The sequence below is a fragment of the Loxodonta africana genome, chromosome 15 (assembly GCF_030014295.1).
Source record: "Loxodonta africana isolate mLoxAfr1 chromosome 15, mLoxAfr1.hap2, whole genome shotgun sequence".
NCBI lineage: Eukaryota > Metazoa > Chordata > Mammalia > Proboscidea > Elephantidae > Loxodonta > Loxodonta africana.
In genome coordinates this window covers 67,494,404-67,566,492 of record NC_087356.1, presented here as the reverse complement: position 1 = coordinate 67,566,492, position 72,089 = coordinate 67,494,404, and the positions used below count along the sequence as shown (strand labels likewise).

General features: G+C 40.5%; 1 long non-coding RNA gene across 1 annotated transcript; it reads left to right on the top strand.

Annotated features, from left to right (window-relative positions):
* Positions 1 to 25,963: 25,963 nt before the first annotated feature.
* LOC135227818 (uncharacterized) lies at positions 25,964 to 69,494 on the top strand. Its single transcript, XR_010318002.1, has 4 exons — positions 25,964 to 26,065; positions 65,664 to 65,706; positions 67,760 to 67,880; positions 69,325 to 69,494. It is a non-coding gene; the product is annotated as an uncharacterized LOC135227818 (long non-coding RNA).
* The last annotated feature ends 2,595 nt before the right edge of the window (positions 69,495 to 72,089 follow it).

Genomic DNA, 72,089 nt, shown 5'->3' with positions numbered 1-72,089 from the left:
GGGAGGGAAGGAAGGTGGGAGAGGGTTATTTACTGATTAGATAGTAGATAAGAACGACTTTAGGTGAAGTACAATACTCAATACAAGGGAGGTCAGCACAAATGGACTGGACCAAAGGAAAAGAAGTTTCCTGAATAAACCGAATCCTTCGAAGGTCAGCGGAGCAGGGGTGGGTGTTTGGGGACTATGGCTTCATGGGACATCTAAGTCAACTGGCAAAATAAATTCTACTAAGAAAACATTCTGCATCCCACTTTGAAGTGTGGCATCTGGGGTCTTAAATGTTAGCAAGCAGCCATCTAAGATGCATCAATGACTCTCAACCCACCTGGATCAAAGCAGAATGAAGAACACCAAGGTCTGAATGTAATTATGAGCCCAAGAGACAGAAAGGGCCACATGAACTAGAGACTACATCATCCTGAGACCAGAAGAACTAGATGGTGCCCGGCCACAACCGATGACTGCTGTGACAGGGAGCACAACAGAAGACCCCTAAGGGAGTAGGAGAACAGTGGGATGCAGACCCCAAATTCTCATAAGAAGACCAGATTTAATGATCTGGCTAAGACTAGAAGAATCCCGGCGGTCATGATCCCCAAACCTTCTGCTGGCCCACAACAGGAACCGTTCCAGAAGCCAACTCACCAGTCATGGATTGGACTAGACAATGGGTTGGAGAGAGATGCTGATGAGGTGTAAGCTACTTGCATCAGGTGGACACTTGAGACTATGTTGGCATCTCCTGTCAGGAGGGTAGAGGGGGTTGGAAACTGGCAAAATTGTCACAAAAGGAGAAACTGGAAGTAGGGAGCAGGCTGACTCATTGGGGGAGAGTAAGTGGGAGTATATAGTAAGGTGTATGTAAGTTTATATGTGAGAGACTGACTTGATTTGTGAACTTTCACTTAAAGCACAATAAAAGTTATTTAAAAAAAAAAAAGAAATTGACTTAAGATACACCCCACACTAATCTTGCAACAGAGACAACCCATTCCCAACTGGGGTTAGAAAAACAGACACATCAGTTAGGATTTACAACACACATTATGGGCGGACATAATTCAATCTATAACAACCTCACTCTGATATTTACACACATAATTTCTTTATCATCTCCCTGTCCCCTGCGTTATAAAATTAGAGCAAACGCTCTTTATTCATTTCAATTCAGGCATAGAGATATCTTTATTCACTTATGTGTAGTCTATGTTAACTCATCTCTAAAAATTTCATCTAACACATACTTGACAGCCACTATGCTAGATGCTTTTTTGAGTTTAAGTGTAGGTAAGTAGAAAAACCAGTAAATAAATCATGATAAGTAATAGAGAATTAAATGATTAAGTGCTAAATGTCAACATGAACATATTCACGGATATACATAAAATTGTCTCATGAACTTGAGTTTTCTTCTATACCTTAAATATTAGATTTCAGGGGACAGGAATTGGAAGAAGAAGAAAATTAAGGAAACATGATGGGTCAAAACCAAAGGCTACAAAAAGCCCTTTTGTGGAAGAGGCAAAGTATGTGATTCGTGCTATTATTTGCAGTCCACTTGATTCTTCTGACTCATGGTGACCCCATAGGACAGAGTAGTGTTTCCAAGGAGCAGCTGGTGGATTTGAACTGTTGACTTTTTGGTGAACAGCTGAACTCTTAACTACTACTTGTAAGGAAAAAAAAGAAGAAATTATAAGAAAACTAATTTGTTGTTAGATGATACAAATCTTTGAATGACTTGAAAATTGGTCTGAGCTTTATTTATAGACCATGGAGAATATTGATGTCATTTAAGAAATTGATGTTCAGCAAAATGATTGTGAATCTCTGTACTATGTGTATTAATGTAAAAAGGACGAACAGGAAAGATAGGCTAAGAAAATGAATTACAGTCATCATTATGGGAATGAACATGCTGGGTAAATGAAAGATATTTTAGAGAGAAACCCAATAGATTGTGATTAAAACAACACTATCACTTATGAAGTTCTTGCCAATACCCAGTAATTGTACTAAGCACCTTCCAGGTATCATTTTATTGAGTTTTCACACTACTACCAAGAGATAGATATTAACATCTCCATTTATTTCTTTTCCAGAGGCTTGGAGAGTAAAAGTAGTTTACCCAAGGTCACAGAGCAAGTATGTGACTGAGCTGAGATGTGAACGCAGGATCGTCTAACAATCGTGCCCATTAAATTGATAAAATCATGAAAAGCTGGATTTGAGAGGTATTAAAGATGATATATCCAATGTTCCATGCAGTGCTTTTGTCCTTGAACAATATAAATCCTAAGTGGTTATACAGGCTATGCTTGAACAGTTCTAATTGTGAGTAGGTGGTTGCACACTAAGGGAGCTGATTCCATTTCTGGATATGTCTGACTGCTAGAATGTTCTTTCTTCTTGGGAAACAGAATATGTCTGTCCATGGTTTCCAGCAGTTTGTTTTACTTCAGTCTCTTGAAGACACATAAAAAAAAGTCAAAAAAACCCATTGCTGTCTAGTCAATTGAAACTCTTAGCTACCCTATAGTACAGAGTAGAACTGCCCATCAGGATTTCCAATGCTGTAATCTGTGCAGAGAAGACTGCCACATCTTTCTACCAAGCAGAGGCTGGTGGGTTTAAACCACCATCCTTTTGGTTAGCAGCAAAGCTCTTCACCACTGCACCACCAAGGATCCCTTTAAAAAGAGTCTAGTACCTCTTAAACATAGCAAAATTGTAACCATTTGAAGATAATTATCAGATGCTACATGCATCTTTTTTTTTTTTTTTTGCTTTTTATGTTTCCCCAGTTCTTTCAACTATTCCTCAAAATGCAAGGTTTCTAAATATTTTCCTGAAATTTTCCAGTTTCTCTTTATTCCATGTATTGTATCCCAGCTGAACTGTTTTCACTTGAGTCTTAAGTAGGGCTAACAATTTCTGTTTTGTAGAATCTGTTTGTTTTCTTTGCAAATGTAGACTAAAGATATGTGTCTTTGTAGAATTCTACATCACACTGGTGACCAGTATTGTACTTAGACTGGAATCCATAATTGTATGTTGCATGTGCTCTGCTAAGCCACATCCCCGCAATCTTTAAATTCTGTAGTAAACATCTGTAGAATACATGATTATAAATTCTGACCACCACAGAAAATTTCCTGTGCCTGTCTTTCAAAACCCTTCATATGTTTTAGTAATATGTGTAGCCTTCTAACCTCTACCACTTCAGTCAGGAAGTCAAGTTAAGTGTAGACCAATCTTATCTACTGCTCCCCAGGCCACAGTGGTGGAATACGGGACGTAAATTTATGTCATTATATTTATTATGTCCCTGGGATTGTTCAACTAGAAACAGTAGAAAACAATACCTCACTCTTGGTGAAGCTGTTGACATTGAGTATGGGATCAGGCAGGCAGGTATATCTCTGCCTTGTAGTCTGTGTGAAGGAAGCTGGGACAAAGAGCCACAAAGTCTCAGGATGAAAAGTTCTTGGCAGCTGTCCAGTCCTTCAGCTATTGTGAGTTAGGACACTAGTAAGAAAAATAACTCAGAAAAGAATTAGTAGATTTCACAGGTTTATGAGACTTATGTTTATTAATTATAAAAAGTATTCACCACTATTCCTTATTCTGTCAAATGAAAATGTAATTATTATTCCTTTTGGTATGTATGACATATATATATATAGAATATGGGGGCAAAAGAAAAACATCTTGAAAAAAAAAAAACACTAGTACCATTCCTTCTGACTGACCAAAAAAATACACAACTTTGTGTTTTAAGAATTTATAAAATATCTTACTTATAAGATCCTTGAAGTCCATATATCATTCCTTGTGTGCTCAACCATCATCAATGGATTTTCCAGATGCACACGAGATGCTCAAGAGATCCCTGGAATGTTAATCTTTTCTGACGAGGGTGAAATTAAGGACCTCCACAGAATTACACACATGTGCATACACTCACACACACATACAAAGTGAACTTCTTTTCTCTGTTTTAGAACCTGCTGAGAATGAGAGGATAATGGACCTCAGAAGTGATTCCTCAGGAACTGAGTTCATACTCTCTAGGCTAACAGAACAAACTGAACTCCAGCTGCCCCTCGTCTTCGTCTTCCTAGGAATCTATGTGGTCTTGGTGCTGGGGAACCTGGGCATGATCACACTAACTGGACTCAGTTCTCACCTGCACACCCCCATGTACTGTTTTCTCAGCAGTTTGTCCTTCACTGATCTCTGCCAGTCCACTGTCATTACCCCCAAAATGCTGGTGAACTTTGTGACAGAAGAACCCCATTTCCTACCCTGAATGCAGGACTCAGAGCAGCTCTACTTCTTTATTATTTTTGCTGTTGCAGAATGTCATATGCTGTCTGCAATGGCATATGACTGCTATGCTGCCATCTGTAATCCTTTGTTTATAATGTTACTATTATGTCTTATCACATCTGCTTCTGGCTCACAGTGGGAGTTCATATTTTGTGCATTACTGGGTCTACAATTCATACAGGCTTTATGCTGGAACTCTTTTTCTGTAAAACCAATGTGGTTAAACATTATTTCTGTGACCTCTTTCCTCTCCTGGAGCTATCCTGCTCCAGTATCTATATCAATGAATTACTGGTTCTGGATCTGGGTGCATTTAACATATTGACTCCTTCCTTAACCATCCTTGCCTCCTACATCTTCATCATTAGTAGCATTCTCCACATTACCTCCACTGAGGGAAGGTCCAAAGCCTCTAGCACTTTACTTGCCTCATCTTGGCTGTTACAATGTTTTAAGGTTCTGTAGCATTTATATACCTATAGCCATCAAATGTCAGCTCCATGGACCAAGGCAAAGTGTCCTCTGTGCTCTGTACTATTGTACCAATGCTGAACCCCATGATCTACAGTCAGAAGAATACCAACCAAAAACCAAACCCACTGCTATTGAGTTGATTCTGACTCATAGTGACAAGAATGTCAAATTTGTCCTGAAGGAAATTCTAGAAAATAAAGCATGCTCATGAATGGAATCTGTGCTACAGTGTCCTATCAGAAACAGGTCTTTGGTTTGCTGATATATGTAATTTGTTCGGTTAATTCTTGAAGTTTGTGGGTTCATTGACACTTCTTTCCCCTATACATGCGAAAAATTCCCCTTCACGCCACCTCTTTCTTCAAGCCTATATTACAACGACTATATATACAGAAATATGGAGAATAAAAACAAAAACTGTCTAGAATTACAAGAACTGTAGTTTCATTTTTAAATAATATGCAAACAAAAAAGGACTATGATGATGATAATGATAATGAGGGTAACATACATTACTGAGATTTTATAAGATGTCAAACCCTGTACCAAACAACCAAGTGCATCACTTTATTTAATATTTACAATATTCCCCCAGGGCAAGTTCTAGTACTATTCTCCTTTCAAAGACAAAGAAACGAAATCTTAAAGAGTTTGCATAACCTGTCTTAAGTTTCAAACAAAAAGCAGTTAAGTCTGGAAACACACTTGAGAAATTTGACTCCAAGATTCATGATTTTACTCGAAGTGCTACTTAGGCCAAAGGTAACTTTAGGAGGTCAAAGGACTCCCTAAGGATTCTCTACACACCAAGCATCACTAGCTCTCTCTATGACTGTGCTTCTGCCCACTGAATATGTTGTTGTTAGGTGCCGTGGAGCCAGTTCCGACTCAGGGACCCTACGTGCAACAGAAACGAACACTGCCTGGGTCTGAACCATCCTCACGATCTTAATTATGCTTGAGCCCATTTTTGCAGCCACTGTGTCAGTCCATCCCACTGAGGGTCTTCCTCTTTTGTGCTGACCGTCTACTTCACCAAGCATGATGTCCTTTCCCAGGGACTAATTCCTCCTGATAACATATCCAAAGTATTTGAGATAAAGTTTTGCCATCAGGCTTCTACAGAGCTTTCTGGCAGTACCTCTTCAAGGCAGATTTGTTTGTTATTTTGACAGTCCATGGTACGTTCAATATTCTTTGCCAACATCATAATTCAAAGATGTCAATTCTTCGGTCTTCCTTGTTCATTGTGCAGCTTTTGAATGCATATGAGGCAATTGAAAACACCATGGCTTGAGTCAGGTGCACCTTAGTCCTCCACGTGACATCTTTGTTTTTGAACAGTTTAAAGAGATCTTTTGCAGCGGATTTGCCCAATGCCATAAGATATTTGATTTCTTGATTGTTGTTTCCATGGGTGTTGATTGTGGATTCAAGTAAAATAAAATCCTTGACAACTTCAATATTTTCTCAGTTTATCATTTTGTTGCTTATTGGTCCAGTCGTGAAGATTTTGGTTTTCTTTATGTTGAAGTGCTGTCCATACTGAAGGCTATATAGTCTTTGATCTTCATAACTTTGTGTTTCAAGTCCTCTTCACTTGCAGCAGAGCAAAATTGCATCATTTTTCATCTGTATAACACGGTTGTTAAAGAGTCTTCTCCTATCCTGATACTGCATTCTTCTTCATATAGATCAACTTCTTGGATTATTTGCTCAGCATACAGATTGAATAAGTATGGTGATAGGATACCACCCTGACGCACACATTTCCTGACTTTAAACAACACAGTATCCCCTTCCTCTGTTCAAACGACTGCCTCTTGACCTATGTACAGATTCCTAATGAGCACAATTAAGTGTTCTGCAATACCGATTCTTTGTGGTGTTATCCATAAACTGTTATGACCCACACAGTCGAATGTCTATGCATAGTCCCTCAAACAAAGGTTAACTTGCACTCTCTACTTTCAGCCAAGATCCATTTGACATTCAGCAATGATATCCCTCATTCCACGTCCTTTTCTGAGTTTGGCTTCAACTTCTGACAGTTCCCTTTTGATGCACTGCTGCAACTGTTTTTTAATGATCCTCAGCATAAATTTTACTTATGTGTGATAAAAATGATATTATTCCATTATATCAAGCACTCTGTTTCATCACCTTTCTTTGGAATGGGCACAAATATGCATCTCTTCCAGTCAGTTCACCAGAAAGTTGTCTTCCAAATTTCTTGACAGAGATGATTGGACACCTCCAGTGCTGCATCTGTTTCTTGAAACATCTCAGTTGGAAAGGAAAATAGAGGAATTAAATGGGCAATATAGATTAGAAGCAGAGCCAGAAAGCTCTGAATGTCAGACTCAACATAATTAGTCTTGAGGTCAATAGAAAATCAAAACATACTGTAGAAATTTTCAGTAAGGGGAAAAAAGGTTTATCTCAATCTTTTACAAAGTAAAATTCTGACAACAGTAAAAAAAAAAAAAAAGGAAGTGAACAAACAGAAATGAAAGCATGATTGAATAATGCGAACATTTATTAGTTCTTTTCAGAAATACTTATTAATTAGATAATAATAGTTTAGAAAATAAAATACTGCAACCCCTGAGGTGAAGAGCAAGATTGGCTAATTTAATTATTTAAGCCAGGGGTGGTGGAAATTAAAACGAACAAAACCTAACTGGACAGGCCTGCCCCCACTCTTGAGCTATACCCAAGAGAGAGCTTAATTTCAGTGAATCAGTTATGTGTAAAGTCTTCTTACTTTGAGAAACTTTTAATAGATATGTAGATATATGTTTGTGTGGAATATTCAATTATTCAACAAATATTGACTTCAGAAGTCATTAGATCAAAATGTTAACTACCTCATCTCTGAAAAGTAATGGTGAATAATATTATATTCAACATATCTTAAAGCCACATAGTTTAATAACCTGATATATGAAGTGGAGCCCTGGTGGTACAGTGGTTAAAGAGCTTGGCCACTAACCAAAAGGTCGTTGGTTGGAACCCACCACCCCGATCCACAGGAGAAAGACATGGCAGTCTGCTTCTGTGAAGATGTACAGTCTAAGAAACCATACGGGAGGGGACTACTTTCCTTTTGGGTTTCTATGAGTGGGAATCAACTCAACAGCAGTGGACTTGGTTTTCTGGGTTTGGATGATATAAAATATGTATCTTGGGTGGGGGGGGTTTACCAACAAAACTGCATCTTTAGGAAATAAATTAGAATTTTTACTTTTCAATATTCTGTAATTACAGTCATGCAATGAAAAATTGGATTTTTTTTTTCCCTAAGTCCTTTCAAGTAGGAATCAATTATTTGCTAATCTGTTCTCTTCAACAGAAGAATCATTCCAGGGTCATTGCTTTGGTAAATACTAATTATACAAAAAAAACAAAGGCAGGGGCAATTATACCTTAAAACTCATAACACCATTCATGACAAAATCAAAGAGGCATGTATAGAAAATGTGAATTAAAGAAAGAATTTCTTACCCTCAAGAAGGTAGCAGCCTGCCCCACGTGTGCAGAATAGATACTGTGATTCCCTGGAACACAATTCTGTGTTTTCTATTCTCTGCATGATATCAAAATTAATTTTTATTATTATAGATTATAGTTATTGTTAAGAAGCCCTGGTGGCACAGTGTTGAAAGAGTTCGGCTGATAACCAAAACAATGAACAAATCTGTCTTGGAAGAAGTACAGCCAGAATGCTTCTTAGAAGTAAAGATAGCGAGACTTCATCTCACATACTTTGGGCATGTTATCAGAAGGTATTAGTCCCTGGAGAAGGACATCATGGGTGATAAATTAGAGTGTCAGTGAAAAAGAGGAAGACCCTCAACTAGATGGATTGACACAGTGGCTACAACAACGGGCTCAATCATAACCATGACTGTGAGAATGGTGCAGGACCAGGCAGTTTTTCTTTCTGTTGTACATAGTGTCACTACGAGTAAGAACAGACTTGACAGCAGCTGACAACATATATATGTACATATATGGAGAGAAAGAAATGGCTCATGTGGTTGCAGAGGCTAGTAAGTTCCAAATCCCTGGGTCAGGCTGTAGGCTTCTCCTTACCCATGTAGCTTCAGGGCTTGGTGAACCCAAGATTGGCAGGTAAGTTGGCAGAACTCTGGCTCAGAACTATGAAGGCTGAAGAATACCAAGATGGCCAGGTAAGCAACTAGCTCAAGTCCCAAGAACCAGAGGTCAGATGAACAGGAGATAGCTGTAGTATCCACAGCAAAGAAAAGCCCTGGAGCTTTCCTGGAAAGTCCACCCATATTGAATGCAGGTGCACCACAAAAGAAACTGCCTTTCAACTGATTGGCGTCTCATAACAGATCTCATCATGGAGGTGATTACATTATCCCAGATCTCATTATGGAGGTAATTATGTCATTACATAGCTGCCAAACTACATCATAATTGCCAAACCATGAGCATCATGGCCCAGCAAAGTTAATACATAATCTTAACCATCATAATTTGCACCAAATCTTTACAGGGATTGATTGAAATGGGATGATGAATGTCAATGTGTTTTTAAAATCCCTAGACAATGCAGGGGAAGTAAATAACTGAACAGCATACCACCTATGCACAACCTTTTGGTAGAAGTACAAGACACTTAGAGCTTGAGTGTATAAACTATTTATGTCATGACAGGAATGTATTTTCTTCTTTCTTCTTACAAAGAGACCTTTCCTATATAATCAATGTGTACAGGGTGATAGAGGTCAACCTGCGGGCTAAAGTTGGCTGGGAAAGCAAACTCTTCCCTCCTCCAGCTGGGCATGTACCCAACTAAAACAGGGAATAACAGAGTATTAGAGACATTCCCTTTCCATCCATAACAAAGAAACAAGTGGGTCCAAGAGCAAGAAAGAGTGAATCTGGTGTCACTGGATGGGTATGCTGCTGTTTGTTCTAAACGTAGAGATTATAGTAGATGGCTACAAATGGAACTGACTTACGATGACCTCTCAAGATATAGAAAAGTAGTCAAAATAAAGGCACCATTGCTGTATAATGATAAACAATTTTGATAATTTAGACTTAGTGTAAATATTTGTTTTCTGAATTTTGACTTATACCTGAAAGAATTAAAGTCTGTGATGCTTATGGCTGATAGAGACTCAGATAGTTTTCCTCAATGATTGACAAATTTAGCATCCTTTGAATATTCCAGGGACCCCTGGTGGCACAGTGGTTAATCATTTGGCTGCTAACCAAAAAGGTTGGCAGTTTGAATCTACCAGCTGCTCCTTAGAAACCCTATGGGGCAGTTCTACTCTGGAACTGCCAATCAACTGGATGGCAATGGGCTTATTTATTTTTTAATTCCAGTAGTAACCCATATTGCCTCTAATAATTTTTAAACATCTTCAAAGGCCTTCGTGTGGTGAGATTATAATTTATATACATGGAATTTGGCACTTTGTTAGATGAGATTTACCTATCATAATACATAGAATGATCTGTGTGGTCTGTGTCCTTTGATCTTAATACTTCATGTATTATCCCTTGTTTACCAAGAAGTGTACAAACAAACTCATCTGGGAAAAAAAGATTTGTAAAATAAATAATTTTTAATCACTTGAAATCCATGTGTGAGTAATTTTTATTGTATTATTCCTGGCATTGAACGAAGACATCCAGTGAAAAGCTTTTTTTTTTTCACATGATGGGTGATAAATTGAAATAACTTTATAAAAATTGTATGTTTCAGAGGATTTATTTATATTTATAAAGTAAAATTTTTAAAGAAATTATAATAAAAAATAATTTTTTGTTAGATGATACAAATCTTTGAATGACATGAAAATCAGTCTGAACTTCATTTATAGACCATGGGGAATATTGATGACTTTTAAGAGTTTAATATCAGTAAAATCATTGTGAATCTCTGTATTACTATGTGTGTTAACGAAAAAAGACCAAAAAGAAAGTGAAGCTAAGGAAGGAAATTATGGCCATCATTTTCGGAATGAACATGTTGAGCAAATGAAAGACATTTTAGGGAGAAATTCAATAAAAAAACCACACCAAACCCACTGCCCTCGAGTCGATTCCGACTCATAGCGACCCTATAGGACAGAGTGGAACTGCCCCATAGAGTTTCCAAGGAGTGCCTGGCAGATTTGAACTGCTGACCTCTTGGTTAGCAGCCGTAGCACTTAAACACTACATCACCAGGGTTTTCAGAAACTCAATAACCTGTGACAAAAACAACACAACATTTATTAAGTTTTACTAAGTTCTGGTCAACAGCCAATAATGGTACTAAACACTTTCCAGGTGTTATTTTAAGTGTGTTTCACACCACTACCAAGAGATAAATATAAACATCTGTTTTTTTTTGAGGCTTGGAGATTAAAAATTGTTTGCCCAAGGTCACACAGCAAGTATGTGGTTGAGCAGAGATTTGAATGCAAGACTGCGTAACAATAGCCTATTGCCGTCGAGTTGATTCCTACTCATAGCGATCCTACAGTACAGAGTAGAACTACCCTATAGAGTTTCCAAGAAGCAGATGATAGATTTGAATTGCCCACACTTTGGTTAGCAGCCTAGCAGTTAATCACTGTGTATATAACAGTCCAATTAAATTTATAAAATCATGAAATGCTAGACTTGAAAGAGGTAATAAAGATGACATATCCAGTGTTTTCTGCAGTGTGTTTGTCCTTGAACAATACAAGTGTTAAGTGGTTATGCAGGCTATGCTTAAACAGCACTAATTGTGAGTACTTGGCTGCATACTAAGGCAGCTGATTTCATTCCTGGTTACGTCTGACTGCTAGAATGTTCTTACATCTTGTGAAACAAAATATGTCTCTCCATGGTTTCCAGCAGTTTGTTTTACATCAATCTCTTGAAGATACCCAAAAAGAGTCCAAAAAAAAAAAAAACAAAAAAGCCATTGTTGTTGAGTGGATTCAGGCTGCTAGCCACCCTATAGGACAGAGTAGAAGTGCCCCATAGGGTTTCCAAGGCTGTCATCTGTACAGAGCTGACTGCCACATCCAAATGTCTGGACACAACAATGACAAGAATGGAAGAGGGGCAGTGTTGTGGCAGCTGGAAATGGATCAAGAACGTTTGGCATAAATCGGAATAAATACCTACTACTTGGCTTGCTAAGTCATTTGGTAGGCAAGTCAGAATTACAGTAGTAATGATGTTATAGTCATATTTGTTTATTCAAGAGAAATCCACAAGGACATTAATTATGTAAAAAATTGATTAAGAAATTGAAATAACATATCAGGATATAGAAAATATACATACATTTAAAATCATATTAAGGGAAATATAAGATTCACAATTAATTGAACTCAGTTATGGAAAAATTAACATTAAATTGAAGGATATTTAAGAGTTTTTTTGTAGTGGTGGAAAAAAGGGTAATTTTTTTTCCTTTTTTATACTTTTTAAAAAATAGAAAATAATTATATTTTCTCTAAAATTTATCTCGTGATTAAACTGGAACTTTTATCTGTTTAAGATTGTAAAACTAATTCATGAAACTTAAAGATACAGAAGTCATAAGAAAGCAAAAAGATCTCATAATCCCACAGATCATTCATGACAAGCTTCAGTGTCCTGTTAATGATCTTTGGTTTATAAATGTGAATGTGCAGACCGTTTTTTTATGTTTTTGTTTTAACATTGAGAACTGACTCCAGGACATAGGTCACAGAAGATTGCCCGGGACGAATGGATGAGGAAAGAGTAGGTCAGAGGAACTGAATTATCAGGGGCCTCCCAGAAAGTAGGGGTCTGATAAAGCACTGGGCAGCTGGCATAGGCTTAAAGGTCAACCAAAAGTTTTCTACACACACATTTAAAAATTTCTAATAAAACATTTGTCTTGAAAGTAATCAGTGACTCAGGAAAGCAGACATAAATTACAGCCACATTTAATTGGGCTGTTTGCTACACGGTCTTGGACACTGGGGCATTTTTGTCCTCAGACTGTAGAACAGGGAAATGAGCATGAGGATCATTGCCATGGAAAACACAGGCTATCTTCTCCTGAGACGACAGGTTGGGATTCTGACAAAAATATAGGAGGATGCTTGAACCATCCAAACAAACAACTGCAAGATGAGAGACAAAGATTTTGAGAGCTGGGCTCACTATCAGCTGAGCAAATTCAAAGAGGAAATTAAGATAGAAAAAAAAAAAAATGTTACAGCATATTGAAGAAATTTGTTTTTTTTTTTTTTTTTATTAGCCAGTCACTAAATTTTTTTTTTTTTTTAATCAGTATATTGGCACTCTAGATCTCATAGATGACATCATTTTAGACTGAAAACAATTTTTAAAAAACTGGACAAAATATATAAGTTAACTGTAGGCCACGGACGAGTATTACAAAACTATGATTACTGAGTAGAGAAAAACTCATCACCTAAGCCTCACAACCATGTCTGCTCTCTGCTAGGAGACAATTTCCTGACTGCAAAGCGGCAAACTGGTGTTCAAAGTATGGCAGTCCCACTTATCTGAAGACCAAGACCTCCCTGACACAGACGTATCTATTATGAAACCCTCTTATCAGGTGCATATGCATTTGTGTTTTCATGTATTACTGATGAGTTGACCATTTTGCCATCGAAAAATATTCCTCTTTGCCCGTGGTAGATTTCTTTTTCTGATATCTAGTTTCACTGATATTGATATAGCTATTTTAGCTTTGTTTTTACATTGTATTTTTTTCCATCTTTTTTACTTTTTAACCTCAGTAACTTTACATTTAAAATGTCTGTGTGTGTGCGTGTGTGTGTGTGTGTGTGGTTTCTGGTTGGTTATTTTACTTTTTTAGAACACATGTACTTCTATTTTTTTTCCTCCCTGACATTCTCTGCTTTTGAATTGGAGTGTTTAGATTATATTTAAAGTAATTTTGATACGATTACATTTAAACTTACCATATTGCTACTTGTTTTCTATTGGTAACAAAAATCTTTTTTTTTTTGTATTCTATTTTCTCTCTCCTATTGGCTTGTTAGGAGCACAGTGGTGCAGAGGTTACAAACTCAGCTTCTAATCAAAAGGTTGTCAGTTTGAATCCACCAGCCATGCCTTCAAAACCCTGTGGGACAGTTCTACTCTGTCTTACAGGGTTGCAACAAGTCAGAATTGACTCCATTGCAAAGAGTTTGGTTTTGGTTTTATTGGCTTATCAAAGAGTCCTGGTGACCTGGAGACGAAAATGGTTAAAGAATCTGCTTCTGAACTGCTAAACTCATCCAGCAGCTTCACAAGAAAAAGATTTGGTGATATGCTTCTGTAAAGATTACAGTCAGGAAAACCTTTGGGGCTGTTTTATTCTGCCACAAGAGATTGATAGGAGTTGAGATCAGCTTGACGGCATCTAACAACAACATTAAAAACATTGACTTATCAGTTATGCCTTTGTTTTTATTTTTGATGACTGATAAAGGTTTTACAACTTTAGTTTATTATATTTTCAAGTAATATCACACCATGTCATGCATAACGTAGGAAATTTATAGTATACTTCCACTTATCTCCTCCCTTGATATGTACTACAGTTAACCATTTTACTTCTACTTAAGTTACAATATTTATAATACATTATTATTATTCAATAGTATTAACCCTTCAAAGAACTTTTAAGTTGACAAAAATGTCTTTTAAATGTCCCTATAAATTTGCTATTCTTTATTATATTGTGTAGACAGAAATTTCCATTCTGTTTATTTTCCTTGTGTGAGAAAGTGAGAAGACGTCCTTTAATATTTCTTGAAGTTCGTGCCTAATAGAGGCAATTATTACTTTTTTATTCATGTAGAAATATTTTTATTTTCCAAAAATCACTTTTTAAGTATATTGACAGTTTGCATAAAATTTTAGGTTGATTATTATTTTGTGTAGTACTTCAAAAATGTTTTCCCACTGACTGCTCTGACAGCAATCACAATAGGGGGCCCCAATCAGAGCTGGAGAAAAATGCAGCACACAATTCTAACTCACACACACACACAGAAATGACTAAACTTACTGGTCTGACAGAGACTGGAGAAACTCTGAGAGTCTGACCACCAGACACCCTTATAGCTCAGTAACGAAGTCACTCCTGAGATTCACTCTTCAGCCAAAGATTAGACAGGCCTGTAAAACAAAACAAGACTAAATGGGCACACAGCCCAGGGGCATGGACAAGAAAGCAGGAGGGAACAAAAAAGCTGGTAATGGGGCACCCAAGTTCAAGAAGGGGAGAGGGTTGTCATGTTGTGGGGTTGGCAACCAATGTCACCAAACAAGACGTATATTAAATGTTTAATGAGAATCTAATTTGCTCTGTAAAACATCTAAAATACAAAAAAGATTTTTTTTAATTTTTCTCATTTTGTTCTGACTTTTATCTTTTAAGAATAAAGATATCAAATTGTTGTTCCTTTAAAAATAATAGCCATTTCTTTGCCACATTTATAATTTTCTCTTTGCCTTTACTTTTTTAGTAGCTCCCCTCTGATATGCTTAAGTGTGGTTTTTCTTTTCATCATTCTTGGGATTTACAGTGGTTTGTGAAGAGGATTTGAAGCACTTACTGCTGAAGATCAAAGACTACAGCCTTCAGTACAGATTGCACCTCAATATAAAGAAGACAAAAATCCTCACAACTGGACCAACAAAGAGCATCATGATAAACAGAGAAAATACTGAATTTGTCAAGGATTTCATTTCACTTTGGATCCACAATGAATGCCCAGGGAAGCAGCAATTAAGAAATCAGATGATTTATTCCATTGGCAAATTTGCTACAAAAGACCTCTTTAAAGTGTTAAAAAGCAAAGGGGTTGGGTAGAGGACTAAGGTGTGCCTGCACCAAGGCATGTTATTTTCCATAGCCTCATATGCATTCCAAAGCTGGATAATGAATAAGGAAGAGCAAAGAAGAATTGATGCCTTTGAATTATGCTGTTGGTGAAGAATATTTAAATATACAATAGAACGCCAGAATAACAAACAAATCTGTCTTCAGACCTAGAGTCAGCAGAGTCCTGCTTTAAACATAATGTGTGAATCATGGGCTAAGGTAGCAACAGAATATTTGAATTTAGGATTCTCCTGGAGAATCCAAGATATATTGCTATATTATTTTGGGAATTAAAATGTAGTTTGGGTTGACTTGTGGAAAAGTCCAGTATGAGAGAGAAATTTTGTTGTTGTTGTCATTGTTAGGTGCCCTCGAGTCTGTTCCCACTCATAGAGACCCTATGTACAACAGAACAAAACACTGCCTGGTCCTGTGCCATTCTCACAATCTTTGTTATGCTTGAGTCCACTGTTGCAGCCACTGTGTCAATTCATTTCACCAAGGGTCTTCCTCTTTTTCTCTGACACTCTATTCCACCAAGCAGAATGTCCTTCTCCAGGGACTCATCCCTCCTGATAACATGTTGAAAGTACGCAAAGTCTTGCCATCACCGCGTCTAAGGAGCATTGTGGCTGTACTTCTTTCAGGACAGATTTATTCATTCTTCTGGCAGTTTCTGGTATATTAAATGTTCTTGGCCAACACCATAATTCAAAGGCATCGATTCTTCTTCGATCTTCTTTATTCTTTGTTCATCAATAGAAGGATTCAGGAAAACAATACAAGAAAAAAACGACAGAATAATCACGCTGCTAGAAACCATACAGAAACAGAAAATAGAAATTCAAAAGAGTAATAATCAAATTTTAGAATTAGACAATTCCGTAGAAGGTTGTAAGAACAGAATATAGACAAGGGAAGACAGAATTAGTGAGATTTAAGATAAATCCCTTGACACCAATTTGTCTGAGGAAAAATATAAAAAAACAAAGTGAAGAAAGCCTAAGGATTATGTGGGATACTATCAAGAGGAAAAACCACTGAGTAATCTGAGTACCAGAACAGGGGAGAGTAACAGAAAACACAGAGAGAATTGTTGAAGATTTGCTGGCAGAAAAGATCCCTAATATCATGAAAGATAAGAAAATACCTATCCAAGAGGGTTAACGAACACCATACAGCTTAGACCCCAAAAGAAAGTCACCAAACTTTCTAAAACCAAAGAAAAAGGAAGAACCTTGAGAGTGGCTAGGGATAAACAAAAAGTCACCTACAAAGGAGAACCAATAAGACAAAACTCTGACTGCACAGTAGAAACCACACAGGCAAGAAGGCAATGGGTTGACATATAGAAAGCCTTGGAGGAAAAAGAAATGCCAGCTAAGAATTATATAGTCAGTAAAATTGTCTCTCAAATATAATGATTACATTAAGTAATTTCCAGATAAACAGAAATTAAGAGAATTTGAAAAGACCATGCCAAAATTACAAGACATATTAAAGGGAGCCCTCCAGTTAGAGAAGTAACATCAGAAAAAAATCCAAGACTAGAACACAGGACAGATCAGCCACTTATCAACCCAGACAGAGGATTCACAATAAAAATCAAAGCTAAAAGACTGAAAATAGGGAACCAGAGGCGTCAATATGTAAACAATGACAATGTCAAATCTAAAAAGAGGAAATAAGCAGTGTAATCACAGAACTTCAATATGTGAGAAAGTTAAGGTGATATTAGGAAATAAGACTGTTTTAAACTTAGAAAAGTAAACGTAAATTTCAAGGTAAACAAAAGGAAGCTACCAAATCTACCCATCAAAATAAAAAGGAGGGAAAATATAGAGGCGGGACCAAGATGGCAGAATAAACAGACACTTCTGGTGAGACCTCTTACAACAAACACCTGGAAAAACAAGTGAAATGTGTATATTTATGACAACATAGAAGCCCTGAACATCAAAGGAAAAGTTAGAAAATGAATTAAGCAGCAGGGGGAGGAAGAGACGGTTCAGAAGCAGAGAGGAGTTACTGTACCTGAATTGCTGGGAGCCCTCAGGCTCCATTCCCAGAAGCAGCTGAGGTAGGCTGATACTAGCTTTTGGCTGCAGTTTCCCCAGGGAGAAGCAGCCAGCCACACAGCCTACTCACACGTCTGGAACCAGAGAAGAACAGCACTCTTGGCAAAGGCTAAGTACTTGCATATATTTTTCCGCGTACCCCGCTGCCAAGCCGACTTCAGGGACTGTTGATTTCCCTGGGCATGAGATAGGCCCTGGTGAGCACCGAGAGCTATCCTTCCAACCTTGGAGAAGGAATAAATTCTCAGCTGGGGAAAAAATAAAGTGCCACCTCCACTAACTGGGGGAGCTTAGGACAGAAGAAGCTCTTGTCCAGGCATATATGGTCCATGGACTTCTAGTACCTTTCCCCCCTTCATGGACCTGTGTGGGCCTATTTTAGGAGAGTAGGCCCCTGTTGGCAGACTACAATTGTTTCAGCTGTGCAGTGGAGAGACAGGCATTTGATGTTTGACACCACTTTGCCTATTAAACAGAGTCCTCACCTACTCACATCAGGGGCCTAAGGGCTGGTGGCTCCACACAGGCCACACAGCCACCCATGACAGGGGTCCAAGGATAACTGGTACCTCCCAGTCCTTACAACCAAAACGTTGGGTGCCCACAGTCTGCCTGCAGAGCCCACCCACCTGTATCCTATAGGGAAGAGGGGCACGCTTTCCTCAGAGACACGGGGGATGATGCTCAGTCCCCAGCCTTATTCAGAGCATGAACCCCTGCTGCAACCAGGTACCGGTACCTTCACCAATCACTCCTGCCCCTCTAAGACTGTAGGACAGTGCCCATACCGCACACTTGATGACCAGCTGCCGGGACACCTAAGCTAAATCCATACAAGAAAAGTGAACGGACTCCTAGATTGACATACCTGATAACAGCTCTAGCCATCTGGAGACAGAACATCAGAGCTTTAAAAGTGAAAATAATCAAGCTAGCTCACTCAAACAACGCATTGGGGTGGGTATACCAATACAAAATAAAGCAAAGCAAGAAGCTACGACACAGTAAGCAAACATAAAATAAATTAATAAAATAATTTATAGATGGCTCGAAGACAACAGTCAATATCAAATCACATAAAAAAACAGGTCATGATCATTTCAACAAGCTCTCAAAACAATGAATCAGGAAATCTTCCAGATGAAAGTGCCTTCCTGGAATTACCGGAGGCAGAATACAAAAGATTAATATACAGAACACTTCAAAATATCAGGAAGGAAATCAGGCAATATGCAGAACAAGCCAAGGAACTCAAAGCTAAACCAGTTGAAGAAATTAAAAAGGTTATTCAGAAACATAATGAAAAATTTAATAAGCTGGAAAAATCCATAGACACACAGCAATCAGAAACCCAGATTAGCAATAAAATTACAGAATTAGGCAATTCCATAGGAAGCCAGAGGAGCAGAATTGGTCAAGTGCAAGGCAGTATTTCTGAACTTGAAGATAAAGCACTTGGCACTAATATACATGAAGAAAAATCAGATAAAAGAATTTAAAAAAAAGAAGAAAACTTAAGAATCTTGTGGGGCTCTATCAAGAAAATAACCTATGAGTGATTGGAGTACCAGAGCAGGGAACAGAAAATACAGAGAGAATTGTTGAAGATTTGTTGACAGAAAAATTTCCTGATATCATGGAAGATGGGAAGATATTTTTCCAAGATGCTCATTGAACCCAACATAAGGCAGGTTTTAAAGGAAAGTCACCAAGACACATTATAGTCAAACTTGCCAAAAGCAAAGCTAAAGAGAGAATTTTAAGAACAGGTTTTTTTTTTTTTTTTAGGGATAAACGAAAAATATCCTACAAAGGAGAGTAAATAAGAATAAGCTCTGACTACTCAGCAGAAACCATGTAGGCAAGAAAGCAATGGGATGACTTATATAAAGCATTGAAGGAAAAAAACTGCCAACCAAGAACCATATATCCAGCAAAACTGTCTCTCAAATATGAAGGTGAAATTAGGACATTTCCAGATAAAAAGATTACCCAAACCCAGTAAAATAAGATTAGGGGATTCATAAAAACCAAACCAAAACTACAAGGAATACTTCTTTGTTTTGAAAATCAATATCAGGTATGAACCCAAGACTAGGACATTGGACAGAGCAATCAGATGTCAATCCAGATGGGGAAATCACAAAAATAAATCAAGATAAGAAAAAAAAAATGCTCAAAACTGGGAAATAGCAATGTTATTATGTAAAAGAAGACAACATTAAAACAATAAAGAGGGACTAAGAAATGTAGTTGTAGATCTTTCATATGGAGAGGAAGTCAAGGTGATATAAAGAAACAACAGTTGGGTTTAAGTTTAGAAAAAATGGTAGTAAATATTAAGGTAACCACAAAGGAGACAAACTATTCTACATATCAAAATAAAATAGAAGACAAAAACTAGAGACTCGGCAAAAACAAAATCAATAACAAATAGGAGGAGAAGACAATATATAAACTACTTAGCACTAAAAATTAAGTGGGAAAAAGAAACTGTCAACAACACACAAAAAAGACATCAAAATGACGGCACAAAGTTCATACCAATCCAAAATTACACTAAATATAAATGGACTAAATGCACCAATAAAGAGACAGAGAATGGCAGAATGGGTAAAAAAAAACAGGATCGATCTATATGCTGCCTAAAAGAGACATGCCATAGGCTTAGAGACAGAAAGAAACTAAAACTCAAAGGATGGAAAAAAACATATCAAGTAAACAACAATCAAAAAAGAGCAGGAGTGGCAATACTAATTTCTGACAAAATAGATTTTAAAGTTAAATCCATCAGAAAGGATAAGGAAGGACACTGTATAATGATTAAAGGGACAATACACCAAGAAGATATAACCGTGTTAAATATTTATGCACCAACGACAGGGCTGCAAGATACATAAAACAAACTCTATCAGCATTGAAAAGTGAGATAGACAGCTCCACAATAATAGTAGGAGACTTCAACACACCACTTTCAGTGAAGGACAGGACATCCAGAAAGAAGCTCAATAAAGACGCAGAAGATCTAAATGCCACAATAAACCAACCTAACTTCATAGACATATACAGAACACTCCACCCAACAGCAAGCAACTACACTTTCTTTTCTAGTGCACATGGAACATTCTCTAGAATAGACCACATATTAGGTCATAAAGCAAGCCTTAGCAGAATCCAAAACAATGAAATATTACAAAGCATCTTCTCCGACCATAGGGCATAAAAGTGGAAATAACAGAAAAAGCAGGGAAAAGAAATAAAACACTTGGAAAATGAACAATACCCTGCTCAAAAAAGACTGGATTAGAGAAGACATTACGGATGGGATAAAGAAATTCATAGAATCCAATGAGAATGAAAACACTTACTATCAGAACCTTTGGGACATGGCAAAAGCAGTGCTCAGAGGTCAATTTATACCAATAAATGCACACATCCAAAAAGAAGGGCCGAAATCAAAGAATTATCCCTACCACATGAACAAATAAGAAAAAGAGAGAGAGAGCAACAAAAGAAACCCTCAGGCACCAGAAGAAAACAAATAATAAAAAATAGAGCAGAACTAAATGAAATGGAAAACAGAAAACAATTGAAAGAATTAACAAAGCCAAAAGCTGGTTCTATGAAATAATCAACAAAATTGATAAACCATTGGCCAAACTGACAAAAGAAAAACAGGAGAGAAAGCAAAGAACTCAAATAAGAAATGAGATGGGCAATACGACAACAGAGCCAACTGAAAGAAAAAGTATGGCATCAGATTACTATGAAAAATTGTACTCTAACAAATTTGAAAACCTAGAAGACATGGATGATTTCCTAGAAACACACTACCTACCTAAACTAACACAAACAGAGGTAGAACAACTAAATAGGCCCATACCAAAAGAAGAGATTGAAAAGGTAATCAAAGAACTCCCAACAAAAAAAAAGCCCTGGCCCAGATGGCTTCACTGCAGAGTTCTACAAAACTTTCAGAGAAGAGTTAACACTACTACTGCTAATGGTATTTCAGAGCATAGAAAAGGACGGAATACTCCCAAACTCATTCTATGAAGCCAGCATATCCCTGAAACCAAGGCCAGGTAAAGACACCACAAAAAAAGAAAATTACAGACCTATATCCCTCATGAACTTAAATGCAAAAATCCTCAACAAAATTCTAGCCAATAGAATTCAACAACACATCAAAAAAAAAAAAAAAAAATCACCATGACCAAGTGAGATTCATACCAGGTATGCAGGGACAGCTCAACATTCGGAAAACAATTAATGTAATCCATCACAGAATTAAAAGACAAGAATCACATGATTTTATCAATTGATGCAGAAAAGGCATTTGGAAAGGTTCAACACACATTCATGATAAAAACTCTCAGCAAAATAGGAATAGAAGGAAATTTCCTCAACATATTAAAGGGCATTTATACGAAGGCAACAACCAACATCATCCTAAACGGAGAGAGCCTGAAAGCACTCCCCTTGAGAATGGGAACGAGACAAGGATGCCCTTTATCATGACTCTTATTCAACATTGGTCTGGAGGTCCTAGCCAGAGCAATTAGGCTAGATAAAGAAATAAAGGGCATCCAGATTGGCAAGGAAGAAGTAAAATTATCTCTATTTGCAGATGACATGTTCTTAGACACAGAAAACCCTAAGGAATCCTCAAGAAAACTACTGAAACTAATAGAAGAGTTCAGCTAGAGTATCGGGGATACAAAATAAAAATACAAAAATCAGTTGGATTCCTCTACACCAACAAAAAGAGCATCGAAGATGAAATCACCAAATCAATACCATTTACAGTAGTCCCCAAGAAGATAAAATACTTAGGAATAAATCTTACCCGAGATGTAAAAGTCTTATACAAAGAAAACTACAATACACTTCTGCAAGAAACCAAAAGAGATGCACATAAGTGGAAAAAACGTATCTTGCTCATGGATAGGAAGACTTAACATTATAAAAATGTCCATTCTACCAAAAGCGATCTATACATTTAATGCACTTCCGATCCAAATTCCAACGACATTCTTTACTGAGATGCAGAAACAAATCACCAACTTCATATGGAAGGAAAAGAGGCCCCTGATAAGTAAAGCATTACTGAAAAAGAACAAAGTGGGAGGCCTTATTCTACCGGATTTTAGAACCTATTATACAGCCACAGTAGTCAAAATGGCCTGGTACTGGTACAACAACAGGCACATAGACCAATGGAACAGAATTGAGAATTCAGATATAAATCATTCCACATGTGAGCAACTGGTATTTGACAAAGGCCCCAGAACAGTTAAACGGGGGAAAAGACAGTCTTTTAAACAACTGGTGCTGGCATAATTGTATATCCATCTGCAAAAAAATGAGACAAGACCCATACCTCACACCATGCAAAAAAACGAGCTGAAAATGGATCAAAGTCCTAAATGTAAAATCTAAAACAATAAAGATCATGGAACAAAAAATAGGGACAACGTTAAGAGCCCTAATACATGGCACGAAGAGTATACAAAACATTCCTTACAACGTAGAAGAAAAACTAGACAACTGGGAGCTCCTCAAAATCAAACACCTATGCTCATCAAAAGACTTCACCAAAAAAGTAAAAAGGTTACCTACAGACTGGGAAAATGTTTTTAGCTATGACATTTCCAATCAACACTTGATGTCTAAAATCTACATGATACTGCAAAAACTCAACTACAGAAAGACAAACAACCAATTAAAAAATGGGCAAAAGATATGAACAGACACTTCACTAAAGAAGACATTCAGGTAGCTAACAGACACATGAGGAAATGCTCATGATCATTAGCCATTAGAGAAAAGCAAACCAAAACTACAATGAAATTTCATCTCACTCCAAGGCTGCCGCAAATCCAAAAAACACAAAATAATAAATGTTGGAGAGGCTCTGGAGGGATTGGTACATTTATACACTCCTGGTGGGAATGTAAAAAGGTACAACCACTTTGGAAACTGATTTGGTGATTCCTTAAAAAGCTAGAAATAGAACTACCATGGGATCCAGCAATCCCACTTCTTAGAATATACCCTAGAGAAATGAGAGCCTTTACATGAACAGATACATGCACACCCATGCTTATTACAGCGCTGTTTACAATAGCAAAAAGATGGAAGCAACCAGGGTGCCCATCGTCGGATGAATGGATAAATAAATTATGATACATTCACAGAAGGGAATATTACCCATCGATACAGAACAGTGATGAATCTGTGAAACATTACATAACATGGAGGAATCTGGAAGGTATAATGATGAGTGAAATTAGTCAGCTGCAAAAGGACAAATATTGTATGACCATTATTATAAGAGCTCGAGAAATAGTTTAAACAGACAAGAAAATATCGTTTGATGGTTATGAGAGGGGGGCAGAAGGGAGGATGGGAGAGCAGCATGTACTAATTAGATGGTAGATGAGAGCTACTTTAGGTGGCAGGAAGGACAACACACAATACAGGTGGGGTCAGCACAACTGGACTAAGCCAAAAGCAAAGAAGTACCCTGAATAAACTGAGTGCTTCGAAAGTCAGCATGGCAGGGGCAGGGTTTGGGGACCATGGTTTCAGGGGACATCTAAGTCAATTGGCATAATAAAATCTATTAAGAAAACATCCTGCATCCCACTTTGGAGTGTGGCCTCTGGGGTCTTAAACACTAGCAAGTCACCATCTAAGATGCATCAATTGGTTTCAACCCACCTCCATCAAACGAGAATGAAGAACACCAAGGACACGAGGTAATTACGAGCCCGTGAGGCAGAAAAGGCCACATAAACCAGAGACTACATCATCCTTAGACCAGAAAAACTAGATGGTGCCAGTCTACAACCAATGAATGCCCTGGCAGGGAACCCAACAGAGAACCCCTGAGGGAGCAGGAGAACTGTAGGACGCAAACCCCAAATTGTCATGAAAACATCAGACTTAATGGTCTGAGACTAGAAGGATCCCGGTGGTCATGGCCCCCAGACCTGTTGGCCCAGGACAGGAACCATTCCCAAAGCCAACTCTTCAGACATGGATTGAACTAGACAGTCGGTTGGAGAAGGATGCCGGTGAGGAGTGAGCTTCTTGGATCAGGTGGACCCTTGAGACTATGTTGGCATGTCCTGCCTGGAGGGGAGATGAGAGGGTAGAGGCAGTTAGAAGCTGGCAAAATGGACACCAAAAGAGAGTGGAGGGAAGGAGCGGGATGTCTCATTAGGGGGAGAGCAATTGGGAGTCTATATAGCATGGTGTACATAAGTTTTTCTGTGAGAGACTGATTGGATTTGTAAACTTTCACTTAAAGCACAACATTTTTTTAAAAATATACATAAAATATAAATTTAATAAAAAGGTCCTCAGCGTATTTGTATTTCTTCAATTACTGCTTTATAGTTTGTGTTAGGGGCTTAAGACTTTTAACATTCTTTTTTTTTCCTCTCAGTTTTTTCAAAGCATCTAGTTTAATGTAATGCACTTTATAGCTCTCAGAACTGCAGAGGGGCAAGGTTGCTGCAGCAAAAAGTGGGTTACAATAGGGTATGGGTTTATTGCTGGAGATGGAAGACCAACAGTCTCAGAAAACAGCCAACTCTTGGGCACTGGCATTCGGGATGGGGGGACGGATGGCATTCTGGAAGATAAGCGCCCGGTGACCAGTGGCCCAGAAGCCTGGGTGGGCAGCAGAGTCTGGGGGGGAAGTAGGGCACCGGCCTGGGCGGCTGACAGAGTCATTTTCGCCCCCCGCCCCCAGGCAGATGCCCGCGGCAGGACGCACCGGACCCCCGCCCTAGCCTTGTCGTGGGCAGGAGTTGTGAGCGGCCTCGGCCTCCTGCGGCGCCCCCCTCCTGGGCCGCCTCCTTGGGACCCACACCGACCTTGCCCCAGGCGGCCAGGCTGGCTCAGTGCCCCCGCCGCAGTGCCAGGCGCAGGCTGGGGACGCCCATCGGCACCTGGGCCGAGGGCTCATGGGAGCGCGACGCCGAGTCCCGGCCAGGCCGCCGCCCTCCAGCGGTCCCTTAGCACCTCGCTCCACAGCGCCGGTGGCCGGCTGGGCGGGGAGGGGCGGGCGCGCGCGCCGCAGCGGCTGGCGGCGGGGGGCGTGGTTGTTGGGTGTGCTGCGGGCGCGCGCCCCCACGCCGCTGCCGCCTCAGTCTGCAGCTCCGCCTGCGCTCTCTGCTCCCGGCGTTGGGACCCAGTACGCAGGCCCGCCGAGCGGCCAATGAAGGCTGGAGGCCGGCGGTGTAGAGCCCGTCAGCCCCGAAGCCGCGTCCCGCACTCGGACATCCCGGTAAGCGGGAGCGAGGACACCGGGACCTGGCGGGCACCCCAAGGGGTAGGGCTGCGGGCGGCCCTCCGGGGACTCTGAGGTGTTTGTATGAGGGCCGCCCCCAAGGTGCCCCTGTGTAGGAGAATGATCCTATGTGTCTGCTGCTTCTGGCCCCTCGAGAGAGTTCCTGAGGAGGGTTGGAGAGCCGCCCCCATGGAGCACCCCTGTGTGAACGGAGCCTCCCCAGGAGTCTCTCTGTATTTGTCCCCCCGGGCTCCTCAGTGTAACTACGGACCCCCAAGGGCGGCCTCTGGACTTGCCTCTGTGGAAGAGAGTGCCCTGTTGTGAGGATATTCAGTCTGCTCAATGGTTAGGCTCATGTGTTGGGGTCCTAAAACCTTTGACCCTCAGCCATGTGAGTGAACTTGGAAGCAGACCCTGTAGCTCCAGTCAAGCTTTCAGATGACTGCTGCCCTGGCGGATGTCTGGACTGCAACCTCATGGAAGTCAGAAGCACCCTTCTAAGCCACTCCCAAATTCCTGACCCACATAGTATTTTTTGTTTTAGACCACTAAGTTTTGGGGCAATTTCTTAAGCAGCATTAGGTAACTAATACACCCTCCTCAGTAGCAGTGGCCTTCCTGGGGATTAAAGCAGTGAGAGGAAAAACCAAGCCCGGTCTGTTAGGTGAATATTAAGATGATACAGATCCTAAGAATACGGTTTAATTCTAGACCAATCACAAATATTCTGCAAATAGTTCCAGCATGGAAGTGAAGGATGTCAGCAAGTTGCTGTAAATCTTCTCAAAAACACTATCTGAAAAGGAAATAAATGTGGAGAGAATAGCTCACCGCAGATCCATTTGAATATATTCATTTCAAAGCTGACCGATATCCTTACTGCCTGGATTTTTCAGCTTCTGATCTTCCACTTATTCTCTGATCACATTCTTATTCTTCTACTTTGTCACATGTGACACTCTCCCCCTGCAAACATAAACGAGAGGACCTCCCTAGGCCCATTTCTTGCACTCTTCACATTTATTTTTTCCCGTATCTGCCCCTAAATGGATCTTATTTATGCAAAAAGTTTCCTATCTCTTTCGTTTCAAAATCTTTTGTCTCCCAATCTCACGTCTGTCTTCAAGCAGAGCTGCTTTCTTTCTGGTATCCCCATTTCCCAGATTGGTTTACTCTCATTTCTAATAGGAATATCATCAGCCACTCCACGCTTCGATCTCAATGGCCAAGTTCTGTCAGAAATTGCTCACAAGCTTTGGACCAAGGAACCAAGACCATCCGTGGAGACATGATCATCTTTCCCATTACAACTTTCTGCTTCATAACCTTCTCCCCTTCCCAGTAATCACCTCAGAGACCCAGATGTATTTACTAAGTGCTACCAACTTGCCAGGCACTATGCTAAAGAAGTGAATGTTTTATGCTCTTGAGTTCATATACTGCCAGTTTTTGAGCCATAAGGGGCAAATTATAGCTTTGCAGTGCACTTACAGGAGTTAACGTATATTATGGAGTCCCTGGGTGGCTCAAGGACCCTGGTTGCGCAGTGGGTAAGGGCTCAACTGCTAACCAAAAGGTGGGCAGTTCAAATGCACCAGCTGCTTCTTGGAAGCCCTATGGGGCGGTTCTACTGTGTTCCATAGGGTCACTATGAGTCGGAATCAATGGCAACGGGTTAGGTGGCTCAAATGGTTAAACACTCAGGTACTAAATGAAAGGTTGGTGGTTCAAATCCACCTGGGGGCACCTCGAAAGAGAGATCTGGCGATGTCCTCCTGCAAGGTCACAGTCTTTGAAAACACTACTGAGTACAGTTCTACCCTGAAACACATAGGGTCACCGTAAGTGGGAATCCACTTGATGGCCACTGTTTTGTTTTTTTGGTTTTATGCCTTTTCAGAGGTGACACTGACACTTAGTCACTGTTTTTCCCTCTTCTGGCAGTCACATTCTTAGTCCCTCTGCCTTTACTCTATCAAATTAGTTTGTCCATAACCTTTGGGGAAACTGGCCACACTTGTAGCTTCATTTGATCTGGATCACCCAGATGTGCACGGAGCACTCAGAATGTCTGTGTGTGTATACTAACTTTTTTAGAGGTTCCAGTTATGCTGATTTCCCAAAGTCCCTTGGTCTTCTGTGTTAGATGAAGTTGCTATTCCTGAGGCCTATGCTTCTAGAAGCCAGTTGTCTGCTACCTTGCAAACTTTTACCCTTATATACAAGTGCTGCTTGTGCTACATTCTTCCAGATCAAATCCAGGACAGAAGAGATGCATTTTCAAGTTTTTGGTTACTGCCTGTCTTAGTTACCTCGTGGTGCTATAAGAGAAATCTCACAAGTGGATGGCTTTAACAAAGCGAAATTTATTCTCTCACCGTTTAGGAGGCTAGAAGTCCAAATTCAGGGTGCTAGCTCCAGGGGAAGGCTTTCTCTCTTTGTCAGCTTCGGGGAAGGTCCTTGTCATAAATCTTCCCGTGGCCTAGGAGCTTCTCAGTGCAGGGATCCCAGATGCAAAGAACGTGCTTCCCTCCTGCTCTTCTTGCTTGATGGTGATGAGGTCCCCCTCCTCTCGGCTTGCTTCTCTCTTTTATATCTCAAAAGAGATTGACTCAAGATACGACCAAGTCCTATAGATTGTGTCCTACCTCATTAACATCATGGAGGTTAGGATTTATAACACATACACAGGTAATTACATCAGATCACGCAATGGAGGACAACCACACAATACTGGGAATCATGGCCTAGCCAAGTTGATGCACATTTTTGGGGGGCACAATTCAATCCCTAACAGTGCCTTTAGGTCAGCTGCTTTCCTGTGGGCCAGGACAGAGTACTACAGGATATCGCATAAATGCAGGTGATGTTGACCTTGTCATCGTGATTGTGGAAACTGGCTAAATCCCAAAACTTAGCAGCCCTTCCTATGCTCAGAGAAATCACCCATAGCTACTGTATGGGTTACCTGTTCTTATCCTTCCTAGCCTTGATTCACAACTTAGGTTCCACCTCTGAGGAAGCAGAGTGGATATGATGAGCTGGTGACTGTGTAGTTTCTAGAAACAAGTTCTCAAGGTTTGGTCTGATGAGCCCCTTTGGGGATACTGGCTCTATGATCTCAAGTAAACCCTTTGTTTTCTCCAATCATCTTTGCAAAATTTATTCAACAAATATTTATTGAACATTTTCTCCTTGTGATCCTATTTAGATTGTTCCTCCCTTCCGAGCTCAAAGAAAATCTGGAGCTACCTGTTAAACCTACGGTTTTTTGTCAAGTTTTCGTTACTTTATTGCTGCTGGGGAAAACCTTCCCACCTTCTTCTGCAAATCACTGTCAGTTTTGTTGTTGCTGTTGTTTTTAGCTTTTTCCAACATATGCCACGCTCATATCAATTATCAGGTGAAGACACTCAAGGTTACTTTCCATTTAACATGCAGCACAAGGGAGCCATGGCTTATTAGGAAGGCTGTGGACCCTCCAGAGATACTTATCTTTATAGAGAGCTGAAGGAAAAGGGTTCCCTAGATGCCTTCTCTTTCCCTATTTTTTCCCTATCTCCTGCTGTGTAAGAATGTACCACAAACTTGGTGGCTTAAAACCATACCCATTTATTATGCCCTATTTTCTGTGGTCGGGAGTATAGGCAGGGCTTAGCTTAGTCCTTTGCTTATGGTCTCACAAGACTGCAATCAAGGTGTTCACTAGGATGTGTTCTCATCTGGAGGCTTGAAGGTAGAAGAATCCACTTCCAAGCTCACTCAGGCTTTTGGAAGAATTCATTTCTTACCTTCCTGAGGTACAGTTATTCCAAAGTTTGCACTTAAAAGCACTACGGGTTTAGAGTTGTCCCTGGAAATAGGTTTGGAGTAGGGGGTAGGGTTGACAGGTGTGTAATCCTGGTTAACATTAAGATTTGGGTTAGAACTACACATGTAGACATGCCATGCGTCATGGCCTCCCTCCTGGGCAACCAAGGCCTGCATCTTCATGGTGCCTTGAGAGTGCCCTTGGCAGGTGTGTCTATCTGCTGTGTTGAAGGGGCTGGGGGCAGGGCCCTGCAGGGATGGAGGCAGTAGTAAATTGGTGGCCCTTGTGGAGATGGGTGCATAGGTGAAGGATGAGGGCAGTAGATCTACTGCAAGCCCTTGACATTTTTTTAAGAGCATGCAGAGAAGTTGGTGAGACCAGGGGTATGCACGTGAATCCACTGCTGTCTCTATTAAAGAACAAGCAGTGAAACAGAAATTACAAAGGAGAGTTTAGAGGAGGGATGGGCAGGCCTGGTTCTGAGGTGGCCTAGGAGGCTTTATAGAAGAAAAGGGCTTTGAAGGATGAATTTGGACTGCATATGTTTGTGAGTCTACAAGATGGGCTGTATCTTTTTGTTATGTGTGCAAGTCAGCTTTGTATGTGCTTGTGTATTTCTGCCTGTGTCTACTTGAGTATTTCTGACCCAGGGGGTTCCCTGGTCTATGTAGATGTGTATTTCCGGTCAAAGTTTCTTCGTACTCTAGTATTTCTGCGTGGCATCTTTGAATCTGTCTTTCTCTTTATGTACATGTGTGACTGGATGTCTGTGTGTCCACGTGTTATTCACTGTGTGTAGTGAGATCCTAGTCTGACGTCTGTCTTTAATCATCCTTCCCACCCCGCAGTGTACCGCAGCTGCCAGTAATATTTACCTCAACGATAGGTTTCCCTTCCCGTGGTCTGGATTCCCACGGGTAAGACTATCTGCCCAGGGTCCTGACCCTGTGGCCTCTGTACAGGCTTGACCTTGGAAGTAAAACATTCTGGAAAGCCCCCAGCATGCCCCTTGCCTGGCCATGGACCCAGAGAAGTTACTGTGGAGGAGAGATACAAATCGGGGAAGGGAGGCTGTTGGCAGAACCCATCCCTCCTTCTTCGAATGGATGTCTTTCTCTGTCTCCTTCTCAGGGCCCCTTCTTCCCCTGTGCTCTCATACAGACCAAGTATTCAGGGGCCTGACCTCAGTGTCTCTGGGGATGGGAATGGACATCTCTTAGCAAGCCCAGCCAGGTGTGTCAGGGATTCAGTACTGTCTCCCAGCACCTTACCTGTCTGCATGGTGCCCTTTCTCCATCTGTCCACTCTAGCTCAAGATTGTCCTTCCTCCTTTCCTATCCCTACGGTGGACACAGGAACCTTCTTGGCCTTTCTTTCATGATAGCCCTGGCTAATGCCATAGGCCCCTGAGCACAGGTAGAGCATTAGGGCTTGATGGCCAGTAGAAGAGCAGAGGCCCAGTGACCTCTCTCGTGGTGCAGAAAATAGCATCTCAGTGGGGTCTTACCCTCTCACTCCTGTGCTCAGTGTGTTTTTGTCCTTCCCTGGATGGGACAGGGTGAGCATGTACAAAATGAGTCAGGCATGGTCCCTGTCCTCAAGGACTCAGCGATTCACAGGCAGAATGATGTTTGGAGAAGACATACTTCTCTTACTGCTGTTACTCAGTACCCTAAGTTACGTTTATAGAATTCTCAAGTATTCACCCAGACCCCCAGAAAGCCCAAAGGAAGGGCTGTAGAAGGTCAGGGCTGTTCACCATGCCATGGTACGTCAAAGGCCCAGCGATGAACTCCAAAGATCCCAAGCAAGCAGTGATGTATTCCAAGCATCTACCACCCCTTCTGGGGTATATTACATTTTTGGAGTTTGTGCCCTGCCCTAAAGCATTTATTTTGCTCTTATTTTAAGTCTCCCGAGCTCTGGGGGGAGGAGGAAGGTAAGGGCTGTGCTAGGGTTGTGGGATAGGATGAGCAAAGCTACATCCACTCAACAACATCCTGCACGAGTTCATAGGCTCTCACCCTGTCTCTTCTCAGCTCTTGATTTTGCTGAGAACTCATAATCCTGAAGGTATTGGTTCCAGCTCATCTCACTGGCCCAGCCCTTTGGCACAGGACTTTGGTCAGCATCATGAGCCCATGCTGGGGTGGGGCAGGTAGGAGCCTGCGGGGACCACAGGAAGGACCTGCTCCACCGTATGTCAGGATGTGTGCACACTAACCCTTGCTTCCCACCTGACGCTGTTTTGACCCTTTTGAGTCACTTCCCTTCACTCTTGCCTTCCTCTGTTTCTCTCTCTGTTCCGTGGCTCTCTATCCAACTCCCACCAGGCAGGGAGGATATGCCTGCCACAAGACCTCCTTTGATCTCCTTCGGGGATGCATTAGTAAAATACGTAGAAAATGTTGGCATGGCAGGCCTAGGGCTTGTGCCTGCCTCCTCTGGTGGCCACAATAGGAGCTGGGTCCCCATGCTTTAGGCACAGAATCACCATTCTCAACAGGGATACATCCATGCTTCTTCCCATCCTGGTTTTTCTGCATCCTCTCAGTGGACACTTTGTGTTAAGCGGTGGAATCCTATAGAGGAAGTGAGTGCAGCCACCACCTCCTCCTGGTTTGATGGGATGGTGAGTGATCCTGGCTTTCCTTAGGAACCAGTGAGGCAGGGGTATCCCACAGTCCCCTGTACCACATCATCAAGAAGCCACATTTCCTGCTCTTTCTCCAGCTTTTGGCTTCTCTGTGGTAGGTCAGAGGAGGACACAGGGATGGTACCTTTTGAAGGCTACTAGGTGGTGGCCAAAATAGTAGTCTATCCCATATGCTTAGGGCAACCTCTTTGTCTTTTTGTTTCCCAGTTCTTTCTTCCTGGCCCCAAACCTCACTGGTCACTGAAGGCTAGGATGCCACATCTGCCCTCTTTCTGCATCTCTAGGCCCATGTTCTTTGCCAGGCTCATAAATCTCAGAGTTTGCTTACCTCCCTCCACCAAGAGCACTCAGGCTGTGGGTTGACTTTCTGGCTCTGGACTTTTTTTCATTCCGAAAAACCCAGCTTTTCTCCATTATCATGCCCTGGTCAGGAGCATGGTGTGCTGTCCCAGGTATTCATACTACCATTTACATTCTTTCCCTACTGGCTTCCTTCCCTGGCATCCTTAGGGCTGGGGGACAAACCTCTCTACCTTCTACTCTGATCTTCATTCTAGGAGGCATTCCTTCCATGTAGCTGAGAGGCACTGGAGATGGGAAGCAGGCAACAGGGCCACAGCAGGCTCCTAGATTGTTTGAAAGATCTTGTTAGTACCAACCAGGGAGCAGAGAGGGGAAATTCTGTATTTTGGTTTTGACCTCTGTCATAGAAACTGCTTTTTCGAATCACAAAAGCACATCTTCAAGGAGGAAGCACTGTGGCACTCTCCTAAAAACCTTCCAGCTTGCAGGCGTATGTATGTATCAGCCATCAATTAATGATTTTTGCCTATGAGTGGGCAAACAATGCATTGATTTCCAGACCACTCCTTCTTGTCAGTACTGTTGTCATGGGGTTCAAGATTATCATGGGAAGCTTTGACTGAACTCCACCCTGACCTTTACCCTCAGTGCACCTTAGACAAGGGCCTTGCCTTCTCTACTCAAGTCCCTTTATCCACAGTCCAGGATAGGGCTGGGAGGAGTTACGTGGAATGCTAACACATCTGAACTGTGGGTTGAAGGTTATTCTCTAATAGAAAAGACTGTATACCTCCCGCTCAACCTTTAACATATCACAAGGAGACAAGAAGGAACAAGCAGGCATGTATCTCTGCCTAGGGATATATTTGGGCTATGCTTTGCACAACCTGTACATTAAAGAAAATGACAATACAGGGATTTGATACCCTACAGACTATTTTAATGAACTGGATCTTCTTGAAGAAAGCAGTGTTTTTCTCTGAAGTAAGGGTTGGGATGTACGGTGGGTTCTCAGGTTGGGTGGCACAAGCCTCTCGAGGATGGTGCCAAGCAGCTGTGGAGGTGGCCCAGCATAGAGCCAGAGCAAAGATGATGAGAGTAGTGCCAGAGCTGATTGTCTGGGGCCTCCAGGCCATCCGAGAAGGCCAGGCTCACCTGTTTCTCAGTGGGGAGAAATTGGGCTTCGGATCCTTTGTTGTCTTCTCTGTCTTAGCTTGTCCCACAGGCCTTTGGCTGGGGCCAGGCTCTTCTTAAGATGATTTTTTCGCATTTTGGTCACTTTCTCCTCTGAGGAAAACATGGATTTCTCATCTACTGTCTTGGAATGAATACAGCTAAAAATGCACTTCACCTTATTTCTTAAGCCAGCTTCTGGAAGGCCAGGGCTCTTCTGAGTATGGGCTAGGCTCATTCCCTCCTCTGGGATCTCATTCCCCAAAGGTTTGTCCTGCAACGGCTTACCCTGAATTAGTGGGCCCAGCGAAGACCGGCCCTGTGAAGCCTGGGGCACCACAGGCTGAGCAGTCCCAGGAATCCTGCCTGGTTCTGTAATGACATTCAGGTTGCTTTCACTGTCCTCCACATCATTCTTCTCAGAATCTTTCCCCCCAAGAGCCCCTGGAGGTAGTTTTGGGAGCTTAAACGGAGGACAGTACTGAGGACTCTGTTGACAGGGGGCTGTAATATCAAAGGTCACACTCCTTTGCCAAGGACCTCGGGGTGTCCTGTTCACAGATAACCCTGCTGGCTTCTGGTTTTCAGCAGGGGGTCTGTTTTCTGTGGGTGAGGGCAGCCCAAACCCTGGATTCCATTCTGTAGTGTCCCCTTGTCGTTTCAGTTTCCGTGGGTATTCTTTCTTCACTGCCAGTGTGGGTACTTGGGCTGAGTCATTGGTCTTGCTGGGGGCTTGAGACTCAGGGCACCAGGCCTCTTCCAGGCTGGGGCTGTTCACTCTGGCTTCTAGCTGAGCACAAAGCTCCTGGGCATCTGCGGTATCCTCCCTGAGTTGTGAGATATTGGAGACCCAGTGGGCAGAACCATGGGGCCCTGCTCTGGAACTAGCTTGTTTCTTCCTCTGCTGTACTGCCTTTAGCTCAACAATGAGCTGTTTTCTAAGGCAGATTAATTCGTGTTCTGGGGCATGTGGACTGTCTATTGGGATGAGGAATTCCTGGAGGGATGTTTTCCCTTGGTTCTTTAGACTCCCAAGCACCTCCTGTGTGGGTAAGTTCTCTAAGACTGCTACAAATTGGTTCTGGGATGCCCTTACTTTTATGGGAATTCCTGACTGTATTTCTAGGATCTTTTTTCTCAGATGGAAGTTTAGTTTGGTCAAGATGGATGTTTTGAGTGCCTTTGGAGTATAAGCATCTGTCTCTGCCAGTGTAGGTCCTTGGGCTGAGTCCTTGGTCGGGCCAGGTTCTGGGGACTCAGGGCAGCAGGCCTCTTCCAGGCTGGAGCTGTTCACTCTGGTTTCTAGCTGAGCACAAAGCTCCTGGACATCTGCCGTGTCCCTGCTGAGATGTGAGATCTTGGAGACCCAGTGGGTAGAACCATGGGGCCCTGCCCTGGAACTGCCTTGTTTCTTTCTCTCCTGTACTGTCTTTAGCTCAAAAATCGGCTGTTTTCTGAGGCAGATCAGTTCTGGATCTGGGGCATATGGACTGTTTGGTGGGATGTGGAGTTTCTGGAGCCATGTTTTCCCTTCACTGTTTAGACTCCCAGATGCCTCCTGTGTGGGTAATTTCTCTGAGACTACTACAGTTTGGTTCCGAGACTCCCTTGCTTTTATGGGAATTCCCATCTGTATTTCTAGGACCTTTTTTCTCAGATGGAAATTTAGTTTGGTCAAGATGGGTGTTTTGAGTGCCTTTAGAATAGCAGCATTTGTTTGACTTTCTAGATGCACCATCTCCTTTGTTTGTTCTTCCTGCACTTCAGCAAGGAACTCCTGTGCACCATCAGCACCAGTCTCGTCGTCTTGAAGACCTGGCCCAGGACTTATGCACTGTTCTTCGTAGGAGATCATCTCAGTCAGAGGCTCTGGTGTGATTTCAACAGGCTCAGGCATTATCTCTGCAATTTCAGATTGGCTAGTGATTGGCAGGCCTGTGGCCTTGGAGGGAGCCAAATAATAGAGATCAGGCAGCCCTGACAGGAAGGCTAGATGTTTGTCCTGTAAATTAGTTCCCAGCTTCTCCATGGGTCCCTTGGTCAGGGATCTGGACAGCTTAGTGTGGTCAATGACAGCACCTGGTGAGGTCTGTGAGGGCATAACTTTCTGATATATCTCAGGATCAGTTGCTGCCTTCAGCTCTAAGAGCTTGTTTTTTGGAATGCAGGGGTACTGAGCTACCTCCATACTCCCCAGAATTCCACTGTCCTGGCAGATAAATATATGGGCAGTGATAATGCCCTGGAGGGTCTGCCAACATTTGGAATCGATGTGGTTCTGCCGTATTGCTTTGGTCTGGGTGAGCAAGCGTGGCATGGAGTTTAACACTGGGGCCAATGTGAGTGAGGTCATGTCACTAACCCCACTGACCTCTGGGGCTGCAGACCAGGGAACATTCACATTGTCCAAGGCTTTACTGCTCAAGAGCAGAGGCTGTTGGTCAGCAGGGAACGGGAGCAATGCAGTGGACAGCTTGATCCTCTGAGATATGCCACTGTGCTGGGGAATTAACTGCTTTTGGAGGTGGAACTCCAGCAGCCTCTGGGCATGGTCCGGGAAGAAGGGTAGTTCCCCCCTGAGGAGTGAGATGGGCTTCCTGGACCAGGAAGATCTCAGGGTCTCTGGAGACTGGGTTGTGTCACCGGTCTTATATTGCATGAGACTCTGGGCATCCTGAGATCTCTCGAAAGCAGCTGGCAATTCCCACCTAACCTGGAGCTGCCTCTGCAGCAGGTTCCACTCCAACACTTTGAACTTGGCCAGAGTCCGAAATGGGATATTGATCTGGTTTCGTTGATGGTCAGTTGGAGACACCAAATTTAGGACAGATGTGGAAGAAGGTGAAGCTGACTGGGGTGGATTATTAGGCAAGAGCGGGAGGAAGGAGTGCTCATTGAAGAAAAAAAGAACATTCAAGGGAAATTGGGGTATGTACCTGTTTGTGGAAATCCCTTGAAATTCAGTGTCGGTGACAAGCAAGGACTCACTGGTTAGACAAGAGAAGCTACAGAATTGCTGGCTGTGCTTCTGCTTCAGACGATCAATGTCAGTGACAAGCAGGGACTCACTGGTTAGACAAGAGAAGCTGCAGAATTGCTGGCTGTGCTTCTGCTTCAGATGATCACCTGAGTCTTCAGCCTGTCTCTCAGGCTGTGGATAGAGGCTATTTAGAACTTTAAGGGCTGGAGAGGGCAAGGCCAGAGCCAGAGAGCTTGGGGTTTTCTGGCAGTGGCAGCTTTGGTCTTGGTCCCTGATGGAGCATTTAAAAAGCCAGAAGGCCTGAGTAGGCTGGCTGAGCATACAGGAACCCCAAGTCTTGTGGGAAATGGTCCCAGTTGTTTCAACACAAGCATTCAAATTATCATTCATAAGCTGCCTCAGGGACTCTTCCACATGCCTGGGGCGTCCCCACCTCTGGAAATGCATCCTTTTTTTTACATGGACCTCAAGAACCCTGAGAAGTTCAGGACTGAGTAATGGGAGGTGGGCGGGAAAGATAGTGACCATATGCATGGCTATAGCATGTGTCAGATTCGTGAGGTCTGTGGTCAGGAACAGCAGAGAGACATGGGATCTCAAGGGCTGCTGGCCTTGGTTCCCATGGAAAAATTTGTGGTTGCTATACAGCATCTCTTGCTGGTTCACAGGAACTCTGGTCTCCCCAAGGCTTGAAGAAGGTATAGTTCCTGGGTTCCTGGGCACATCTGGCAGTTGAAATCCCTTCCCTAGCTGCAGGTGTTCATCCCAGTGATCTCGGATGATGACCACACTGGTTGATGGGGCAGCCGTCTGGGTTAAGGATTTCTGATCCGTTAATTGTAACAGTGTGGAGGTTACGGATGCCGGTAAAAGTTCTCTGGAGTTCTTGGAACGCAGTTGCAGACTCTGCTTAGACACTCCAGAGATGGACAGAATTTCTAGGCAAGAAGAGTGTTGTGAGATCCCTGCCGAAATAGGGGTGATCAGGGTGTTTTTACCTGTCACCAATTGTTGAATGTCCAGAGCCACGGCATTGGAGACCGGATAGTAGAGGTCTGCATATAGGAGCTGCAACACACGTCCTTCTCGAGGAAGCCAGGCCTGCCTGGAAAGGGACGCATGGCAACCGTTACTGATGCAGTGTCATCTGCCTCCTTGGAAGAGTGGGGTCTGGGGGATTGGCCTTTCCTTTCCCCTAGGCCTGTAAGCCCTGGGCCTACCCCTGGGAATCTCCCACTTTGCTTGTGAGGCCTGGCTGAGCTGAGGCTCTTGGTCTTGTTGGGCAAGGTCTCAGACAGCTGCTGGGTGGGCAGGGCCCTCAGATAGGACTGGGAGGTAGGGTGAATTCTCTGCTGAACTCTGTTGAGAAGCTGAACTAGAAGGGAACAAAGCAGGTGAGGATGTCAGGTAGTTAGCAGAATGGCCATCACCAGGCACATCACCGAGTATAACCTAGAGTCAGTCTCATTTGGGGCTATGAAAACAATGTCCGTTATCCATGTTTGTGGATAATGACATCTTTGTGCGAATACTGTATTCTAGGGACTGTGGATTGTCCCTGGTGCTATATACAGCATCTCTTGGGGACTAGTCCTGTCCTCTGGAGATCTTATTAGGAGGATAAGATGACAGGCTTCTGTCTGAAGACTGTCCTAGTGAGTGACCTCCCTATGTTTCCAGGCCAAGACAGACTCAGAGGAGTCTGCCTTTGAAACGATGTAGAAGCAAAAGGAATATGACAGTGATGACTTAATTATGCAAAATCCAGACTCTAGGCCGAATAACGTGTCTCCTTGCTGAGTTCCACTTCATGTAGAATCTTTTATAGATTACGTACTAGTCAGACCTGAAGTCCAGGAATAATGTGACTCTAGCACAGAGCAGATTGGGAGACTGTTCTCTCCTGTGATGTCTGACCACTTCTGTCCTGGCAACTCTCTCAACCAGTGAACCAGCCTGTCTCATGTATGGTTCCCTCCCATGCATTGTCCCTCTCCTCTTCCTTGTCCCTGGCCAAACTGAGAAATCATCACAGCCCAGGCTGGGACTTGGGAGACAACAAAGGACAGAGAGCAAGAGATCACCTTTTTGGGACAGCGAGACCCTTTTGGAGCTTTTCAGCTTCTTCCTTGGAAGGTCTCCTAGCTGAAGAACCAGGAAACAGTGTTACATGGACAGGAGAGGGTAGGGGCATTCTATAGGAAGCTAGTAGTGAGGCCTTGGACTCTCAGTAAAGGAGACTAAAAGCTTCAAGAGTCAGGCTCCAAGGCATGTGTGTGTATAGCTTAAACATTTACACTATGTATCTCATTCCTAATCTCATTTGATGTTCACAATCACAGTGTGAGTGCAGCAGGATCATCAGTGTTATGCCTGTTTTGTGGATAATAAGACTGAGACATGGAATGACTTGCACAGTGTCATAAAAACTAGTAAATAACACAGTTAAGGACCTCTGTCCTATTTCCTCATTCCCAGCAAGTTAAGGTAGAGAAATCTGGACATGTCCAGGCTCTGATTTCCGATCCAAGGAAGTTTCTATAAGAAATTGTCAATTTGGGGAACTTTAGCCTTTAGTAGTTAGAGTAGCTTGCTCCTGGCACCAAGGGATAGGGTTAGTATCCGTGAGAACCTCGCTCACGGTGAAGGGGAATCAGAGGAGAGACTGGGACCTTACCTCTTTTTGGAGCATCTCTAGCCCTTTGGCTGACCCTTTGGTGTTGCTTAAAGACAAAAAGCGTTAGAATGTGAAGCTTTGACACCAATTTCTTTTCATGCCCAAAATGGGATAAAACCAATAAACATTTTCTAATCCCTTTTATATACCTTTCTATATTTTATACTTTTACTACATTTCCTTTCCTTAGTCTCCCTTTTTTACCCCAACATTTCTCTTTTCTGCTTATTTGACTCGCTTCCAGGCTCTTCCAGACTCCATGCCTTATACCCCATTTCTAGGAGTTCTGTGGGCGGCTTAGGATGACACAGGAGGAAGAGTGGAACAGATTAAAGGGCGAATGGTTCCAGTAGCCAAAAGCTTCAGCTTACAAAGGCCTTAAAGAACCACCAACTAGAAAAATCACCCAAACTGGGAGGTCCAGTAAGGTAGAATTTATATCTTTGACCCCTCAACCCAAATCAGCTAATATCCTTGGCGTTTCAATTAGAGTACATTACATGGAGGGCTGGCAAGGGATTGTTCTAGGCTCTAAGAAGTAAATGACTATACAAGAATAACTGAAGGTTTGATTAAAAAAAAAAAAAAAACTCTCAAGCAGGGCTAAGGAGAGAAACTGGGGATTTAAAAGCTTCTTGTCTGAGACTTAACAGATCAATAGTGTTCAGGGTGTTTCCCTACCTCATGGACACTCCTGTTAGATTCCAGTCTGAATCCATGGTATTTCTTTTTTATTTGCCAAATATTTATTATAAGGCAGAAAACAGAGGCATATTTATATAAGGGATATCCAGCATGCCACCAAAGGAAAGTAGGGCACAACATGGTCTTGCCTCAATACATTGAGGAGACCAGTCTTCCCTCTCTCTAGGCATCCAGGATACTGGTGCCTAATGATTCTCAGCACTGAGCCTTGTCATCTCCACCTCACAGTCATCAACTGCATCACAAAGGCCTCCCTTGTCATAAAGCAGGTGTGGCATCAAAGCCCTGTAGCTGTCTTAGGGAAGTTTATGTGGTGATTCAGTCTGTAGATGAGGGCATCGGGTTACCTCTGAGGGTCTCAGAGCTTGCAACTACAGATGCCATGGCCAGGCCACAGGCAGTGTCTGCGCTCCCCTTCTCTCTCCACTGTCCACACTTTACACCAGCCTGATGACTCAGCTCTCTCTGTTACAACAGTCTGAAACTCTCCAGAAACTGAGTGTTTAAGCACACAGGGCACCTTATAAGAAAGAGTAGCCAGGGCAGAGGACCCTCCACCAGGTCCTTCACTTGTACTAGAAACTTACCTGAAAGTACACAAGAGGTTAGGGCAGGCAGAGTCAGGTTAAGGCTTGGAAATGGAGAGCTTTGATGTTACAAGTAATGGGTGATTGGTAATCAGAGGTGCAGGAAGGGGACCAAGGCTGAGGTGACAGGAAATACCAAAGCAGCAGTATCTTTAAATGACATTGTGGGAACAAGAAAGGGATGCCTCCAGGCTGTGTGCCTGAGAAGAGATTGTAAACACTACTTCTATGGAGGCGGAGGAATGAGCCTCACCTCTGGAGGCCTGTCCAAGGCCTGGTTTCCCAGAGCTGCCCTTACAGATGTTCCAGCCTTTGCCTCCTCAGGGAGATGACTACCTGCAGAGATGGGTTGGTGGCCACTTTCAACTAAGGACCACAAACTAGTTGCTCGTGGTTAGGTCTACTCATCTACTCTGGATGCATGCTGTTTGACTGGAGAAGTTTTTTGTGCTGTTTTGTTTTCAACCTGGATTCTGGAAATCTTTAGGCAAGGTAGGCATTTTCCAATTCAGTCCCAGGACCCAGCGTTTCTACCATCTACCCTTATTTTACACATTTACGTTACCTGCTTGGCTTCTTTCGATATTGTGATATGCTTGTAACACCCCAGGATTTCTGTGTTTCCTTGAAAAGGCCTTTCAGTGAGACTGGTCTGACAGCCAAACAATTCTTGGGCTGATAATCTCTGAAGAGGGTATTTGTTCTACCTCCAGCCTCCAGTCCTCCACCAGGAGGTATGGTGAGTGCTTATTTTCAAATGTTAAAACAACCTGCATTTCTGCAATAAACCTTTTCTTGATGGTTAAGGCTGTGTGTCAACTAGGCTAGGCCATGATTCTCAGTGGTTTGGCAGCTGTATGATGTTGTGATGACTTCCATGATGAGATTTGATAGAATGTGATCACATCTGATGGGATCTGTTGTGAGTAGCCAGTCAGTTGAAAGGGAGTTTCATTCGGCCTGTGGCCTGCATAGACATTCTGGTGGAGCTCCTGGGCTTTTGCTTGCTCTGTATCCTGCAGCTGGCGCCTGTTCTTCTGACCTTGGTTCCCTGGACTTGAGCTAGCTGCTTTCCTGCTGCCTTGTCTGGCGATCTTGGGATTTGTCTATCTTTGCCGTTTGTGAGCAAGAGCCCTTCTCTCTGTCCTGCCAGTCTTGAATTCATCAGCCCCTGTGGCTACGTGAATTGATAAAAATCTCTCTCTGTATATATTTATATGTTTTATTGGTATAAATCTTCCCTAGAGAACACAGCCTAAGACACTTGTTTAGTCATAATTTTACTTGCTAAAATTTTGTCAAAATTTTTTGCATCAACAGTCGGGTTGCACAACCTATTAATGCAATTGCTATCACTAAGTTGTACACCTGTTAAAAGTAAAATTGGCAAAAATTGAGTGATAGATATATTTATAACAATGACCACAAAAAAAAAAAAGAAGTATTGCTTCTGGAGCTGCTTAGGTATAACCATATACCTCATGGGATTTGGTTCCTTGGTTTGGAGGTTTAGGGTCCTGGTTTCATGGGACATTTCAGTTAATTGGCCTGATAACGTGATTAGTGCTTCTGTTGCACTCCCAAGTTCACTGAATAGTGCCTGTAGTCTTAAAAGCTTGCAATCAGTCGTACAAGGTCCAACAGCTGCCGCCTTTGCCATGAGATCAGAAGAACTGGATGGTGTCTGGCTACCGTCACTGAACATTTTTTTTTAAATAATTTTTATTGTGCTTCAAGTGGAAGTTTACAAATCAAGTCAGTCTCTCACATAAAAACTTATATACAACTTGCACATATTCCCAATTACTCTACCCCAGCCATGAGACAACCGGCTCCCTCCTTCCACTCTCTCTTTTCGTGACCCTTTTGCTAGCTTCTAAGCCCCTCTACTCTCCCATCTCCCCTCGAGGCAGGAGATGCCAACATAGTCTCAAGTGTCCACCTGATCCAAGAAGCTCACTCCTCACCAGCATCCCTCTCCAACCCATTGTCCAGTCCAATCCATGTCTGACGAGTTGGCTTCGGGGGTGGTTACTGTCGTGGACCAACAGAAGGTCTAGGGGCCATGATCACCCGGCCCTTCTAGCCTCAGTCAGACCACTAAGTCTGGTCTTTTTATGAGAATTTGGGGTCTGCACCACACTGTTCTCCTGCTCCCTCAGGGCTTCTCTGTTGTGTTCCCTGTCAGGGCAGTCATCAGTTGTGGCCAGGCACCAACTAGTTCTTCTGGATGATGTAGTCTCAGGATGATGTAGTCTCAGGATGTAGTCTCTGGTTCATGTAGCCCTTTCTGTCTCTTGGGCTCGTTATTATCTTGTGTTCTTGGTGTTCACTCTCCTTTGATCCAGGTGGGTTGAGACTCATTGACGCATCTTAGATGGCCGCTTGCTAGCATTTAAGACCCCAGACACCACTCTTCAAAGTGGGATGCAGAATGTTTTTTAATAGATTTTATTATGCTAATTGACTTAGATATCCCCTGAAACCACAGTCCCCAAACCTCTGCCCCTGTTTCGCTGACCTTGGAAGCATTCAGTTTATTCAGGAAACTTCTTTGCTTTGGTTTAGTCCAGTTGTGCTGATCTCCACTGTGTTGAGTGTTGTCCTTCCCTTCACCTAAAGCAGATCTTGTCTGCTATCTGTTTAGTAAATACCCGCTCCCATCTTCCCTCCCTCCCCACTCTTGTAACCACAAAAGAGAGTGTTCTTCTCAGTTGAAACTGTTTCTCAATATCTTATAATAGTGGTCTTATACAATATTTGTCCTTTTGCAACTGAGTAATTTCACTCTGAATAATGCCTTCCAACTTTCTCCATGTTATGAAATGTTTCACAGATTCATCACTGTTCTTTTTCAATGCATATTATTCCATTGTGTGAATATACCATATTTTATTTATCCATTCATCCATTGATGGGCACCTTGTTTTGCATCTTTTTGCCATTGTAAACACTGCTGCGGTAAACATGGGTGTGCATATATCTGTTCGTGTAAAGGCTCTTATTTCTCTAGGATATATTCCGAGGAGTGGGATTGCTGGGTCTTATGGAAGTTCTATTTCTAGCTTTTTAAGGCAACGCCAAATCGATTTCCAAAGTGGTTGTACCATTTTACATTCCCACTAGCAGTGTATAAGTGTACCAGTCTCTCCACATCCTCTCCAACATTTATTATTTTGTGTTTTTTGGATTAGTGCCAGCCTTGTTGGAGTGAGATGGAATCTCACTGTAGTTTTGATTTGCATTTCTCTAATGGCTAATGATAGAGAGCATTTCCTCGTGTATCTGTTAGCCGCCTAAATGTCTTCTTTAGTGCAATGCCTGTTCATATCCTTTGCCCATTTTTTAATTGGTTTGCTTGTCTTTTTGTGGTTGAGTTTTAGCAGATTCATGTAGATTTTAGAGATCAGGCGCTGTTCGCAGATGTTGTAGCTGGAAATTTTTTCCCAGTCTCTAGGTGGTCTTTTTACTCTTTTGGTGAAGTCTTTAGATGAGCTTAGGTGTTTGATTTTTAGGAGCTCCCAGTTATCTGCTTTCTCTTCGGCATTTTTAGTAATGTTTTTTATTCTGTTTATGCCATGTATCAGGGCTCCTAACGTTGTCCCTATTTTTTCTTCCATGATCTTTATTTTTTTAGATTTTATGTTTAGGTCTTTGATCAATTTGGAGTTAGTTTTTGTGCATGGTGTGAGGTATGGGTCCTATTTCCTTTTTTTGCAGGTGGATATCCAGTTATGCCACTGCCATTTGTTGAAAAGAATATCTTTTCGCCAATTAACTGACACTGGACCTTTGTCAAATATCACCTGCACATATGTGGATGGATTTATATCTTGATTCTCAGTTCTGTTCCATTGGTCTCTACGTCTGTTGTTGTACCAGTACCAGGGTGTTTTGACTACTGTGGCGGTATAATAGGTTCTAAAATCAGGTAGAGTGAGTCCTCCCACTTTGTTGTTCTTTTTTAGTAATGCTTTACTTATCCGGGGATTCTTTCTCTTCCATATGAAGTTGGTGATTTGTTTCTCCATTTCATTAAAGAATGTCGTTCGAATTTGGATCAGAAGTGCATTGTATATATAGATGGCTTTTGGTAGAATAGACGTTTTTACAATGTTAAGTCTTCCTATCCATGAGCAAGGTATGTTTTTCCACTTATGTAGGTCCCTTTTGCTTTCTTGCAGTAGTACCTTGCAGTTTTCTTTGTATAGGTGTTTTACATCTTTGGTAAGATTTATTCCTAAGTATTTTATCTCTTGGGGGCTAGTGTAAATGGTATTGATTTGGTGAGTTCCTCTTTGATGTTCTTTTTGTTGATGTAGAGGAATCCAAGTGGTTTTTGTATGTTTATCTTGTAACCTGAAACTCTGCTGAAGTCTTCTATTAGTTTCAGTAGTTTTCTGGAGGATTCCTTAGGGTTTTCTGTGTATAAGATCATGTCATCTGCAAATAGAGATAATTTGACTTCTTCCTTGCCAATCCGGGTGCCCTTTATTTCTTTGTCTAGCCTAATTGCTCTGGCTAAGACCTCCAGCAGGATGTTGAATAAGGGCGGGGATAAAGGGCATCCCTGTCTGGTTCCCGTTCTCAAGGGGACTGCTTTCACTCTCTCAACATTTAGGATGATGTTCGCTGTTGGCTTTGTATAAATGCCATTTATTATGTTGAGGAATTTTCCTTCTATTCCTGTTTTGTTGAGAGTTTTTATCACGAGTGGGTGTTGGACTTTGTCACATGCCTTTTCTGCATCAATGGATAAAATCATGTGGTTCCTGTCTTTTGTTTTATTTATGTGGTGGATTACATTAATTGTTTTTCTAATACTGAACCATCCTTGCATAGCTGGTATGAATCCCACTTGGTCATGGTGGATTATTTTTTTGCTACATTGTGGAATTCTGTTGGCTAGAATTTTGTTGAGGATTTTTGCTTCTATGTTCATGAGTGATATAGGTCTGTAATTTTCTTTTATTGTGTTGTCTTTAGCTGGTTTTGGTATCAGGGTTATGCTGGCTTCATAGAATTAGTTCGGTAGCATACCGTCGTCCTTTTCTATGCTTTGAAATATCTTCAGTAGTAGTGATGTTAACTCTTCTCTGAAAGTTTGGTAGAACTCTGCAGTGAAGTCGTTGGGGCCAGGGCTTTATTTTTGTTGGGAGTTTTTGGATTACCTTTTCAATCTCTTTTTTTGTTATGGGTCTATTTAGTTGTTCTACCTGTGTTTGTGTTAGTTTAGGTAGGTAGTGTGTTTCTAGGAATTCATCTAATTCTAGTTTTCAAATTTGTTCGAGTACAATTTTTCATAATAATGTGATATAATTCTTTTAATTTCAGTTGGATCTGTTGTGATATGGCCCATCTCATTTCTTATTCGGGTTATCTGTTTCTTTTCCTGTATTTCTTTAGTCAGTCTGGCCAATGGTTTATCAATTTTGTTAATTTTTTCAAAGAATCAGCTTTTGACCTTGTTAACTCTTTCAATTGTTTTCTGTTTTCTAATTCATTTAATTCTGCTCTAATTTGTATTATTTGTTTCTTTCTGGTGCCTGACAGTTTCTTTTGTTGCTCTCTTTCTCTTTGTTCAAGTTGTAGGGACAGTCCTTTGATTTTGGCTCTTTCTTTAGGTATGTGTGCATTTATTGGTATAGATTCACCTCTGAGCACTTCTTTCGCTGTGTCCTAAAGGTTTTGATGGGAAGTGTTTTCAATCTCGTTGAATTCTATGAATTTCTTTATTTCCTCCTTCATGTCTTCTATAACCCAGTCTTTTTTGAGCAGGATATTGTTCAGTTTCCAAGTATTTGATTTCTTTTCCCTAGTTTTTCTGTTGTTGATTTCTACTTTTACCGCCTTATGGTCTGAGATGATGCTTTGTAATATTTCGATGTCTTGGATTCTGCAAAGGCTTGTTTTATGACCTAATATGTGATCTAGTCTAGAGAATGTTCCATGTGCACTAGAAAAGGAAGTACACTTTACAGCTATTGGGCGGATTGTTCTGTATAAGTCTATGAGGTCAAGTTGGTTCATTGTAGCCATTAGGTCTTCCGAGTCTCTATTGAGCTTCTTACTGGATGTGCTGTCCTTCACCGAAAGTGGTGTGTTGAAGTCTCCTGCTATAATTGTGGAGGTGTCTATCTCACTTTTCAATTCTGTTAAAGTTTGTTTTATGTATCTTGCAGCCCTGTCATTGGGTGCATAAATATTTAATATGGTTATATCTTCCTAGTAAATTGTCCCCTTAATCATTATGTAGTGTCCTTCTTTATCCTTTGTGGTGGATTTAACTTTAAAATCTATTTTGTCAGAAATTAATATTGCCACTCCTGCTCTTTTTTGATTGTTGTTTGCTTGATATATTGTTTTCCATCCTTTGAGTTTTAGTTTATTTGTGTCTCTAAGTTTAAGGTGTGTCTCTTGTAGGCAGCATATAGACAGATCATGTTTTTTTTTATCTAGTCTGCAACTCTCTGTCTCTTTATTGGTGCATTTAGTCCATTTACATTCAGTGTAATTATAGATAAATATGAGTTTAGTGCTGTCATTTTGATGCCTTTTTATGTGTATTGTTGACAATTTCATTTTTCCACTTTTTTGTGCTGAGAAGTTTTTCGTTGTAGAATGTGTGTTCCTCCTTTTCACAGTAGTTGAATTTATTTTTGCTGAATCGTTATGTTTATCTTGGTTTTTATTTTGAATTATGGAACCGTTAGACCTCTTTGTGGTTACCTTAATATTTACCCTTATTTGACTAAGTAAAAACCTAACTTGTATCTCCCTATATTGCCTTGGTTTCTTCTCCATACGTAAGATCAATGCCTCCTCTATTTAGTCCCTCTTTTTTGATTACTATAATCGTTTACATAATGACATCAATGATTCCCTGTTTTGAGCAATTTTTTTTTTTTTAATTAATTTTATTTTGTTTTTGTGATTTCCCTTTCTGAGTGGATATCAGGATGTTTTGTTCTGTGACCTTGTGTTATGTTGGTATCTGATATTATTGATTTTCTGATGATAGAATTTCCTTTAGTAATTCTTGCAGTTTTGGTTTGGTGTTTGCAAATTCTCTAAGCTTGTGTTTATCTCTAAATGTCTTAATTTCACCCTCATGTTTAAGAGTTTTGCTGGATATATGATTCTTGGCTGGCAGCTTTTCTCTTTCAGTGCTCTATATATGTCATCCTGTTGCCTTCTTGCCTGCATGGTTTCTGCTGAGTAGTCTGAACTTATTGACTGTCCTTCGTAGGTGACTTTTTCTTTATCCTTGGCTGCTTTGAAAATTCTCTTTATCTTTGGTTTTGGCAAGTTTGATGATAATATGTCTTGGTGATTTTCTTTAGGGATCTATCTTGTATGGGGTTTGATGAACATCTTGGATAGATATCCTTTCTTTTTTCAGGATGCCAGGGAAGTTTAGTGCCAACAGCTCTTCAACTATTCTCTCTGTATTTTCTGTTATCCCTTCCAGTTCTGGAACTCCAGTTACACGTGAGTTATATTTTTCTTGATAGAGTCCCACATGATTGTTAGGGTTTCATCTTTTTTTAAAATTCTTTTCTCTGATTTATCTTCAAATGTATTGGTAACATTGGCCTTATCCTCTGTCTCCCCTACTCTGCATTCCAATTGCTTGATTCTGCTCCTCTGACTTCCTATTGAGTTGTCTCATTCTGTAATTTGTTAATCTTTTGAATTTCTGAATGCTGCCTCTCTATGGATTTGTGCAACTTATTAAATTTTTCACTATGTTCTTCAGTAATCTTTTTGATTTCTTCAAGTGCTTTATCTGTGTGTTCCTTGGCTTTTTCTGTAGATTGGCTTATTTCATTTCTGAGGTCATCCCTGATGTCTTGAAGCATTCTGTATATTAGTTTTTGTATCCTACATCTGGCAATTCGAGGAAAGTATCTACATCTGGGAATGATTTGATTCTTTGATTTGGAGGTATGTAGAAGCAAGTATGGTCTGCTGCTTTATTTGATTTGATACCAACTGCTGTCTCTGAGCCATCCATAAGATATTATAATATTTTCTTTTATATTTGCTCACTAAGTCTTATATTCTTGTTTTCTTTTGTTACAGTACACCCAGATGGGCTACTAGATTGCACTATCTTGATTGCTGTAGCTTTTGCATCCCTATGTCCTGTTATCAGCTTGTCTGTGCTGTTACCAGGTATATAAGCCTATGAGTCCATTCACTGTTCTTGAATGGAATCAGCTCAAGTGTCCTGATAGCAGGTCACCTAGTGTGTGGTGTAGGCTCTCACCTATTAACTTAGAGGAGTAGTGTTGATGGTTGTATGTGCCAGTTTCTAGTAGCAGAAGGGGTCACATTCCAAGGAGGGTAGGATGCTGACAGCCTTCCCCCAAGTGTCAGTGAGGTAGGAGTGGCTTTATTCTCTAGAGCGCTCTGTTGTGTGGGCTCTGCAGCTGTACCTTAGGCACCCAATGCTTGTACCTCTATAGATTGTTAGGCGTCACTAGCCTCAGACTCCTTTAGAAGGTGGCTAGGTGGTGTGGGTGGAGCCTCAGCCCTAAGTTCCCTCATGTGGATCAGTGAGAGCTCTGTTTAATAGGTAGAGAGGTATCTGACCTCCAAACCTTGCCTTTCCTCTGCTCACCTAATACAATTACAGTCAGATTTCTATCAGAATTGCCTTTGCATTATACTAGCCACCTAGTTCCCTGTAGGGATGAAAGCCAAAGACTGTGGGTCTCTTATGCCTGGATGGAGCTGGTTCTGTATTGTTATTCTGGTTTATGAAGTCAGGGAAGGATTTTTCCTTTGATTGTTAAATGCTGCTTTTCTCAGGGTAGGAGAATGGGTTAGAAAAGAAAGAAGAAAAAGAAAAAACCAGCAGTGCACTTCACTTTCTGGCCCAGGGAATTCCAATGTTAATGAAGCTGGGTGGGGCAGGGAGGGAAGGGATCAGATAGACAGTAGAGAGTAACATGGCAAGATAGAGAAAGTTACTTAGCTTGTTTGGTGAGGACTGTTTTCCCTGAGATTCCAGAGGGGTTTATAGCTTGTGTGCACTGGCTGGATCCCTGCTGAGACCGCCCCAGAGAGTTAGGGCTGCTTCCTGTCCTTGCACCATCTCAGGAAGCCACAATCACCTCCTCCACGCTTAGTCCAAGCGCAGTGCCAAGGTTTCCTGTCTGGGACGCTGTGCTCCAGGCTCCAAAACGAATGCTGCTTCCCCATGGTTTTTTGTTTGCCTGGCAGCTGAATCTGTGTGCAGCCTGCGTGTGCTGGCTGGGTCTCCTCCGAGGTTGTTCCCAGGGGTTAGGCCTGCATCCGTGCATGCCCGTTGCAGTAACCCACAATCAGCCCCACCACTCTGGCACCAGAGAACTGCGAGGACTCCAGGCTGTGGCATGGCACACTAGCTCCGGAAGTGGTCGCTGCTTCAGCATGTGGCATCTTGCTCTCCTGTCACTCAGGTCAACTCCTTAGTTCTGTGTTTGATGGTCAGGGTTCGTATGTAATCGATTCACTTGTTTTTTCGAGTCTTTGTTGTGAGAGGTATAAGCGGAAGCTTCTACCTAGTCAGCCGTCTTGGTCCCGCCCCATCACTGAACATTTTGATCAAAGATTCTGTAGAAGAATCTTGATCAAAGGGGCGGAAATGCAGAGTAGCATTTCAAGTTTTCATAGAATCCATAGTTTTTGGAGCCATGAAGGCTGGATGGACCCCTGAAACTCTTGCCCTGAGATAATCTTTAGACCTTAAACCTAAAACAAAAAATATCCCCTGAAGCGTTCTTAAAACCAAGCAATAGTAAAGAATGTCTGCCTTGAGCACTGGTATCAAACTGACAACAGCAACTCAAAAGATTACATGGGATACTTAGGGGGCACTGAATCTATGTTAATGGAGGAGAAACAACTTGGAAAAGAGAGTGAGAATGGTTTCACAACCTGAAAAATGCAATCAGTGTCACTGAATTGTACATGTAGAAATTGTTGAATTGCTGTATGTTCTGCTGTGTACATTAACAATGACAAAAGCAAAATAAATTAGAAAAAGAATTTTTGCATCTATATACATGAGGGATATCGGTCTGTGGTTTTCTTGTGATGTCTTTGCCTGGTTTTAGTATCCAGGTGATTTTGGCTTTAGAGAATGCATTGGTTGTGTGTTCCAGCTATCACTGTTTACCTTCAAGTTGATATTATGCCACTTCACATATGTAAGAACCTTCGTGCCAGCCTTTTGGTACTGTTGCCATATTTTGACATCTACGTATGTTATAAATTCCACAGTGCAATGTTCTTTTTTCTTTAAACAGAAGATTATCTTTTAAAAGTAATTAAAATATTAAGAAAACTAGTCCTGGGGGGGCAGGGCCAAGATTGTGGAGTACTCAGACTCTTAGTCCCTCTTAAAACAAAGATCCCAAAAAACAGGTGCATCGATTATATAGGACAATCTAGGAGCCCTAACAGCAAAGACAAAGTTATAGAATTGGACTGAGCAGCAGGGGGAGGAAAAGACAGTTCAGAAGTGGTGAGGAGTTGCAAGACCTGACCTGGCAGGAGCTGGCACCCCTCAGACCAGATGCACTGGTGAGAGCATGATGAGAAAAGCAGTGGCATTTGGGATGTGTTTTCCACATCAGGAGAGACAGAGCAAGCGACGGAGAGTTCATTCAAGCCTCCAAAATCAATGAAAAGCAGTGCTCTCCACATAGGATAAGTAGTAGGGTCTAATCTACTGCGCAATCCAAAAAACACCCCTTTGGAAAAAGTTCCCCATTTTCTGACCCTTCCCCACTCTGCACTGGGTCCTGATCCAGCTTCCATGATAACCACTTTCCCTGTGCTGTAAGTAGGACCCATTGTGTGCCATGAGGTATCCTCCCAGCCTTGGAGATGGAAAAAATTTACAAACAGGAAAAAATAATCTGTCAGCTTGCCTAAGCTGGGAACTTAGTGCCAAAATAGCTTCTTTGCCTAGGCACAGGCATAAGCGGTCCACAGACTTTGAATGCCTCTCACACCTGCATAGACCTCTGTGGGCTCATTTCAACAGTGTAGGCCTTCATTAGCACAGTACAACAGGGTATATATCTGAAGTCTAACGTCAGCTGTTTCAGCTATATGGTGGAGAGGCAGATTTGTGATGTTTGACACCACTCTGCCTGTTAAGCAGGGTCCTCACCTTCCCACATCAGGGGCCTGAGGACTGGTGGCTTCACCCATGCCACCTAGCCCCCCTCAAAAGGGGTCATCCAAGGATAAGTGGTGACTCCCAGTCCTTACAGCCAACAGCATTGGGTGTCCATAATTGCTTGCCAAACCCACCCACCTAGGTGCTATAGGGAACGGGGACATGCTTTCCTCACACTCATGGGTGGTTGTCAGTCCCCTGCCTTTCTCAGTACATGACCCCCTACTGAAGCCACATACCTGTGCCTTACCAATCACCCTCACTCGTCTAAGACTGTAGGGTAGAGCCTGCACCACACATTTGATACCAACTACCTCAACACCTGAGCTGAATGTATACAAGAAAGTAAATGGACTCCTGGGCTCATATACATAGTAATGGCTCTAACCATCTGATGACAGGACGTTAGAGCTTCAAAGGTGCCAATAATCATACTAACTCACTCGAGCAGCCTATTTCGCCTATCAAAACAAAATATGAAGCTAGGACACAGTAAGCAAACATAAAGTAAATACGATAACTTATTGATGGCTTGGAGACAACAGTCAATATCAAAACACATAAAGAGGCAGACCATGATGGCTTCAGTAAGCTCCCAACACAGAGAATCAAGAAATATTCTGGAAAAAGAGAACTTCCTGGGACTAGCAGAGGTAGAACACAGAAGATTAATATACAGACCTCTTCAAGAGATCAGGAGGGAGACCAAGCAAAATGCAGAACAAGCCAAGGAACACACAGACATAGCATTAGAGGAATTGAAGAAGATTAGGAAAGAGCATAATGACAAATTAACAGGCAGCAAGAATCCATAGAGAGACATCAAATAGAAATTCAGAAGATTAACAATAAAATTTCAGGATTAGACAACTCAATAGGAAGTCATAAGAGCAGAATTGAGGAAATGGAAGTCAGATTAATGAGACTGAAGACAAAGCACTTGACAACAACTCATTGGAGGAAAAACTAGATAAAAGAATTAAAATGAAGAAACCCTAAGAATTATGTGGGATTTTATCAAGAGAAACAACCTATGAGTGATTGGAATAAGTGAATGGGCGGGGGGCAGGGAGTTGAGACAATAGATTATACAGAATTGTTGGAGATATGTTGGCAGAAAACATCCCTGATACCGTGAATGTTTGAAGATACCTATCCAAGATGCTCATTGAACCCCACACAAGGTAAATCCCAAGCCAAAGTCACCAAGGATATTATAATCACCCTTGCCAAAACCAAAGAGAAAGAGAAAATTTTAAGAGCAGCAAGGGATAAACAAAAAGTCACCTACAAAGGAGAGTCACTAAGACTAAGCTTGGACTACTCAGCAGAAACCATGTAGGCAAGAAGGCAATAGATGAGCTACATAAAGCCTTGAATGAAAAAATTGCCAGCCAAGAGTTATATATCCAGCAAAACTGTCTCTGAAATATACAGGTGAAATTAGGACATTTCCAGATAAAGAGAAGTTTAGGGAATTTGCAAAAACCAAATCAAAATTACAAGAAATACAACCCAAGTCCCCTGGTTAGAAAATCAATAACATCAGATAATAACACAAGACTAGAACACAGGACAGAGCCACCAGATCTCAACCCAGATAGGGAAATCACAAAAATAAATCAAAGCTAAAATGCTGAAAACAAGAAAACAGAGATGTCATTATGTAAAAGATGACAACATTAAAACAATAAAGAGGGACTAAGAAATGTAGGCATAGATCTTCCATATGCAGAAGAAGTCAAGGTGATATAAAGAAATAAAAGTTAGATTTAAACTTAGAAAAATGGGGCTAAATATTAAGGTAACCACAAAGGAAACTAACAATCTTACAGATCAAAATATAAAACAAGAAAAATGAAAAGACTCAGCAAATACAAAAGCAACAACAATGAAAAAGAAGAAAAGACAATATATGAAGAACTACTCAGTGCAGAACATTAAGTGGAACGAAGAAACTGTCAACAACACACACACACACAAAAGACATCAAAATGACAGCACCAAACTCATACCTATCAATAGGTATGCTGAATATAAATGGACTAAATGCACCAATCAAGAGACAGAGAGTGGCAGAATGTATATAAAAACAGGATCCATTTATATGCTGCCTACAAGAGGCACACCTTAGTCTTAAAAACACAAACAAAAACTCAAAGGATGGAAAAAATATATATCAAGCAAACAACAATCAAAAAAGAGCAGGAATGGCAATATTAATTCCTGACAAAATAGACTTTAAAGTAAAATCCACCACAAAGGATAAGGAAGGACACTATAGAATGATTAAAGAGTCAATATACCAGGAGGATATAACCATAATAAACATTTACACACCCAATGACAAGGCTCCAAACTACATTAAAAAAAAAAAACTAACCGCATTGACAAGAGAGATCAACAGCTCCACAATAATAGTAGGAGACGTCAACACACCACTTTCGGTGCAGGACAGAACAGCCAGAAAGAAGCTCAATAAAGACATGGAAGATCTAAATGCCACAATCAACCAACATGACCTCATAGATATATACAGAACACTCCACCCAACAGCAGCCAAGTTTACTTTCTTTTCCAACTCACATGGAACATTCTCCAAAAAGGACCACATATTAGGACACAAAGCAAGCCTTAACAGAATTCAAAAAGTGGAAATATTACAAAGCATCTTCTCTGAACATAAAGCCATAAAAGTAGAAATCAATAATAGAAAAAGCAAGGAAAAAAAATCAAACACATGGAAACTGAAAAACACTTTGCTCAAAAACTACTGGCTTATAGAAGAAATTAAGGATGGAATAAAGGAATTCATAGAATCAAATGAGAATGAAAACACTTCCTACCAGAACATTTTGGACACAGCAAAAGCATTGCTCAGAGCTCAATTTATAGCAATAAATGCACACATCCAAAAGAAGAACTGGCCAAAATCAAAGAGTTATCCCTACAACTCGAACAAATAGAAAAAGAACAGCAAAAGAAGCCCTCAGGCACCAAAAGAAAGCAAATAATAAAATCTAGAGCAGAATTAAATGAAACAGAGAACAGAAAACAATTGAAAGCATTAGCAAGAACCAAAGCTGATTCTTTTTTAAAAGATCAACAAAATCAGTAAACCATTGGCCAAACCGACAAAAGAAAACAGGAGTGGAAGTAAATAATGCAAAGAAGAAATGAGATGGGCAATATCACAACAGACACAACTGAAATGAAAAGAATCAGAATAGTAGGAACCCTTGTGGCGTAGTGGTTAAGTGCTACAGCCGCTAACCAATAGGTTGGCAGTATAAATCCACCAGGTGCTCCTTGGAAACCCCGTGGGGTGGTTCTATCCTATAGCGTCGCTATGAGTCAGAAATGACTTGATGGCAATGGGTTTGGTTTGGTTTGGGTATAATAGAATACTATGAAAAATTCTACTCTGACAAATCTGAAAACCTAGAAGGAATGGACAAATTTCTAGAAACACAATACCTATCTAAATTAACACAAACAGGTAGAACAACAAAATAAACCTATAACAAAAGAAGAGATTGAAAAGGTAATTAAAAAACTCCCAACAACAACAACAACAACAACAGAAAAAGCCCTGGCCCTGACAGCTTCTCTGGAGAATTCTACCAAAATTTCAGAGAAGATTTAACACCACTACTGCTAAAGGTATTTCAGAGCGTACAAAAGGGTGGAATACTCCCAAACTCAATCTATGAAGACAGCATAACCCTGATACCAAAACCAGGAAAGACACCACAAAAAAAAAAAAAAAAAGAAAATTACAGACCGATATGCGTGATGAACTTAGATACAAAAATCCTCAACAAAATTCTAGCCAATAGAATTCAACAATGTATCAAAAAAAAATTCACCATAACCAATTGGGATTCATACCAGGTATGCAGGAATAGTTTAGCATTAGAAAAACAATCAATGTAATCCATCACATAAATAAAACAAAAGCCAAGAACCACATGATCTTATCAATTGATGCAGAGAACAGATATGTGACAAAGTCCAACACCCATGCATGATAAAAACTCTCAGCAAAATAGGAAGAGAAGGGAAATTCCTCAACATAATAAAGGGCATTTATGCAAAGACAACAGCCAGCATCATCCTAAATGGACAAAGCATTCCCCTTGAGAACGGGAAACAGACAAGGAAGCCCGGTATCACCACTTTTATTCAACATTGTGCTGGAGGTCCTAGCTAGAGCAATTAGGCTAGAAAAAGCAATAAAGGGCATCCATATTGGTAAGGAAGAAGTAAAAGTATCTCTTTTTGCAAATGATATGATCTTATACACAGAAAACCCTAAGGAATCCTCAAGAAAACTACTGAAACTAAACAAAGATTTCAGGAGAGTATTAGGATACAAGATAAACATACAAAAGTCAGTTGGATTCCTCTACACCGACAATGAGAACGTTGAAGAGGAAATCACCAAATCACTACCATCTACAATAGCCCCCAAGAAGATAAAATAAAATACTTAGGAATAAATCTATCCAGGGACGTAAAAGACCTATACAAGAAGTGGACCCAAGATGGCAAAATAGACAGATGCTTCTGGAGAGCCCTCTTACAACAAAGACCCGAAAAAACAAATGAAATGAGTATATTTATGAAAAACTAGGAACCCTGAACATCAAGGGCAAGCTTAGAAAACGAGCTGAAGGGCGGGGGAGGACTTACTGGACCTGAATTGCTGGGAGCCCTCAGTCAACATTCCTGGGAGAGGCAGCAGCAGGCTGGTAGTAGCATTTGGCTGCAGTTTCCTCAGGGAGAAGCAGCCAGCCACACAGCCTACTCACACCTCCGGAACCAGAGAAGAAAGGCGCTCCTGGCAAAAGCTAAGTACATGCATATATTTTACCGTGACTCCCCACCCCCCGCTCCTAGGCCGGATTCAGGGGGTGATTTCCCTAGGCCTGAGATAGGCCCTGTTGAGTGCCTAGAGGCATCCTCCCGGCCTTGGAGAAGGAATAAATTTCAATTGAGGGAAAAGATAATTTGTCCGCTCCACTAACCAGGTGAGCTCAGGACAGAAGCAGCTCCGATCCAGGCATAAATGATCCGTGGACTTTGAGTACCTTTCCCCTTGCATGGACCTGTGTGGGCCTATTTCAGGAGAATAGGCCCTTGTTGGCAGGCTCCAACCACTTCAGCTATGCGGCCGAGAGGTGGGTGTTTGATGTTTGACGTTGCTTTGCCTATTAAACAGCGTCCTCACCTACCCACTTCAGGGGCCTAAGACCTGGTGGCTCCACTCAGGTCACCCAGTGACCTGCGACAGGGGTCCAAGGATAACTGGTACCTCCCAGTGCTTACAACCAAAAATATTGTGTGCCTGTGACCCATCTGCAGAACCCACCCATTTGCATGCTTTAGGGAACAGAGACACATTTTGCTCAGAGACATATGGGAGATGATTCTCAGCCCCCTGCCTTTTTCAGAGTGTGTCCCCCTGCTACAACCAGATACTGGTACCTATGCAAATCACCCCTGCCCCTCTGAAGTCTGTAGGACAGAGCCTGTACCACACACTTGTTGATCAGCTACCTGGACACTTGAGCTGAATTCATACAAGAAAAGTGAATGGATTCCTAGACTGATATACCTGATAAGAGCTCTAGCCATCTGGGAACAGGACATCAAAGTGCCAAAGGTGAAAACAATCAAGCTAGCTCACTCAAGCAACCCATTTGGGCATATCAAAACAAAACAAAGCAGGAAGCTACAACACCATAAGCAAACAAAATAAACTAATACAATAACTTATAGATGGCTCAGAGACAACGGTCAATATCAAGTCACATAAAGAAACAGACCATGATCGCCTCAACAAGCTCTGAAAACGAAGAATCAAGGGATCTTCTAGATGAAAGTGCCTTCCTGGAATTACCAGAGGCAGAATACAAAAGATTAATATACAGAACCATTCAAGACATCAGGAAGGAAATGAGGCAATACACAGAACAAGCCAAGGAACACACAGATCAAACAATTGAAGAAATTAAAAAGGTTATTCAGGAACATAATGAAAAATTTAATAAGCTGGAAAAATCCACAGACAGATAGCAATCAGAAATTCAGAAGATTAAGAATAAAATTACAGAAGTAGACAACTCAATAGAGGTCAGAGGAGCAGAATTGAGCAAGTGGAAGGCAGAATTCCTGAACTTGGAGATAAAGCACTTGGCACTAATATATTTGAAGAAAAATCAGATAAAACAATTTGAAAAATTGAAGAAACCTTAAGAATCTTGTGGGAGTCTATCAAGAGAAATAACCTACGGGTGATTGGAGTAGCAGAACAGAGAGGGAGAACAGAAAGCACAGAGAGAATTGTTGAAGACTTGTTGGCAGAAAACTTCCCTGATATCGCAAAAGATGAGAAAATATCTATCCAAGGTGCTCATTGAATTCCACATAAGGTAGATTTTAAAGAAAGTCACCAAGACGTATTATAATCAAACTTGCCAAAACCAAAGATAAAGACAGAATTTTAAGAGCAGCTAGGGATAAAGGAAAAGTTACCTACAAAGGAGAACATTAAGAATAAGCTTGGACTACTTGGCAGAAACCATGCAGGCAAGAAGGCAATGGGATGACTTATCTAAAAAACTGAAGGAAAAACATTGCCAGCCAAGAATCTTATATCCAGCAAAACTGTCTCTCAAATATGAAGGTGAAATTAGGATATTTCCAGATAAGTAGGAGTTTAGGGAATTCTTAAAAACCAAACCAAAACTACGAGAAATACTTAAGGGAGTTCTTTGGTTAGAAAATCAATAATATCAGGTATCAACCCAAGACTAAAATACTGGGCAAAGCGATCTATTAAGAAAACATTCTACATCCCACTTTGGAGAGTGTCGTCTGGGGTCTTAAACGCTAGCAAGCAGCCATCTAAGATGCATCAATTGATCTCAAGCCACCTGGATCAAAGGAGAATGAAGAACACCAAGGACACAAGGTAATTACGATCCCAAGAGACAGAAACGGCCACATAAACCAGAGACTCCATCAGCCTGAGACCAGAAGAACTAGATGTTGCCTGGCTACAACCGATGACTGCCCTGACAGGGAACACAACAGAGAAGCCCTGAGGGAGCAGGAGAGCAGTGGAATGCAGACCCCAAATTCTTGTAAAAAGACCAGACTTAATGGTCTGGCTGAGACTAGAAGGACCCTGGTGGTCATGGCCCCCAGACCTTCTGTTGGTCCAGTACAGGAACCATTCCCAAAGCCAACTCTTTGGACATGGATCAGACTGGACAATTGGTTGGAGAGGGATGTTGGTGAGGAGTGAGCTTCTTGGGTCAGGTGGACACTTGAGACTATGTTGGCATCTCCTGCCTGGAGGGGAGATGAGAGAGCAGAGAGGGTTAGAAGCTGGTGAAATGGGCACGAAAAGAGAGAGTGGAGGGAGGGAGCAGGCTGTCTCATTGGGGGAGAACAATTGGGAGTATGTAGAAAGGTGTATGTAAGTTTTTTGTGAGAGACTGACTTGATTTGTAAACTTTCACTTAAAGCACAATAAAAATAATAAAAAAAAACACAAACAAAAGGAATTTAGTGCAGGAGTATAAGAGGAACAAAGAAATCCTCAGCACCACAGAGAAAGTACTACAAACTGACAACAATAAACTCACACCTATCAATTATTACACTGAACATAAATGGCCTAAAAACAAACCAAACTCTTTGCTGTCAAGTCGATTCCGACTCACAGCGACCTTATAGGACAGAATAGAACTGCCTCATGGGGTTTTTAAGGACCACCTGGTGGATTTGAACTGCTAACCTTTTCATTAGCAGCCATAGCTCTTAACCACTATGCCATCAGGGTTTCCAAATGGCCTAAATTCACCCATAAGGAGATGGAGAGTGACAGAATGGATTAAAAAAAAATAAATAAACCAGCATCCATCTGTATACTGTCTACAAGAGTGATGCCGTAGAAACAAAGACGTAAATGTATTACAAATGAAGGTTGGAAAAAAACATATACCAAGCAAAGAGCCACCAAAAAAGAGCAGGAGTACAATACTAATCTCAGATAAAATAGACTTTAAAACAAAATCTACCACAGAAGGCAAATAAAAAAAAAAGGGCCCTATATAATGATTAAAGGGACAAACCATCATGAAAACATAATCATAATAAATGTCTACACACTCAATGACTGGGCTTCAAAATACATAAAACAAATGAGTGTCATTGAAAAGAGAATTTAGCAGTTCCACTATAGTAGCAGAAGACTTCAACACACCAATCCTGGTAAAGAACAGAACATCTAGAAAGACACTCAAAGATACAGAAGATTTAAAGGCTGCAATCAGCCAACTTGAACTCATAGACATATACAGAACAGCCCACCCATCAGCTGCAAAGTACACACTCTTTTCCAATGTACATGGAACATTCTTCAGAATAGACAACATAGTAGGCCGCAGAACAACCCTCAACAAAATCTAAAACATTGAGATAATACAAAGTATCTTCTTAGATTGCAATTTCATCAAAGTAGAAATTAACAACGTGAAGATCAAGTAAAAGAAATCCATTACATGGAAACTAAATAACAAGGTGCTTAAAAACCACTGGGTAATAGAAGAAGTCAAAGATGGAATAAAAAAATTCTAGAATTAAATGAGAATGATAACACATCATACCAAAACCTTTGGCAGTGATCAGAGGTCAATTTATAGCAATAGGAGCACACATCACAAAAAAGAAGAAAGGGAGAAAATCAAAGCATTAGCTACACAACTTGAACAAATAGAGGACAGCCAAAGAAGCCAGAAGTAAGGAAATAATAAAGATCAGAGCAGAAATAAATGAAATAGAGAATGGAAAAACAATAGAAAGAATCAACAAAACTAAAAGTTGGCTCTTCAAAAGGAACAACAAAATCAACAAACCACTGGCCAAACTGACAAAAGAAAAACAGGAGAGGATGCAAATAACCCAAATAAGAAATGAAACGGGGGACATTACAACAGACCCAAATGAAATTAAAAGAATTTTAACAGAGTATTATGAAAAACCATACTCCAACAAATTTGAAAATCTAGAGTAAATGGACAAATTTCTAGAAACACACTGTTTACCCAAACTATCACAAATCTATGTTGAAAATCTGAACAGACCCATATCAACAGAAGAAATCGAAAAGGTTAAAAAAAAAAAAAAAAAAACTACATACAAACAAAGCCCTGGCCCAGATGGCTTCACTGAAGAATTCTACCAAACATTCAGAGAACTTACGCCAATACTACTCAAATTATTTCAGAACAGAGAAAAGGAAGGATACTTCCAAATTCATCTGATGAAGCCATCATAACCCTGATACCAAAACCAGGCAAAGACACCACAAAAAAAGAAAATTGCAGACCAATATCTCTCTTGAACATAGATGCAAAAATTCTCACACAAAATTCTAATAGAATTCAGCATCATATCTAAAAAAATAATACTCCATGACCAAGTAGAATTCATACCAGGCATGCAAGGATGGTTCAATATTAGAAAGTTAATCAACGTGATACACCACACAAAGAGTCACATGATCGCCTCAATGGACACAAAAAAGGCATTCAATAAATTCGAACACCATTTCTGATAAAACTCTCAACGAAATAGGTATAAAGGGAAATTTCTCAACATAATAAAGGGCACCGATACAAAACAAACAGCCAACATCATTCTTAAGGGAGAGAGGCTGAAAACATTCCCCCTGAGAACAGGAAGAAGACAAGGATGTCCTTTATCATCACTCATATTTAACGTTGTGTTGGAAGTCTCAGCTAGAGCAATAAGGCAAGAAAAAGAAACAAAGGGCATCCAAATTGATAATGAAGAAATACAACTGTCCCTATTTTCAGATGATATATACTAGATATAGAAAACCCAAAAGACTCCACAAGAAAACTACTGGAACTAATAGAAAGATTCAGCAGATTAGCATGATACAAGACAAATATACAAAAATCAGTTGGATTCCTATACACCATTAAAGAGACTGGTGAAAAGGAAATCAGGAAAACAATACCATTTATAACAGCCCCTAAAAAATAAAATACTTAGGAATAAATCTAACCAGGGATGTAAAAGACATATAGAAAGGAAACTAGAAAACACTACTGCAAGAAACCAAAAGAGATCTACAAAAAAGGAAAAACATACCAGGCTCTGGATAGGTAGACTCAACATTCTGAAAATGACAATTCTACCCAAAGTAATCTACAAATGTAATGCAATTCCGATCCAAATACAACAACATTCTTTAAAGAGATGAAAAAAACAATCATTAACTTTATACCAAAAGGCCAGAGGCCGCATATAAGTAGAGCATTATTGAAGAAGAAGAAAGTAAAAGGACTCGCACTACCGGATCTCAGAACCTAGTATACAGCTATAGTAGTCAAAACAGCCTGGTACTGGTACAACAGATACATCGAACAATGGGACAGAATCGAGAACCCAGATGTAAATCCACCCACCTATGGACACGGGGGTCCAAAGTCCATCAAATGGGGAAAGACTGTCCTTTTAACAAATAGTGCTGGCAAAATTGGATGTCCATCTGCAAAAAAATAAAATAAAATGAAACAGAGCCCATACCTCACACCATACAGAAAAACTAATTCCAAATGGATCAAAGACCTAAATATAAAATCAAAAACTATAAAGATCATAGAAGAAAAAACAATCAACACTAGAGATCCTATGACACGACATTAACGGGATACAAACCATAACTGACAACATACAAACTCCAGAAGATAAGCTAGATAACTGGGATCTTCTAAAAACTAAACACTTACGCCATCAAAAGACTTCACCAAAAGAGTAAAAAGAGAACCTACAGATAGGAAAAAAAAATTGGCTATTATGAATCCAACAAAAGTCTAATTTCTAAAATCTACAGGAAAATCCGACACCTCTACAACAAAAAGGCAAATAATTCAATTAAAAATGTGCAAAGGGAACGAACAGATACTTCAGCAAAGAAGACATTCAAGTGGCTAACAGACATATGAAGAAATGGTTGCAATTACTAGGCATTAAACAAATGCAAATCTAAACCACAATGAGATACCATCTCACCCCAGCATTACTGTCAAGAATCAAAAAAAAAAAAAAACAGAAAATATCAAATGTTGGAGAGCCTGCAAGGAGATTGGAACTCTTAGCACTGCTGGTGGAAATGCAAAATGGCACAACCATTTTGGAAAATGACATGGTGCATCCTCAGAAAGCTAGAAATAGAAACACCATATGATCCAGCAATCCCACTTCTAGGAATATACCCTAGAGAAATAAAAGCTGTTTCATGAATAGACACACGTGCACACCCATGTTCATTGCCGCATTTTTCACAATAGCAATACAATATGGTGGAAATAACCTGGGTGCTCATCAACAGATGAATGGATAAACAAACCATGGTATACACACAATGGAACATTATGCAACGATAAATAACAATAATGAATCTGTGAAGCATCTCACAACATGGATGAATCTGGAGGGCTGAGTGGAATAAGTCAATCACAAAAGGATAAATATTGTATGAGACCCCTACTATAAAAACTCCAGAATAGGTTTACACACAGAAAGAAACAATCTATGATGGGTATGAAGGAGGGGAGGGGCAGGGATGTAAAACACTAAATAAACAAATAGATAAGTGGTAACTTGGAAGGGTAAGACCGTATGCAATACTGGGGAAGCCAGCACAACTTGTTCAGGCTTTGCCCAAAGATCAGACAGGCCCGTAAAACGAAACAAGACTAAAGGGACGCAACAGCCTAGGTGGAAGGACTAGAAAGCAGGAGGAGACAGGAAATAGGGAACCCAAGGTCGAGAAGGGGAGTGCTGAGATGTCCTGAGGTTGTTAACCAACAACATAAAACAATATGTGTACTCTTTAATAAGAAGCTAGTTTGTTCTGTAAACCATCTAAAGTTCAATAAAAATAAATAAATAAATAAAGCCTGCATCAATCAGTAATTAAAACATTTAAGGTAAACTCAACTAAGCAAATTATTGCAATTATTGCACTTACTAATTGTAATTACTATATGATAATGAGATAATATTTAACAAATACTTTAATTGGTATTTAAAAATATAAATTTTATACATAACAATGTAGTTCAGTCTTTATAAAGAATTAAAATAACCTCTATAATGCATATATGTCCGGTTTTTAAATACAATTCTCTTTTACTTTTAAAAGATAAAAGGTATTATCTCTCTATGGTAGGTTTGTTAGGAACTCAATGGCAATATTTGCAAGATGCTTTCATTCAGAATCTTGCAGATATGCTGACTGAAATTAAAATATTAAAATATTCCAAGTACTATTGTTATGTGTACATCTTAATGCCTAAATAGCGTTAGTAGAGATCACTGGAAAAAAAAAAAAACAAAAAAAACTTTTAAGTCTTATATTTTAGGTTGTTTATTTTCCCCATGGGGAATAGCTTTGTTATTGTTGTTGTTAGGTGCCGTCGAGTTGGTTCCGACTCATAGCGACCCTATGCACAGCAGAACGAAACACTGCCTGGTCCTGAGCCATCCTTACAATCGTTGTTAAGCTTGAGCTCATTGTTGCAGCCACTGTGTCAATCAACCTCGTTGAGGGTCTTGCTCTTTTCCACTGACCCTGTATTCTGCCAAGCATGATGTCCTTCTCCAGGGACTGATCCCTGCTGACAACACGTCCAAAGTATGTAAGACGCAGTTTCGCCATCCTTGCCTCTAAGGAGCATTCTGGCTGTACTTCTTCCAAGACAGATTTGTTGGTTCTTTTGGCAGTCCATGGTATATTTAATATTCTTTGCCAACACCACAATTCAAAGGTGTTAATTCTTCTTCAGTCTTCCTTATTCGTTGTCCAGCTTTCACATGCATATGATGCGATTGAAAATAACATGGCTTAGGTCAGGCACGCCTTAGTCTTCAAGGTGACATCTTGGCTCTTCAACACTTTGAAGAGGTCCTTTGCAGCAGATTTACCCAATGCAATGTGTCTTTTGATTTCTTGACTGCTGCTTCCATGGCTGTTGATTGTGGATCCAAGTAAAGTGAAGTCCTTGACAACTTCAGTCTTTTCTCCATTTATCATGATGTTGCTCATTGGTCCATTTGTGATGATTTTTGTGGTCTTTAATCTTCATTAGTAAGTGCTTCAAGTCCTCTTCACTTTCAGCAAGCAAGGTTGGGGAATCACTTTGGAAAATATATTTTGTCTATGTCTTCAAAATTTCCTTAAATTTTGAATGTTTACAAATTTAAATAGAATAGCATGAAGCCCACTGGTGCTCCAACAATATCTGTCACATCTTTGTTTGAAATCTACAGTGACATATGAGCAATAAATTATACTTATATGAGAATAGTAAATACTTGAGAACCAATGAGGAAAAGGGGAAATTCTAATTGTTTCTTTTCACACCACCTCCAGACCATAGATATTAACATCTCTGTTTTTTTTTTTTTTTCCAGAAGTTTGGAGAGTAATAATACTTTGCCCAAGATCACACAGCAAGTATGTGTTGAGCTGAGATTTGAATGCAGGACTGTCTAACAAGAACCCCTTTCCACTGAGTCAGTTACAACTCACAGAGACCCTATAGGACACAACAGAACTGCCCCATAGGGTTTCCAAAAAGCCCCTGGTAAATTCAAACTGCAGACATTTTGGTTAGCGGCTGAGCTGTTAACCACTGAGGTGTCTAACAATAGTCCAATTAAATGTATAAAATCTTGAAATGCTAGAATTGAGAGAGGTATTAAAGATGACATATCCAATGTTCCATCCAGTGCTTTTGTCCTTGAACAATATAAATGCTAAGTGATTTTCAGGCTATGCTTGAACAGTTCTAATTTGGGTATGTGGCTGCACAGTAAGGCAGCTAGTTTCATTTCTGGATGTCTGACTGCTAAAATGTTTTTATTTGTCTTGAAACAAAATATGTCTCCCCATGGTTTCCAGCAGTTAGTTTTACTTCAATCTCTTAAAGACATATTTAAAAAAAAGTAAAAAAAAAAATCGATAAATTTCATTGCTGTCTAGCCTATTTCAACTCCTAATGACTCTATATGTCAAAGTAGAAGTGCCCCATTGGGTTTCCAAGGCTGTAATCTGCACAGAGTCGACTGCCACATTCAAAAGTCTGGAACCAACAATGGCAGTAATGGAATGGGGCAGTTTTGTAGCAGGTAGAAATGGATCAAGAAACTTTGGCATAAATAGAATTAAATACCTACTGCTTGGCTTGCTAAGTCACTTGGCATGCAAGTCAGACTTACAGGGTGAATGATGTTATATTCACATTTATTTATTTAATAGAAATCTCCAAGGACATTAAATATGCAAAAAATCATTAAGTAAGAAATTGGAGCAATGTATCAGGATATAGGAAATACACACATATAAAATATTAAGGGAAATATATGATTCACAATTAATTGAATTCACTTATGGAAAAACTAACATTATACTGAAAGGATATTTGAAAGAGTTAATGTAGTGATAGAAAAAAGGTAGTTTTTTTCTTCATATTTTTTTCAAAAATAATGATTATATTTTCTCTAAAATTTATCTTGTGTTTAAAATGCAATTTATGATTGTATAACTAATGAATGAAATTTGAAAAGAGGTAAATCTTAAGGAAGAAAGGGAAAAGTTCTCATAATCCCACCATAGACATTCATGATTAGGTTCAATGTTGTGTTAATAGTCTTTCTTTTGTAAATGTGCAGACCCCTGTTTTGTTTGTTTTTGTTTTACCATTCAGAACTGACTCCAGGACATAGGTCAGAGAAGCTTGCTCTGGATTAGTGGGTCAGAAGAACTGAATTATCAGGGGCTTCTTTTTTTTTTTTTTATTTCTAGGAAGCTAGGGATCTGAGAAGGCACTGGGCAGTTGGAATAGGCATAAAGGTCAACCAAAAGCTTTCTACACACACATTTAATAATGTCTAATAAAACACTGTCTTAAAAGTAACCAGTGACTCAGAAATAAATCACAGCTATATTTAATTAGGCTGTTTGCAGCGTGGTCTCGGGCACTGGAAGCATTGTTGTCCTCAGACTATAGAACTGGGAAGTGAGCATGAAGATCACCGTGGTGGAAAGCACAGGCTGTCTTCTCCTGGGCGGTAGGTTGGGTTTTGTCAAAAATACAGGAAGATGCTTGAGCCATCCAAACAGACAAAGGACTGCAAGGTGAGAGACAAAGATTTTCAAGACTGGCCTTACCCTCAGTCGAGCAGATTCAAAGAAGGAGGAAAGAAAAAAATTTAAAAAATGTGTGACAACATATTGAGGGAATTTAAGATGATTTTTTCACCGTTCTAGATCTGATGGCTTACATCATTTTAGATTGAAATTGAGGGAAGATAATAGGAATTTGGAAGTTTAAAATATACTTGGATCTTGACACTGTTATTGGTACTGGACTGCTAAGGCAGTACAAAAAACTGGACAAAATATATAAACTGTTTGTAGGCAATGGACAAGTATTACAAAAACCATGTTTACTGAGTAAAGAAAAACTCGTGATCTAGGTCTCACAACCTTGTTTGTTCTCTGCCAGGACACAATTTCCTGACTCCAAGGTAGCAAGCTGGTGTTCAAACAAAGTATGATAGCCGTGCCTATCTGAAGAGCGAGACCTCACAGGCATAGACATGCCTATCATGAAACCCTGTTATGAGGTGAATACATATGTGAGTTTTCATGTATTACTGATGAATTGACCTTTTGTCATCATAAAATATTACTCTTTGCCCCCGGTAGATTTCTTTTTTCTGATATCTAGTTTCACTGGTATTAATATAGCTATTCTAGCTTTGTTTTTTTAACTTTGTCTTTTTTGTTTTTATGTTTTTACTTTTTAACCTCCGTACCTTTACATTTGAAGTTTATGGGTTTTTTTTTTTTTTTTTTTTTTTTTCGCGTGTTTGTTTTGGTTGGTTATTTTATTTTTTAGACCACATGTATTTCTTCTTTTTTTTTTTCCTTCCCTGACATTCTCCTTTTTTTAATTGGAGTGTTTAGACTACATTTAATTTTTGATATGATTAGGTTTAAACTTACCACATTGCTGCTTGTTTTCTATTTGTAATAAACAATCTTTCTTCATTTTTCTTATATTCCATTTTATCTCAGGAGCCCTGGTGGCCCAGTGGTTAAGAACTCAGCTGCTGACCAAAAGGTTGGCAGTTTGAATCCACGAGTCGCACCTTGGAAACCCTATGGGGCAGTTCTACTCTGTCCTCTAGTGTCACTAGGAGCTGCAATCGACTCAATGGCAATGGGTTTGCTTTTGGGTTTTTTGGCTTATCATGGAGCTCTCACGGCACAAATGTTTAAGTGCTTGGCTTTAAAACTGCTAAACCCATCCAGCAGCTTCACTGGAGAAGGACCTAGTGATATGCTTCCATAAAGATTATAGCCAAGAAAACCCTGTAGGGCTGTTTTACTCTGTCACGGGGTTGATATGAGTCCAATCAGCTTGATGGCACCTAACACCAATAATAGAACATTGGCTTATCAGTTATACCTTTGTTTTTATTTTTGGTGAATGATAAAGGTTTTACCACTTTAACTTACCACAGTCTATCTTCAAATAATACCATACCATGTCATGTATAATGTAAGAAATTTACAGTATACTTTCCATTGGCTCCTCCCATGATCTGTACTACTGTTGTTATCCATTTTACTTCCACATGTTATAAAATCCATAATAAACTCTTATTATTATTCATTAGTATTTACCTTTTAAAGAGCTTTTAAGATGATAGAAATTGCTTTTCTATTTCCCTACATATTTGCCATTTTTTATTATTTTGTGTACATAGACATTTCCATTTAGTTTATTTTCTTTTTGCCAGAAGATGTCTCTTAACATTTCTTGAAGTTTGTGCCTAATAGAGACAATTATTATTATTATATTTATTCATCTGGAAATGCTTTTATTTTCCAACCATCACTTTTGAAGTATATTGGCAGTGGCTGTAGAATTTTAGGTTGGTTGTTATTTTGTTTAACACTTTAGAAATATTTTCCCATTGTCTTCTGACCTTATCATTTAAGAAATGAAATAATCATTTCCTTACTGTGTTTATGATTTTCTCTTTTTTTTCCTTTTTTTAGTAGTTCCCCTCTGATATGTGTGAGATTTTTCTTTTCATCCTTCTTGGGATTATAATGTTTTACAAAGAGGAACTTGAAGTACTTACTGATGAAGATCAAAGACTATAGCCTTCAGTATGAATTGCACCTCAACATAAAGAAAAAAAAAAAAAAAACAACCAGACCAATAAGCAATATCATGGTAAACGGAGAAAATATTGAAGTTATCAAGAACTTCATTTTACTTGGCTCTACAATCAACACCCATGGAAGCAGAAATCAAGAAATCAGATGATGTATTGCATTGGGCAAATCAGCGGCAAAAGACACATTTAAAGTGTTGAAAAGCAAAGATATCGCTTTGAGGACTAAGGTTTGCCTGAACAGAACCATGATGTTTTCAATTGCCTCACATGCATGTGAAAGCTGGACAATGAACAAGGAAGATCAAGGAAGAATTGGCACCTTAGAAATATGGTGTTGACAAAGAACATTGAATATACATGAACTGCCAGAAGGATGAACAAATCTGTCTTGGAAGAAGTACAATCAGAGTGTTCCTTAGAAGCAAAGATGGCGAGACTTCATCTCACATACTTTGGATATGTTATCAGGAGGGACAAGTCTCTGGAGAAGGACATCATGCTTGGTAAAGTAGAGGGTTAAGGACAAAGAGGAAGGCCCTCAGTGAGGTGGATTGACACAGTGGCTACAACAAACATAACAAAGATTGTGAGGATGGCACAGGACCAGGCAGTGTTTCATTGTGTTGTACATAGGGTACCTATGAGTCAGAACAGACTCAAAGACACCTAACAATAACAATGACAATATTCCCGTTTTATACTTGACTTTTCTACAAGTCAACCCAAACTACTTTAAAATTCTCCAAAATAATGTAACAATATAGCTTGGATCCTCCATGACAATCCTAACTTAAAATATTCTGTTGCTATGTTAGTCCATGTTTCACACATTTTGCTTGATCCAACGCCATGGTGATTCTGGGTCTTGGTATTATCCCTACCATATACAATGGAATCAAGTTCTACTAAGTTCGAGAAGTTCATATAAAGTAAGACCAGAATGGTGCTTATAGCAGAATGTCTGATGCTCAGTTTTGGCAAATTGTAAGAAGAGTTTAAAGTACACTACAAACTCTGACAAGCAGTTATATATTTAGGATGCCATGAACTAAAGATATGTGTTGGTAACTGACCCACAGTGTTCATGACAATTACGGAACCAGTGGTCATCACTGGAAAGTACTTGTATTCATTGTGGCTAAACTGAATGCCTCATTTTAGAGAACAGAAAGCCTTCGTAAGTTTTCTTAAAGTTCTATTTATGATTATCCACTTAGTTAAAAAAAAAAGGGAAGTAACAAATACAGAATATGATAGATTTTAGGCAGTACACTTTAAATTTATATTGAATCTAAGATTTGTACTAATCTTCAAGCCCTGATCACAAAAATGTTCCTTATGTTTTGCTTCTAGCAACCCTAGGAGCTGGGGAATTTGGACCTTCCCATGGGCAGATATGTCAGTCAATTCCTCGTCTTTAGAGTCTTAGGATCCTGTAATATGAGAGAAAGGATGACCACATTGGGCTTCATGCCTTCAGGTTGCATTTAGAAAAAACTTTTTTTTTTTTTTGTCACAATGGGAATGAAGAATGAAAAGGATGTATGTCTGGATGGTCACGGTGACCCTACTTGTGACCTACCGCACCAAACTGAAAGCAAATCAGTGTGTGCAGTCCCCATTGCAAGCCCTGAGCTGACTGGAGGGTGGAAGGAGAACTGATCAAGATGAGGAACTCACTTTTATCTTCTTGCTTTCTGGGCTTGTACTTTAAAAAATGAGACATACAGACATCTCTTTTGGTTCTCTAAATCTTCCTTGCCCCATCTAGTCTGTTTCCCTGCACTAAGATGGCCAGTATGGTCGCCTTCTTCTCCACCTTAGCCTATATTAGCTCTACAGATAGTAAAGATTCAGGCAGCATATGGGACACATGATACAGCCTAATATGTCAGTAACTAGTGAAAATAAATTTCTCCTTCCACCTATTCGTAGTCTGGAAGCTGTGCTGTTTTCCCCCTGGTGGAAGTAAAGCCATCTTCATTCTTAGCACATGGGAATAAGGATTCTCCCTGGTTTTAAGGATCATGATGGTGTTTGTGTTTGGATGGGTGGGGAAAGGGAAAGAAAAATTGTTTTTCCAGGTACTTGAGAATTCGGAAGAGATATTAATATCTGCATAAATATTTATGTACAGAGATGTTTTTCGTTATGTTACTGACAAGATTTAGAAAATTGTAAACAATAGAAATATTGAAAAATGTTTACAAAAAAAATCAAACCCACTGCCATCGAGTGAATTCTGCATCATAGCGGCCCTATAAGACAGAGTAGAAATGTCCCATAGGGTTTCCAAGGCTGTAAAATCTCTATGGAAGCAGACAGCCACATCTTTGTCCTGCAGAGCACCTGGTGGGGTTCATATCTCAAATCACTAACCTTTTATTTGGCAGCTGAGCATGTTAACCACTGTGCCACCAGGGCAGTATGTTAAAAATAGTTAACATCTAATTAGTTGGATTGTGAGCATTTCTTCTAATATGCGTTTTTAATGAATTCCTTATAATTAATATGGAATTAATATGGGTGATTATTTTTGGAATCTCTAAAATTAATTTTATTTCTTTGAGTAGTAAAGCCACTGAATAAAGTCAAATATTTTTAAAAATCAGTTTTATCCATTTATTTGATAGCAAATAT